Source organism: Sprattus sprattus, assembly GCF_963457725.1.
Source record: "Sprattus sprattus genome assembly, chromosome: 5".
NCBI lineage: Eukaryota > Metazoa > Chordata > Actinopteri > Clupeiformes > Clupeidae > Sprattus > Sprattus sprattus.
The window spans coordinates 39,295,102-39,367,190 of NC_137924.1; the positions used below are offsets into that span (position 1 = coordinate 39,295,102).

At 40.2% G+C, this 72,089-nt stretch overlaps 2 protein-coding genes across 2 annotated transcripts; both read right to left on the reverse strand.

The window, feature by feature from the left end:
• Nucleotides 1-7,322: 7,322 nt before the first annotated feature.
• LOC308366190 (uncharacterized protein) lies at nt 7,323-58,178 on the reverse strand (the record flags this gene model as incomplete). The annotated part of the gene is given in 8 exon segments (XM_080839825.1): nt 7,323-7,656; nt 7,658-7,871; nt 8,378-8,401; nt 8,798-9,138; nt 10,409-10,485; nt 56,143-56,531; nt 57,141-57,362; nt 58,091-58,178. Coding segments are annotated over 8 exon segments (1,689 nt in total).
• Nucleotides 54,563-56,037, reverse strand: LOC308365529 (zinc-binding protein A33-like; the record flags this gene model as incomplete). The annotated part of the gene is made up of 3 exons (XM_080838996.1): nt 54,563-55,116; nt 55,612-55,635; nt 55,992-56,037. The coding sequence occupies 3 exons, from the start codon at nt 56,035-56,037 to the stop codon at nt 54,563-54,565; spliced, it is 624 nt and encodes a 207-aa protein (XP_080695122.1).
• Nucleotides 58,179-72,089: the final 13,911 nt, after the last annotated feature.

Below are 72,089 nucleotides of genomic sequence, written 5' to 3' on the forward strand. Positions count from 1 at the left end.
GTGGTTTTTCATCCATGTGGATATATCAGCAAGACAGTCTGAGATCCGTGCCGAAACAGTGTTGTCCTCAGGAGGGAAGGACAGAACCAGTTGAGTATCATCAGCATAACAGTGGTAGGAAAAACCATGCGAGCGGATGATAGGGCCCAGCGAGGTGGTGTAGATGGCAAAGAGAAGTGGTCCCATTACAGACCCCTGGGGCACCCCAGTGGTGAGGTGGTGGGGTACAGATAGCTGACCTTGCCATGACACCTTGAATGAGCGCCCAGAGAGGTACGATTCAAACCAGGAGTGCGCCTTGCCTGAGATGCCCATACTTGATAGTATGGACAGAAGAATGCGGTGGTTGACTGTATCAAACGCAGCTGATAGGTCAAGCAGGACAAGAACTGAGGATTGAGCTGCTGCTCTAGCTGTTTTTAAAGCCTCTGTCACAGATAGCAGGGCTGTTTCGGTGGAGTGACCGCTTTTGAATCCAGACTGGTTTGGATCGAGGAGATTGTTTGTTGACAGGAACTCTGTGACCTGTTTGGAGGCTGCCCTCTCAAGTGTTTTAGATAGGAGAGTGAGAAGTGAGACCGGTCGGTAGTTTTCCACCTGAGTGGGATCGAGTGGGATACTCCACTTCTTTTTTTCTCTATGTCGCCATCTTTCTATCTATCCCTCTCAGTCTACTCTCTCTCACACTCCATCTCTCTGCTTCAGTCCATTTTCTCTCCTTCTTTCAGTATTTTCTCTCTTCATTCTATCTATATCCATAGCCACTTTTGCTCTCTCTTTCCTTTCTTTCCTTTCTTTTCTTTCCTTTCTTACTCTATCCATCAATTCCCACTCTTTTTCAACCTTTTATGTCAGCTTTGCCTGACTTGCTTTCATCCAACATGACTACCCTACATTCAAAAAAGTGAACTCTGTGAGTTGCTGAATTAAATAAATGTACTTATATTCAATTTATTTAACATTTCTGAGTTCGGTTTTAAAATCGAGTCCACTTTAGTAAGTCTAACTTAAAATGGAAACTTGTTAAAGCAAAAGAAGCCAGCTAAGTTAATTCAACATAACACTGTTGAATGAATGGCACAATTACCTCTTAAATGTAGTCCACTTTAGTAAGTCTAACTTAAAATGAACAATTACCTCTAAATTGTAGTCCACTTTAGTTAGTCTAACTTAAAATGAACAATCACCTCTAAAATCTAGCCCACTTTAGTAAGTCTTACTTAAAATGAAAGCTTTTCAAGGCAAAATAAGCCAGGTAAGTTAATATAACATAACACTGTTGAGTGAATGGCACAATCACCTCTAAAATCTAGTCAACTTTAGTAAGTCTAACTTAAAATGGAAACTTTTTAAAGCAAAAGAAGCCAGCTAAGTTAATTCAACATAACACTGTTGAGTGAATGGCACAGTCACCTCTATACAAGAATGTCCTAGATGGGTTTCTGTAGGTCTTACATTACACATGCTCAGAAGCTGACTCCATTTTGAGTGTGATGCTGTGTTCAAATGAATGTGCTTGAGGTCACAGTCTTACCCAGCTGGTATATTTTATTCTGTGAAGTTGAAATATTTGTGCATGGTTTAAGAGTGATATTGCTGGTCCTACTGTATTTGTAATAAATAATATAATAAAACCAGGGCATGGCATGGTGGCTCAGGTGCTTGCACTGCTGCCTCACAGCAAGAAGGTCATGGGTTCGATTACCGCATGGGACACTGTTGGTCCGAGGGGCAGGTCCTCCCCAGACCCTCAGTGCTCAGGTGGGCTACGTACCTCCTGGGCCTTTTTGTGTGGAGCTTACATGTTCTCCCAGTGTCCCCAACAGTACACTCTCCTATCAATCCCTAACCAAGACGGTTCACTTCACTTGGTCCCCAGGCGCTTAAAAGCTGCCCACTGCTCCTGGGGTCCTGGAGGAAGGACAGTCCGGGATGGAAAAATACAGAAGTCAAATTCACGGCGGCATGTGTTTGTGTGTGATTGTGTGTGTTGTAGTCTACTATATGCATGTGTGCATCAATAAACTGACTGAAGTCAGCCTTGTTTGTTTGTAGGCTTTATAACAATTAAAACCATTTAGGTACTGCTTATTCAAATCAGTTAAATTGGAATTACAAGGAGCTGTTCAGTTGGTGTTAGTAAATCCAGTTGAGTTAGAATTACATAAGTGAGTTAGGTCAGTGTAATGAAGGTCTGTTTAGTCAGATGAACACTGCCTGATCAATTATGGCTAACTTGACCAAATAATATTGAAATTATAGTATTACATTAGTTTGAACAAAATTCAGTTAGGTGGAAAACATTGACATAACAATGTTAAGTAATTTGAACAACTTATATTTTTGAATGTACTAGTCAGCATAGCAACAACTTAAATTACCATAGCAACCCCCATGACTGCCCTGGGCATGCCCTTGCAACCTAACAAGAGCCTAACAACTATTACTTTAATGACAACCTAGCAACAACCATAGAAACCACCAGGACTACCCTAGCAACAACCTAGCAACCACCTCAATTGCCATTGCAAAATCCTACCAACTACTACTACTTTTCCTTTGCAGTCACTGGTATCCCCTTCAAGTAGTATTCTAGTATTTATTATATTCTTGACTTTTGCATTGCATGCACTGGTATTTCTTTCAGGAAATGCACATTCTAGTTTATAATTCATTTTTACAATAGTCTTTATGAAGAGATGTTATGCTTTCTTACAGACAGAGGTAACAAGGACAAGTTGTTATTATTCCAAAATACGAACAAATGAACTAACACAAGGATGTTTCGTGGCCATGGCAAGATGCCTGCTGCATACTGTGTAATTTCCATTCAAAGGAAGAAACTTAAAAGAAAAGTAAAAAAAAAATTCAGTTCTATTCTCAGCTTAATGCTAGTAGGGAATTTAAATATAATGTATTCATAATTAAATATAAACATCTAAAGAAATTGTAATATCACCATTCATTTGACAACCCCTAAGGGTGAATCTGGCTAAACAAACCAACCTTCATAACTTTGCTATTATATTCCAATATACTGTACTAACAAATGAAACGGAAAGGATATTTTCATGGCCATGGCAAGACATACCTCTATTCCTGTGTTAAAGAAAAGGAAGGCAATTTTCCAGATATGATCCTCATGTGTATCCTCAGCCTAAAGCTAGTAAGGAATTTAAATATTAACATCTACAGAAACTACGAATATGAATATTTGAATTGTACCATCAATATGAATTCGACAACCCTTACAAGGGTTAATCTTACTGAACAAAAAACATCTTTAAAGTGCCTAACATACATCCTTGCCACCTTTAAAGGTAAACAAAAGATTAGGAAAAGATGTAAAGATTTACTTTCTATTTACATTATCCTTTTGAAGGTGAAGCATCCAGTAACACATCACATAACACACAAGTATATAATTATATTTGCATTCAGACATTAGTGTAACAAACAAATTTAAGACCCAAAGCCGATTCAACCAGTTCTTGACACTCACTCTTCTGTAGTTTATCTTTCTCGGCAGCCATGGTGTCAAATTTGTCCTGCAACTTGGATTTCTCTCTCTTCAGGTTGTCGTAAATGGTCTGTAACTGTTTCATCCTTTAAATCAACTTGTTATAAATGGTCTCTAAATGGGATATCTCTTTATTCAGGTTGTTGCAACTATCCTGCAACTGGGAATTCTCTCTATTCAAGTTAATATGACTGAATCCTTGAATCAAACTGGTTCCACATTTTGCCAACATTGTGAAACTGAGAACTGCCATGCCAGTCATCAGGACAGAACACAGCAGACTCAGACACACAGCAACCCTCTTCCAACAGAATTGCTTTCTCCAAAGCCGACAAGAACTCACTCTTCTGCAGTTTATCCTTCTCAGCAGCCATGTTGTAGAAGTTGTTGTAACTGGTCTGCAACTGGGATTTCTCATTATTCAGGTCGCTGTAACTGGTGTGTAACTGAGATTTTTCGGTATTCAGGTTGTTTTGACTGGTCTTTAACTGGCATTTTTCTTTATTCAGGTCATTGTAACAAGTCTGCAACTGGGATTTTTCTTTATTTAGGTTATTATAGCCATTTTCTAACTGGGATTTCTCTCTGTTCAGGTTGTTGTTACTGGTCCAAAACTATGATTTCTCGTAATTCAGAATGTTTTATCTGTCCGATAACTGGGATTTCACTTTATTTAGGTTTTTGTATCCTGTTTGCAGTTGTGATGCCTCCCTGAGGATGTTATTGTGACTGTTCTGTAAACTTAATTTCTCTGGATTTAAAAAGGAAAGACTCTTGGGTTGTGAATTTACAAGATGCAAAATGAATGAAGGTATCTGACTGCCTTAAACCTCCCCGATGTGGCAGATGGAAACAGAAGGGATTGATCACATGTTGTGTAAGTCCCATTACCTAGTTCACATGAAGATATCATAATGTAATATCAGTGTAGAGTACAATTTAATCAGCACTTCACATATTTAATTTATGACAGCAGTTTATTTAGGGGAATTTCCAATCAAATACAGAACTCTGCATTTTGGATGACATTCTTATGACAGTGAAAATACGAAGATATTGGTTGCATTGCTGTCATCTAGTGGTGGATATGAATATTTGATGGCAGTCAAGTCAACTCAAATTAACTTAATTTGTGTAGCACATTTAAAAACAACAGGATTTGTACCAGAGTGCTTTACAGCTGACATACATACATTGATAAAATGTTTTACATTAAAGAGATTAAAGAAATTAACAAATAAAAAGAAACATTTCAATTACAGTTTTTATCCATTGCTTTGGGCAATTTCACAAAACCGAAATTACATTCTCAAAGCTCTTAGTGCTTTTGGCAAAATAGCCTATATGGTTCAGCACAACTACATAGATCACCTTCAAAAGGTCATATCTCACCCAAAACAGTTAAGTCAAGCTTCAAAACCAAATAATTTTCTCATAAAAATAGTCAGTGCCCCCAAAATGAAAAGTTCCTTCCCGAAAAGAAAAGGACATTCTCCAAGCTTTAAATATATTTGCCAAAATAACCTAGATAGTTTATCAAAACACTATGGCACACCTGCAAAAGGTCATATCTCTCCCAAAACAGACAACTCATCAATTAAAACTAATTCCTTTTCTCATACCAATAGTCAGTGCCCCCAAAATGAAAAGTCCCTTTGGCATTGTTTAAGCACTGCAGGTCAAAACGTTTAGATGTTTTGCCAGTATGGCAGTGGGCCATAGACATATCCCTCAAGTGCACATTTCAATCTTGGCTCAGTCCTTTGACGTTTACTGCAGTAGATGTTTTCTTTCCAGAATACTTTGTGTGTCAAACAGAAAAAAGAATAATTCAAGCGTAGCCTACACGGTAGCACTCATACTGCACTCATACTGCCATGGAAATTGTTACAGTTATTGCCATACATCATGGTTACAGTAACAGAAAATGCGTACAGCACAATATACTCTCATACAATAAGCACATTAAAGCTAAAATGATGTATAGCCTACACAAACAACACAACCTGGAGCTTCTGAGTATTGTATGGGCCAAGACTGGGAATGTGGGAGACTACACTATTCTCTAAAATGGCATCACACATGGTGATGTTGCCCCCGCTCTGGCGTGGGACATCCGCCATTGCTCCTCTTTTTCTTCCTCCTCTTCCTCTAACAGGCAGTTACCCTTGGTTGTTTCCCTGGCCAGGTGCTTCCATGTTCATAAATTGTACTGAACTTGGTCAAGCTCTAGATATTTGATGGAAGCATTTATACTCCTGGATAGGACCTGTCAGCTAACTAAACTTACTGTGTGATTGGTGATCGGATGTGTGAATCTCCCCCTTGATTAGTAAAGTTGTAGTTGCACCTGAAAATTACTGTAAGCTGATGATCTAAGAGATCCATATTACAGGATATACCATGATGTTTTTCATGGTATTATGTGCCTGAAAGATTTTGACAGTAGAGTGAACTATTTTGCAGGTGATGATGTACTCAAGGAAATTATGCCAACATGTTTTGCAGAGAACAACCACTTGACTGAGAAGCAACAGTCAGTTTAGACCAGCAAGATGTATTAAATTGGTAAATGGGCTAACTGAAGGCAATTGTACCTAACCATTTGCACAGATGTGCTAAATCATTTGAAATGTGTGCAAACTGTAGGCAATTGTACTTGTCATTTGCAAGGAGTTTCTAAAACAATTGCAATTTGATTAAAGGAATGAGAAATGCCAATCTGTTGTGAACCAGTGCCCAATGGTTTTGAGGTTTGCACGTGTTGTTTTGAGAATGTAATTTCTGTTTCGTGAAATTGCCCAAAGCAATAAAAACTGTAATAAAAGAAGAAGAAATAATTAAAACTAAATAATAAGATATATTAAAAATTCAATAGAAGATCATGATAAAAAGTGATGAGTAAAAGCAGTTAAAACAATAAAATATAATTTAATACCAAGTTAAAATTAATAAAAGTAATTTTTTGCACAAAATTGGAGTGATGATAATCAGAGGAGATGAGTTTTTTTCTCATTTTCATGAAGACATGGACTAAAATATTGGTAGATTTTCTCCTTGAAAGGCACTCCCCGGAGTAGATTTGTCTGCATCATAAAAGGAAACCAAACCTGCCTCATAATCCACCAACACCCCCACCCTCTATGGCTTCTCTTTGAGGGAGAGAAGAACATAGGGATTAGCTAGTGCCTCATAATCATCCCCATTTCTCAGCCACATTGTTCAGTATCCATTCTTAGGTGACAGGGTAATTGGTGCATTTCTGCCATCTATTGGTGGATGTAAATTTTAGATTTAATTCAAGTCAAGTGAACTTTATTTGTATAGCATATTGAAAAACATCAGGAGTTGTACCAAAGTGCTTTATATCTGTATTATGATATTATGTCCACTGAGTGAATTATATATTTCAAATCAACAAGAAGTTATAGATTTTGAATGATCAACATTCCTGTCACTACATTTATTCAGTTTAATATGATATGCCCAATCAATCATGACTGAGACAACAAACTAAGGTATAACTGAAATTAAGTCAGGCAAATCAGTAGATTGAATTTACATCATTTGCAGGTGTAAATACATTAATAAATAAATTGTAGATACATAATAAAGGAGAAAGGAGTAATGAAGAAATTAAACATGTAAAAATATAAAAGAAGGAGAAAGAATGAACACAAGATAATAATAATAAGACAAATAAAATTCAATAAAAAAGCACAATGAAAAATGATCATTAAAATATATATATAAAAAAAACATAAAACAAAATGTAATACCAGCAAATAAGCATTAATAAAAGTCATTTGGGGCATGCAATTGAAGTGATGATTATCAGAGGAGATGAGTTTTTGCCGCCATTATTAATATTTGGACAAAAAAATGGATAGATTTTCTCCTTGAAAGAGACACCCCGGAAAGAGTAGATTAGATTCCATCTGTCTGCATCATAAAAGGAGACCAAACCTGCCTCATAATCCACAAACACCCCCACCCTATCTGGCTTCTCTTTAAGGGAGAGAACAACAGAGGGACCATCTAGTGCCTTATACTCATCCCCATTTCTCAGCCATATTGTCCAGTATCCAGTCTTAGGTGTCAGGGTAATTTTTCCCTTCCTGTTAATGGACTCTGTCTACTCCTAAATCCCAATCAGTCTTTCCACTGACCTCAACCTCATAGTAAAATCTACCAGAGGTGAACGCCTGCATTCCAAGAACATTAACAACAGGAGAAAAGCGCTTGGGGTTGTCAGGACGATTCTGTGGTGTGTCACTATCCCTCACTTGTTTCCCATCAGCAGACAGGATGAGGTCGTTGTGAGCTGTATCAGGATCCAGAGAAACATCCACTGCAAGAGAGTAATACACTTGTCAATATAATTGCAAGCAGTGACTATCCAAGCAGGTTTTATGATGCACCCAAACTGGCAAAAAGTTGGATGACTTGACAGCTTCAAAAGCTTCAAGAAAACATTGGCACTTTAGAAAATGTGAGCAAATAGCATTAATAGCATTTCAAATGTTTGGCTTAATAAGTTATTGAGACATCGCAATATGTAAAAGTAACCAACTGAGTTCAAGTATAGGAAATTTGAGATTTTTAGCTGAAGCAGTTCTTGAGATAGTGACATGTGTCAGTTGCAGCACCCCATATGGATGAATTTTCACAAAATGTGGTGTTTATTTTGTATTGATTGTGCATATCAAGGTTTGTTAATTTGAAAAATATGGATCTAAACAATCGAAATTGACCTTTTTTTGCGTACTTACAGACAGTGGTTACAAGCACATTGCCATTATTCCAATACACTAACAGATGAAACAAAAAGGTTTTCATGGCCATGGCAAGACATACCTGCATACTTTATAATCTCCATTCCTGTGTTGAAAAATGAAGAAAATTAATTAGATCTGTCCCTCGGTTATGAACTCAGCTTAATTCTAGTAAGGAATTTAAATATTAACATCTACATACATTTTACAAATATTAATATTTAAATTCTACCATCATTATGAATTCAACAACCCCTACAAGGGTGAATCTCACTGAACAAAAAAACATCTTTATAGTGGCTAACATAACATCCTTACCACCTTTAAAGGTCAACAACATATTTGAAACATACAGTATTTGTGCTTTCTATTTAGATGATCATTTTAAAGGTGAAGTATCCAGTAACACATCAGCTTAGTATGAAATTATATTTGCCTTTAGACATAACTCTACCATACAAATTTAAGACCCAAAGCCAATAAACCAGATCTGGACACTCACTCTTCTGCCGTTTATCCTTCTCGGCAGCCATGGTTTGGAATTTGTCCTGTAACTGGGAATTCTCTTTATTCAGGTTGTTGTAACTGGTCTGTAACTGGAAATTCTCTTTGGTTAGGTTGTTGTATCCTGTTTGCAGTTGTGATTTCCCCCTGAGGAGGTTATTGTGATTGTTCTGTAATCTTGATTTCTCTGCATTTAAATTGTCATTACTGGTTTGCAATTCTGATTTCTCTCTATTTAGGTGATCAAAGCTGCCCTGCCACTGAAGTTTCTCTCTGCTGAGATTGCTGTAACTAGTCTGCAGTTGGGATTTCTCTGTTTTGAGGTTGTTGTAAGTAGTGCTGTAGCGATGCGTCGATGATGTCGACGCGTCGATTTCAAAATTACGTCGACGCCATATTTTTACGTCGACGCTTCGCCACATACACGTGGTTGACCCAAACAGAAACAAACATTGCGCAAGGACTGAGAGAGCAGAAACCCAGGGAATTGCTTGGCGCCATTAGTTGATATTGGCGATCTAACGTAGTGAATCATGATACTATAAGCTGACCAACACCATGACTTAGCTCTCTGTGCCGTTTGTTCATGTTTAGTTGCCGTGTTCTGCAGCCGTAAGTTAACGTTAACTAAACTGACACACTAGTAGCTAGCTAACGTTAACTACTAGCAACCAAGCACGAACAAACTGCACGGAGAGCTAAGAAGATAGTTTGCTAGCACCACCGAAGTGCGCAGAGCTCAAGCTACACAACACACTGAACAAACGTTAAATTAATGTAACCAACGTTACTTATTGTCCCCTTCACGAGAGACAATGGGGTGCGTTTCTATCTCCATTCTCAAACGCACCCTATTGTCGCTCGTATTTAACGTTTGTTCAGTGTGTTGTGTAGCTTGAGCTCTGCGCACTTCGGTGGTGCTAGCTAACTATCTTCTTAGCTCTCCGTGCAGTTTGTTCGTGCTTGGTTGCTAGTAGTTACGTTAGCTAGCTACTATAGCGGCAACGGCTAGACAGCTGTGTCAGTTTAGTAAACGTTAACTTACGGCTGCAGAACACGCCAACCAAGCACCAACAAACGGCACAGAGAGCTAACTCATGCTGTGGTCATTTACGAGTCAAACACATAACATTAGACTAACGTTGGCCAGCTTATAGTATGTATCATGATTCACTACCACGTTAGATCGCCAATGTCAACTAATGCAGCCAAGCAATGTCCAGGACAGTGCTGCACATAAGGTGGTGCGCAGTGCTCATCAATGAATGAATGTTTTTATAAGCACTGAAAACATTTAAATGAATGAGCACCACATCCAAATGTGATAGGGCTCATTTGAGTACCAAACATTTTTACTGTGAACTCTAGATAAACATGAAATGCATTGTTGGACTTTTGCTGTGCAAAACGGTGCTCATTAAAGTATATTATTAAGATTTTTGGGGGTATTTATTTGAGATACATTATGGTTTTAATCGAGCAACAGAAAAATAATCGTTAGACTAATCGTCCAATTAGTCGTTAGATTAGTCGACTATTCGATAAAATAATCGCCAGATTAATCGTTTTGAAAATAATCGTTTACCCCCAGCCCTAGTTGTAAGTAATCTGTAAGTGTTGGTATTCTATGGTCATGTTGTCGTAAACTGACTGCATCTGTAATTTCTCTTTGTAGCTGGTCTGTAACTGTTTGTTCTCCATCATTTTGAAACTGAGAAGTGCGATGGCAGACAGCAGGAGAGCACACAGCAGACCCAGACACACAGCAGTCCTCTTCCAGGGTACTAAAGATGGGAGAGGGTAAAACTAAATTACAGGTAGGAATATACTTCATAATGGGAGTTTGAGACTCCATCTCATTACACAGTATTACATCATTTAAAACGAGGTTTCTTTTTCACAAACAAGAAAATAATTGCATAGGTTCAGTCTTTGCGTTGACATACAGTACATTAAATTACAACAAATAAAGTATATAATATATATATGTTCAAAACAGAGTTGTTTTCTGTAATCAAAAGCAGAGAATCATTGCATGGGTTTATCTATTGTCATGATATGATGGTATTACCTGGCTTTACCATTTTTTCTGCATTTAGAATTATTTGTCTATCAATGCTTCAACATCTGAATACTATGTGATAGGTTCTACATGTGCTGCAAAATTCCAAAAGTATTGTGGTTGAAAATGCTTAAAGACTGCTGTCGATATCATCTATAAGAAGACAATATTTTGTTTTCATGTATGTTTTTGATGCTCCTAATTTACTCTTTTACTTCTCACCTTCCTACTTTTATTTTGCTTAATCACCAATGATGTGTAATATATTGTTTTGATCAAAACAATGGGACACAGTATAACTCAATTATAATTTATTTTACTTAAAAAATTGACCTCAAAACTCATACGAGCTGCTAATCATGAAACAAAGTCAGCGTTATTTGAAGACTTGCAGGGATAATTGGCAGTGTCTGTTTCTTCATGTTGGCCCATAGAGGGTCTGTTGACTCCATCAGGTTCTAATTGTCGATAGTTGCCCACATTCATCTCCATTCTGCCCTGCTCTTCTCTACCGGCTGCTCAGATGATCATGAGATCTTGTGGAGAGTGACTGTAGGTGAACAGCAGACCCACAGTGTTTGGCCCATTTTCTACTCTTAAAAACTTAGAAATGGATAGAGGAAGCCCCCATTGTATCTGATGTTACTCTATGTGTTACAGGGGTGGAGCTTCCCTTTCCTGACATGGGTGTTAATCATCGAGAGCACATAAAGTCTCTATACAGTCATTGGTGCAAATGATCAGACTCAGTCAAACAGTGGGGTTTGTTTGTTTTTCAGTATGTCTGCATGCCTGTATGACTGTTCCTGTGTGAGCCAGCAGCAAATATTCTGCAGAAATACACCACTTGAGTTGTAAAGGTTCAAATGCAAGTTATTACATTAAAATTGCTCATGAAGTTGAAAGGTCTGTCTGAAGAATGCCATTAAGGGAAAATATGTACATGCAATGTTAATTACAACTTTTAGAGGCATACAAAACTGTACATTGTAGTGGGTCTTTATTTATAAGAAAATAGAATGGTTTTGATACAGTGGTGTGGTGAATATGGACCTACTTTGCTGAAAACAAGTGTCAAGTAGGGTGTAAGATAAATTATATTAATATTAATGAGACAGAGACCAGCAATCAGAATTTAAAACAGAACTTATATCTTTTGCAAAAGAGGAAGTGTGCTACAACCAATGGTTGTGAACAGACTCCAAAGATGAGCTGGGCGCAGCCAGCATTATGTGAGTTGAAAAAACAGGTTTCATCACACAAAGGGCGGTATTCAGAAGTTGCTACAGTGATCTCAGAATATGTCCTTTAGAGTTGAGAAGTGTGCATGATTATCAGTAAAAAAAACAGGTGGTTTGCCTCAGCAAGAGAGTATGCATCCTGTAGGCCTCAGCACACATTAAAATACAATAACAAAGTCTTCATTCAAATTTCTCTATCATAAGGTCAGACAGAGAGGGCCTACTTGTTTACAAGTGGTGCTGGCCAACTCCAAATGTTCATTGTTCTGTCTCGGGGGAGTCTTGTCTTGTCAGATATATGCATTTATATAGACCATTAGACTGCTGATTGTTGGCCTCTGCTGATTAAGAGGCTAAACAGGTCTCCTGGATATTTTGAAGCGTATTAAAACATATTTGAAACCTCTTTGAGCTACATGGTCCTGTTGTTTCTACTGTGTGTTACAGGGCAGAGTCTTGTATAATTTTCATCGAAACGTACGAAAAAAATGAACATGTAACTATATAAAAATGGGATCCATGAGGCTAAAATTGATATAATTTTGTGAGGTTTGGTTTAGAGCGATCACACTACTGACCCATTGATCAGGTTCATTCTGTACCAAGATACACACAGACACGGACACACACCCACACACATGAACATGCCCTCTCTGATTGTTATTTACACCATACTGTTTCATAATGGTTTATTACAGTGCATGAAATGCCCTGTATTGTTATTCCTAGGCTTCTTCTTATTATTATTATTCTTCTCACCTTTTTCTGCGATTAATTCAGCCCGAACCGCTTAACGTAGAAACGTCATTCAAACTTTGTCGCGTAGGTCTTGTAAAGGACACTTATGCTATGCTATTTTTCACTTTTCTAAACTTTATACTTTTTAAGATATTAAATAAAAACGAATCTAAATTTTCCCATTGACTTACATTGGGCCATTATGACATCATAATAGGGTCTTTAAACTGGCTTGCACCTGTGCTTCACTGACACCTGCACCAAATCAAAGGAACCGCTTCTCTGTCCCTCTCAATTTAACTGTAACTAGGAACATTAAGACACCTTCCATTCTCTACTTTCTTTTCTCTCCATCTCTCCATCTTTCTCTCTATCCCTCTCAGTCTACTTTCTCTCACACTCAATCTCTCTTCTTCACTCCATTTTTATCTCCTTTTTTCAATATTTTCACTCTCTTTTTCTCTTTCACTCTTGTTCACTCTTCTTTCCTTCTTTCACTTTTCTTTCCTTTCTTCACTCTCCTTTCTTCTTTCCTTCTTTCACTCTTCTTTCCTTTCTTCTTTCCTTCTTCAACTATTATTTCCTTCTTTCACTCTTCTTTCCTTTCTTCACTCTTCTTTCTTTTCTTCTTCCACTCTTCTTTCCTTTCTTCACTCTTCTTTCCTTCTTTCACTCTTCTTTCCTTCTTTCCTCTCTTCTCTCCTTTCTTCACTCTTCTTTCCTTTCTTCTTTCCTTCTTCCACTCTTCTTTCCTTTCTTCTTTCCTTCTTTCACTCTTCTTTCTTTTCTTCTTCCTTTCCTAACTTTTGCATTTCATTTTCATTCAGGAAATGCATTTTCTAGTTATTATTATTATTATTATTATTATTATTGTTATTATTATTATTATTATTATCATTTTTATAATGGTGTTCCAGACTTGAGGTGTGTGAGAGTGAGTGTTAAAGAGAGATTTATATTAAAAACAGGGTGCTGTATACACCTTACATTCTTGGCACTGTTTGAAGCAGACAAACGCATCCAGACACGTGAACACACACACACACACACACACACACACACACACACACACACACACACACACACACACACACACACACACACACACACACACACACACACACACACACATTATGTATATGTATATATACACAGGATATTTTCTCAGCGAATACAATTCTTGCACTTCACAATTCTTGTGAGCTCAAATTCAAAGGTTTTTTTCAGTGCAGTTTGTAAACCATGTACAGTGCTAATCTCTCCTTCTGTCAAATGGCACATGATGTGACTGATGAGATGTTGACGTGTTAGGAAGTTGTCAGAAGGTGTCGTCTTGCTCTCATTTCTTATGTTGTTCTAATTTTGTATCTCTCTCTCTTTCTCAGTCTTTTCAGAGAAGAGGGAAACAATGAATGTGAAAGGCCAGTGTTTTGACCTTGTTTGGCGGAGAGGAAACAGGCTGACGACCGCAAAGAAGATAGTGCTAGCCCAAAGTTAGCCCAAAATACAGGTTATCAGAAGACATGCCCAATTAGGTTTAAACCATCTCAGTAGTAAAGTGTGTGTGTGTGTGTGTGTGTGTGTGTGTGTGTGTGTGTGTGTGTGTGTGTGTGTGTGTGTGTGTGTGTGTGTGTGTGTGTGTGTGTGTGTGTGTAAGGGATTCCATTTGTTAAGATTTAAAATGGTGTGATACAATGAATGTTATGCTACTAAACATTGTAATGTAAGGTACCAATCTATATATATATATATATAATCTTTGAGTGTTGTTCAGAATAGAAATGTGTCAAATCTTTAACGCTCTCAATAGACGAAGACTTAACATTTGAAATACCTTAAAATGTAAGGTTACCCCATAAGACATATATTCTTTTAAGTGTAAACCCCATTCCAGAGGTGCAGGCCCAATGTCTGTGAATAAGATTGTAATATATGAGAGGCTTTATATTTCAGATCTAGTTTTACTATTTCTCTCTCTTATTCAGTTTTTAAGATTAAAACTCATGTCAGTACATAGTGTCAGTGGGGTAGTGTGTGTGTGTGTGTGTGTGTGTGTGTGTGTGTGTGTGTGTGTTTTGATAGACACCATACCCTTTTGTTAAGCACATTTGTGTTAACAATGGATGCTAATTACCCTTGCTGGACCACCTCAAAAGACACAACCCAGAGCTGTAGCCTAGCTGTCTGTTTCAAAGTGGCCATCATGTCTATGCATAGGGTTTGTTGAGGACTGATATGTATATATTAGTCTAGGTTTGATCAGGGTGGGTCTATGATGGACAGACCCCCTTTGTTTAAATACATGTAAAAACAAAGAAGTACATGGTCTCATGCATAGACCATAATAGAACACCACCCCAGAGTTGTAGTCTGCCTGTCTGGGGCCTGTATGATGTGACAGGGCCTGAAATAAATGGTGTGTGTGTGTGTGTGTGTGTGTGTGTGTGTGTGTGTGTGTGTGTGTGTGTGTGTGTGTGTGTGTGTGTGTGTGTGTGTGTGTGTGTGTGTGTGTGTGTGTGTGTGTGTGTGGGATTTTCATTGGTAAGCTTTCTATTAGTATATCACATTAAATAGTTTGTTATATTGTAATGTATGTAATAAGTCACATAATCTTAGCGGGTTGTTCAGCATAGCAATGTGTCAATAGTTATAACTCTCTTTAGTAGAATCCTTAACATTTGACAGGCCTTATAGTTTAAGGTTTGACCATAAGGCCTATATTGTTTAAAGCGTTGACTCTGAAGTAAGAGGGACTCACAGGCCGTGTTTTGTTAAATAACATAAGGCATGTTATACATGTGCCAGTGTTTCTTGTAAGATACCTAAAATAGCCAAAATAAATGTATAAGGACTTGTACCTTTCTAATTGAAGTAGTCAAATATTATATATAGAGTTCTATTCTAAAACCTTATAATTAAATAAATTAGAAAATAACTAATTTCATATACACAGGTGATTAAATTATATATATTTTAAAAGATTGTATTTTAAAACTATGGTCATTGAACACATATATAAAATGTTACACCTTTGCTACCTGGCTGAGGGCGTCAACATTATCAATGAATACACCCCCTCAAAAACAAACACACCCCTGATTGTAAGATAGTATAAAGGACCCCATGATTCACTTTAAGGATCTCGCAATCATTCACTGCTGAAACTCATCACAACATTGACTAGCTGGAAGACACTCCTGACTCCTGAACATTTTCAAGATGGACACTTTCATACTTGGTAAGCAGTAAACCATTTACTCATTCAAATATGTATCATACTCTTATGTTTGTTTTTTTAGTTGGTTATATTTCTTATGTTTTTTCTACCACTTACTAATATTACAGGGTTCATTTTATTCCCTCATTAGCTGATGCAGAGACATATGGCCTCAATGTTGCAAATAGTGTAAATAGAAGACCAACTACGTGGATCAACTATGTGAGTATAAGAATATTATAGTTTTAAATTAATAAAAAAATAATGTGTATATTCTGTGACCTGTGTGTTTTAAACTTAATATTTACAGTGAGTGGTGATATAGTGACTACCAGGGTTCCTCCTGCTACAAGCTACATCCCCTATGGTAAGATTCAATCTACATGGACATATGTGTATATATATATATATATATATATATATATATATATATATATATATATATATAATAGTTTACATATGATATATTAACTATGCTTTAAGGTACCGATTTGTGTCTAATACTATTTCTCACCCCTAAGACCCTACTGTTGAGGACAGCCAAATACCCTTTTACGGCTATAATGATGGCAGTAACTCAAGCTCAGGTGAATATAATATTTAGCATTACAGTTATTCGACATACATATAACTAAAGTGTGGGGCTAACGTCTTATTCAACATTGTAAACAGCTGTTTCGGGATTGATACGGTTCAAGGACACGTATGATCATGATGATAGCCCCCGGCTGCCACCTCAAACAAGAGTGAGGAGACTATGTACGGAATCACCCCATGCTGTCATTGAGCCATCACCCCGGAGACCCAGATTATCGGAGACCGTATCTACAGGTATGATGCTACAGTGTTTAAATGTTTCATATTGGGTGCTATGTTTTAAATGTATATATGGATTGTTGATGGCGTAGGGTGGTTGTGACAACATTATTTTTGTATTATTTTCAGACATCCAGGGGCCTGCTGATACCTTTATTACCAGGTTCTATGATACACCCCCTGGTAGTGGCTACGCCGCTGGAATAGTCAACGCTGTACCGTTGCCCCGAAGACCCAGATTATCGGCTGCCGTATCTACAGGTATAATGCTACAGTGTTTAAATGTTTCATATTGGGTGTTATGTTTTAAATGTATATATGGATTGTTGATGGCGATGACATTATTTTGTATTATTTTCAGACATCCAGGCGGCTGAAGATATTCACATTACCAGAGTCTATGAATCACCCCCTGGTGGTGACTACCCCGCTGAACCAGACAACGCTAGACGGGTCGGTGTGGAACTCGTCAGGGACCAAGTTGATGCTGATGCGACCAATGTGATTGACAATGTGATTGACTGGACTGATTCACAATTATTTTCATGGGACAACGAATCTCCTGATTCTGGAGTAACGTCACCAGCAGTGCTATCGGAGCCAGCAGTCGTGGAACCCCAAGACCCCGCACCAAACAGGTCAGATGCTGTTGAACACATATGTATCGGTGGATCCGCTGTGATCATAGATGCTGTACGTCTGGCAATAACCCCTATATTAGATCGGATGGTTAATATTGAAGTAGCCATAAGAAGGCATGGTGTGCTGTTGGGGAACCTTCTCAGAATATTAAACACGAACAAGCTGGTTGAGCGGGTGACATCCATTGAGGCTACCATGCTAAGGGCCAGTGCTGTTAACCAAAATATTGCACGAGGGGTCAATAGGTTGCAACAAGTCCCACAATTAGATATGGCACGCTTGGAGTCTGTTTTACGGAGTGTTATGGTCGTGTAGGGGCTTTGGTGTGTTTTTTTTTTTTTTCAAACTTTTTAAATAGCTATGTTATATAGATATGTTTTAGGGGTGTAAATGTCAGTGATCATTCAAAATTTCACATTTTGTTTTAATTTGTTTTACTAGTATTTTTAGATAGATTGTTGTTTAGTTAGTGATTGAAATATGTATAGATTGTGTAAACGACGGCGCACGGTACCCCCTAACACGAATGCTGTAACAGTGGGTGATGAAGTCAGAGGTGTTAATGCTATAGCTCAAACTAACCTCAGAAATGATGATTCAGAAAATGAATCGGATGGCTCTGACACTGTTGATAATACAGCATTTAGAAATGGCATTACGAGTTTAAATGCCCTGCTGCAGACGTGGGAAGATCCCCATATGTCAGAAACTGACTCGGCTGAAGACATTCCTGTTGATACTAGGCATTATAGAGATGATATATTACGTATAAATGAGTTGTTGTATTCGTGGCATACCCCAGCTAATTCAGAATATGATTCGGATGAATCTGACGATGTGACGGCCTACAGAGATGGCATAACACGTATAAATGATATGCTATGTGATTATGACAGACTGAGGGTTTCACATGACCGCTTGTTGAACGATGTAGCTGTACCATCTACTAGCTCAGGGCGTATTATTGTGACTGATGTAGCTGTAGCATCTGCTAGCTCAGAGGGTATCATTGTGACCGATGTAGCTGTAGCATCTGCTAGCTCAGAGGGTATCATTGTGGCTGATGTAGCCGTAGCAGCTACTAGCTCAGGGTGCGTCAATGTGAACGATGTAGCCGTAGCCGCTACTAGCTCAGGAGTTGTCAATGTGTGTAATGTATCAGTGGTTTCTACTAGCACAGGGGGTATCATTGTGAATGATGGAGCAGTGCCATCTACTAGCTCCGGGTGTGGTGGCATGACCGTAGAGCAACGGACGTTGATACAAGTGGGGGGTGCAGCTCCTAGGACTGATGCTACCGACATTCATAACATGGATAGTGAAGCTCTGCAGCGGTTAGTGCGCGAGGGCGGTATTCTGGGTGATTACCGAGTTGTCGCAAGACCTCATTTCAATAGCCTAATGTTACCTAGGTCTCTAAATTTCAGAGATGTAGCGAATACTGACATGGCTTCATTTGTGAATTATGTATACACAACTTTAAGTGATGTATTGGCGGTCTCCAGGACACTGGCGGGTGAAAACGGTGTGTTTAATATTACGTTGAGAGGTGATAGTCTCACGTCAGATGTGAATGTTATGCTAACACCTGCAAATGACTACTCATTAGACCTTTTCATAGAGGCTATAGAGAGGATCCTACAAAGCAACACATCCCTTCTGACAGATCAGCACTTGGAGGTGATTGTGTCTATAACCCGTAGCCGAAATGGAGGTGCATATCGTAAGATTCGTGAATTAGCGCACGACGAGATAATTAGGAAGAATAGAATGCATCTCTTTTCACCTACTAACGTGGCAAATAACCTCTGCTTTGCAATGTGTGTGGCTAGCTACATGAACCCTGTGGTGACAATGGATGAGTTACAGGAGGTAGCAGCTGACACACAGAGGCGTGCAGGTTTAAGCAATCAACAGAAAATTGGCCTTACACATGTTCCCCTGTTTGAGAGTTTGTTGGATGTGAAGATAGTTATATTCCACAGAGCTGAAAATGGAATATTGCTACATAATCAGACTAGTGATGCACCCCATCCTAGGACTATACATCTGTATTTACATGATGAACACTACCACCGTATTCTGAAACTGAACTCCTTTATTGGAATGGCATATGTGTGTAGTCATTGTTACAAAGGCTATGCACGGATGGGTGACCATAGATGTAAGTACACATGTGATGTATGTGTGGATGAGGATTGTTACAAGAATCCGGGTGTGTCAGTATATTGTGATGATTGCCGGAGGTATTGTAAATCTGCATACTGTTTTGTGAGACATAAGCAGCAGGCTCCAAGGAGTGTTTTAGGCATGTTAGCAGCCCCCTGTGATCTGACAAAATATTGTGTCGACTGCAACAGACGTATTCGTGTCAGTATTGAAAAACCAAAACCCCATAGATGTGCTGCGGTAATGTGCCCCCACTGCAAGGAGTCATTGACCCCCGATGGCATACACAAATGTTACATACAGCCAGTGACAAAACAAGCTGATACTAACAAATACATTTTCTTTCACTGCATGAAATGTGGAATTTCCGACAGTCTTCGACCCTGTGAATTGCCGTAGAAGCCCACATTGGTGTGAAAGGCCCCCCCCTCTTCCCCTTGGCCAGGCCTAGGTTTTGTTATGTTAATTTAATTGACCTGGATTGAAAGGACACTGGATTTACGACAGTTTTTGACCCTGTGTATTGCCGTAGAAGCCCACATTAGTGTGAAAGGCCCCCTCCCTTCCCCTTGGCCAGGCCTAGGTCTTGTTATGTTAATTGAATTGACCTGGATTGAACCCCAAAATGCTAGAAATTCAGCTTCATACAGCCGCGGAAAAAATTAAGAGACCACTTCAAAATTATCAGTTTCTCTGGTTTTACTATTTATTGGTATGTGTTAAAGTAAAATGTACATTTTAGTTTTATTCTATAACCTACTGGCAACATTCCTACCAAATTTCAAATAAAAATATTGTCATTTAGATCATTTATTTGCAGAAAAATGACAATTGGTCAAAATAGCAAAAATGATGCAGTGTCTTCAGATCTCGAATAATGCAAAGAAAACAAGCTCATATTCATTTTTAAACTACACAATACTAATGCTTACACTTAGGAAGAGTTCAGATATCAATATTTGGTGGAATAACCTTGATTTAAAATCACAACTTTCATGTGTCTTGGCATGCTCTCCACCAGTCTTTCACATTGCCGTTGGGTGACTTTATGCTACTCCTGGCGCAAGAATTCAAGCAGCTCGGCTTCTTTTCATGGCTTGTGACCATCCATCTTCCTCTTGATCACATTTCAGAGGTTTTTTATGGGATTCAGGTCTCGAAAATTGGGCTGGCCATGACAGGGTCCTGATCTGGTGGTACTCCATCCACACCTTTACTGGCCTGGCTGTGTGGCATGGAGCATTGCCCTGCTGGAAAAAACACTTCTCAGAGTTGGGGAACATTGTCAGAGCAAAAGGAAGCAAGTTTTTCTTCCGGGACAACGTTGTACTTTGCCTGGCTAAGGTTTATAAAAGACCATAAGGATTGAAAAAGCGGACTGGATGTTCTTCTAAGTTCGTCTTCTCTGATGAGTCCGATTTCACAGTAGGTGCAAGACTCTCTGGCTTGTAGGCCTCTCCAGGTCTCCGTCTAACCATCAGACGACCATGTGTTGGGCAAAGCTGAAAATTGGACTCATAAGAGAAGACGAACTAGAAGACCCTCTAGTCCGCTTTTTTCAATCCTTATGGTCTTTTACAAACCTCAGCCAGGCAAAGTACAACGTTGTCCCGGAAGAAAAACTTGCTTCCTTTAGCTCTGACAATGTTCCCCAACTCTGAGAAGTGTTTTTTCCAGCAGGGCAATGCTCCATGCCACACAGCCAGGCCAGTAAAGGTGTGGATGGAGTACCACCAGATCAGGACCCTGTCATGGCCAGCCCAATTTCGAGACCTGAATCCCATAAAAAACCTCTGAAATGTGATCAAGAGGAAGATGGATGGTCACAAGCCATGAAAAGAAGCCGAGCTGCTTGAATTCTTGCGCCAGGAGTAGCATAAAGTCACCCAACGGCAATGTGAAAGACTGGTGGAGAGCATGCCAAGACACATGAAAGTTGTGATTTTAAATCAAGGTTATTCCACCAAATATTGATTTCTGAACTCTTCCTAAGTGTAAGCATTAGTATTGTGTAGTTTAAAAATGAATATGAGCTTGTTTTCTTTGCATTATTCGAGATCTGAAGACACTGCATCTTTTTTGCTATTTTGACCAATTGTCATTTTTCTGCAAATAAATGATCTAAAAGACAATATTTTTATTTGAAATTTGGTAGGAATGTTGCCAGTAGGTTATAGAATAAAACAAAAATGTACATTTTACTTTAACACATACCAATAAATAGTAAAACCAGAGAAACTGATAATTTTGAAGTGGTCTCTTAATTTTTTCCGCGGCTGTATTTGCACATCCATGGCATGCTAAGCTGCAGACTCTGTTGAAATTGTCTCATAATTTGGACTTCATCATTGAAAAGCTGAGATTCCAGGCTTTCAGACTTTTTCGGTAACGACCAACCCTTCTGGCTCACGGACTATACTTCAAAACTAAACCTTCCCAATCATTCCCATGGAACCAAATAAAGATTCCGCGTCTCCCGGCGGCAACCTTTTCTCAGGGACCGATGTATACAATCAGACTTCAGCTCAATCACGAATGCTGCCGGTAAGTCTCTTGTATGTCTACCGTATATCCGTTAAAATGTGTTGGCATTTGAATGTCCATGTACCGTGTATTGAGTGTATTGTGTATCGATGGCTACTTTGTGCCTGAATGGCACCGTTTCTGTGCGGTTCTTAGTCGATAGAAGAAGCCATGTCGGTGTCCGGTGCGTCGAACGACAGCTGTCTAGAACCGCTGAGATGTGCGAAGGGCGCTTAATTCAAAAATCGCATTAAGTCTATTTATGTTTAGGTGATTTCTTCTTACAGTTATACAAGGCCTCAGAATTTTGCTCGCAAGCAATGTAAATTATTCAGGGAAATCATTGTGAAACGTAGGCTACCAGACTGCCCAAATGCCTGCTGCTTAACTCTGGAAATGTGTATTGCACTTTACAGGAGACTGTGCGGCGTTCACACAAAAGCGAGCGAAGCGCCATGCCATACGACCCAATGCAAGGGTGAGATTATTCGTGTTAATAAAAAGTGACGTTTTGCATCAGAAACGATGTCCTTTATAAACAAATGTACATTGCAGTCGTTAAACACATTTGATGGACGAACTATAGAAATATGCGTTATCGTTGTGTCAGCACAGCGGCACTTATTTGGTTTATGTTTACAGCTGATGGAGGCGAGGATGACCGTCTTGGCGACGGAAGAAATGGACCTCTGGAAGAACGTTACCCTGGACCTTATGTCCGATGACGAGGACTGCACAGACAAGGGGGAAACTGGCTGGATTGTGCGGCTGCCAGTTTTCAGAAGCAACGAGCTCTCTGACCTTTGTGCGGCTCTGCAAGGAAGACTCGACCGGGCGGGACCACAGAAGGCTTCGTGGCGGCACACCATCGGAAAGACTACCACATTTCCGCCACTATGAAGCCATGTTATTGTCCCAGATTTCAGTGCTGTGTTGCTGTTATTGCTGCTGCTGTTTTTTTTTTCTTCTCTGATGCAATGTCTGTTTTTCTGTTTAAATAAAGCTTTGGTTTTCAATACCTGACTTAAGGTCGTCAATGCTCGATTTTGTCTAAAGCAACTGTCTTTCTATTAGGCCTACTATGATTATGATTATTTAAAGGATCAATAAGAAATTCATTAATTTCATATATAACCATTATCATAATATTATTATACATAAATTATTAATTTCGTTTTTATGAGGCAATAGCTGTTAATGGGAGGGGCTACGATTTTGTCAGTTGAAAGTTGACCAATAGGGAAGAATCTCTTTCCCCAATCACAAGACGGTTACATTTTAAATCATGGTCATTTTCAACCAATGGCTGCATTGTGTGTGAGGCTACAGTCAAATATGCTAATAACAGCCTTTCACCCCTCTGTCAGCGGGAGGTGAGAATTAACACATCGCCCCCCTCTCCCCTCTTGGTCTGTATTCTGGAAATTCCGTGAATTTGCGGCAGACGAAAATTTCGGGGGAATGTCCGATATCAACCAGGAATGCATATCATTCGCGGCAGTATCACAGCGTTTACGGGCCCGATAATCTTGCTTTTCGTGCAGTGTTTGACTTAGAGACACGGTTTGAAAATGGAAAGCACATAGCCAATTTTGCATGTGGTATGACTTGTACTGGAGAAACTTTTACAGCTGAGGGTATTGATTGTATAGCTAGACTTTTGAAACATTTCAGATGTTCCAAATACATTGGTTATACATGGTTGTCTCACAACGCTGCTGGTTTTGACAATATTCTATTGATGGAATATTTCTCCAAAATAGGTGTAACTCCACGTCTCATCATGATGGGTTGTCGACTGATCTATATGTATGATGATATTTTCAGACATCGTTTTATAGACAGTTACTCATTCATACCTATGCGCTTAGCCAACACAACAGCTGCTTTTAATCTTCTCACTGAAGACAAGGGCTACTTCCCACACAAATTCAACACAAGTGCTAATGACAACTACATTGGTCCCTATCCATCGAAATTTCACTATGGCTATGATAATATGTCTGATAAAGACAGGCTTGCTTTTGATGCATGGTACACTGACACTGCTGGTGGTGTTTTTGACTTTCAGAAGGAGTTGCATGCATATGGTAAGAATGATGTCATCTTGCTGAGGGAGGCTTGTTTGACGTATAGGAATGAATTCATGCAATGCACAGGTCTAGATCCATTTAACCAGACCACTTTAGCATCTTGCTATATGGCTGTTTATAAAACAAGCTACTTACCCAGAGATACACTGGCACTGACACATAACAACGCATATGTTAATACACACAAGGCCTTTTCAAACATTTCCATTGAATGGCTTGAATATGTTAAGAGTCGTAGAGATGTGGATATCAGACATGCCCTAGCTGGTGGGGAAATGCACGTTGGTAAATATTAAATGGATGGTTACTATGAGCAAGATGGTGAGCGAATTGGTTTGGAGTTTTACGGGTGTATGCACCATGGCCACGAGTGTCGATACAGACCCGATCATCTACACCCTCTGTCAAAAGTGCCATATGGTGTTTTAAGAAAACACTTTGATGATAAGGTGGAAATACTTACTAAGGCTTACGGTTTTAAAGTTGTGATTATGTGGGAATGCGAGTGGAAGCATGCCAAACAACATGATGCTTCAGTGGTCTCGTTCATGAACATGTACAAACACCCAGAACGTCTGAAACCAAGAGCTTCTCTCTTTGGTGGTAGAACGAATGCCTACAAGTTGTATCACAAAGCTGCAGATGGTGAGAAGATCAGATATGTTGATTTTACCAGTTTATACCCATACTGCCAGGCTAGAAAAACATACCCCATAGGTCATCCACAGATTATTCTGAAAGATTTTGGGCCCCTTGAGAGCTACTTTTGCATAGTCAAAGCGACTGTTTACCCCCCAAAAACATTGCTTCACCCAGTCCTTCCATTTCAATGCAACGGAAAGCTCATGCTTCCCTTGTGCAGATCATGTGTGGAGCAGGAAAACCAGGACACACCGTGTAATCATAATGACGCTGAAAGGGCTCTTTCAGGTTGTTGGGTTAGCATTGAGCTACTGAAGGCTGTTGAGAAGGGTTATGTGATTGCCGTCATTGATGAAATATGGCATTTTCCACAGACGTCTACGACCCTTTTTTCAGAGTATGTGAAAACCTTTCTAAAATACAAGCAGGAGGCCAGTGGGTATCCCAACCATGCGACAACCGAATCTGCAAAAAGGGAGTATATTGAGGACTATTTTGTGAAAGAAGGGATTAAGTTGGATCCCGATAAAATATGCGTTAATAAAGCACGTTGTAATATTAATAAGCTTTTATTAAACAGCCTCTGGGGGCGTTTCTCAGTGAGGGAGAACATGCCCACAACAGAGGTTCTGAAAGACCCTGAACAATTTGCAAGATATATATTTGGTGATGAATATGAGGTGTGTCACTTCTCCTTTGTCTCAGACGACGTGGCGTTGGTGCAGTGGCGTTTTCCTGAAGGGTCAGGGGGTCAGACCCCCAACATAAATGTGTTTGTCGGTGCATTCACAACGGCCCATGCACGACTGGAGCTATACAGTGTCATGGAGAAATTGGGGAACAGACTGTTGTAGAGTGATACTGATAGTTTGATTTTTGTCTCAAAAGAGGGTGATTGGGAGCCGCCACTAGGGGGTTATTTAGGTGACCTCACAGATGAGGTTGGAAATGGTGATCACATTGTGGAATTCTGTTCAGCTGGTCCAAAACGTATGGCTATCGTACGCTACTTGGTAAAACATGCATGAAAGCTAAGGGCATAACTCTGAATGCTGAGAATTCTAAACTTATCAGATTAGACACCCTGATAAACTTGGTTGATCATCAAGTGACTAACAGGCACAGTACACACCACATTTTAGCCCACACCCACAACATTGTACGCAATAAGAGGACTCTCACTCAAAACAAGTCAGCTGTGAAGTGCTTCAAAGTGGTGTATAACAAACATGTGCTTCTCCCTGACTACACCACACTGCCTTACGGGTATTGATTACTGAGTGTCTGTGTGTATGTGTGTATATTGACAAAAGAAAAAGATGGATAATCTTAATACGAGTTTCAGAGATGTTAACAACTTTGATTTCAGACTCCAACATCCGTTTTCATGTGTGATAAGTGGACCCTCAAACTGTGGTAAAACATATTTTGTAAAAATGTTGCTTGTAAATACTTCTAATGTTATTTGTAATAAAATTGATAATATTGTATACATATATAACTGTTGGCAACCTCTTTATGACGAATTGTTGAACATAAGAGATATTCATTTCATAGAAGGCATCCCTAAGGTATTAGATGATGATGAACTATTACCTGTGACCAAAAATAACTTGCTTATTTTAGATGATGTTATGAAAGATGCTAGTAGCAATGATCAAGTTGAGAAGGTCTTTACACAATATGTACACCATCGAAACCTCAGTGCCATATACATGGTCCAGAATCTGTTTGTTCAGGGCAAATCTAGTAGAACTATTAGCCTAAACACAAATTATCTTATGCTGTTCAAAAACCCTAGGGATAATAATCAGGTGTCTGTTTTGGCTAGACAAATGTATCCTGGCAATACACAGTATTTCATGGACTGTTTTAAAAATGCTACAGAGAAACCCCATGGTTATCTACTTATTGATTATAAAACCAAGACCCCAGATTCATTCCGGCTCAGAACAGACTTGCTTTCAATGTATCCAGTTGTCTATGTCCAGAAAAGGGTCTGAGACGTTGTCATGTCAATGCGGGTTTGTAAAAACTTGACACTTTTGAAAAATCTACTTAAGGCTAAACCCCATCAGCGGCGTATCATTTTACAAACAGCCTCAGATGAGTTAATACTAACTCTGTGCGAAGTGGCGTTGAATATTCTTCGCGGCACTATACCCCTTACAGGTGTTCAATATAAAAAATTGGCCAAGAGGAAGACTCTAATTAAACTTATAGCTAATAAGAAAGTTGGTGTTCGTAGGAAAAGACAAACTATTAATCAACAAGGGGGTTTTATTTTACCTCTCCTGAGTGTTGCCATTCCTTTTATAAATAGTCTAATTGCTTCAAGAAGTGGTTAAAAAGTATGGATTATGCTGAAAAAATGTATTTAGTACCCCAACGACAGTTGGATAGATTAAAGAATAATGAGACCCCACCTACCCTAAGACAGACTGCCGAGAACGAGTTGGATACCTCCATTAAAAATGTTTTGAGCAGGTCAGATATGGATCAACATGAGAAAGTTAGGTAACACTTTCTATGAAGCCCAGCGTTATAAGGCCCTATAAGGACATTATAAGGGCCTTAATAATGACTTATAGCGATTGCTACGATGACTTATAGCTACTTTATAACTACGTATAATGTCTTCATGATGACTCATAATCACCTTTATGATACATTATATCAGTTCATTATGAATGGTTATAATTAAAGACGGAATAATGCATTATAAATATGTGACTGTCGGGTAACACTTGCTATGAAGCCTGCCTTTATAAGGTCCTATAAGGACATTAATGATGACGTTCTAAAAGTAGCTATAAGACATTGTAGCACTCTTTATAACTATGTTTAGCATCTCAACAATGACTCATATCCACTGCTCTGAAACGTTATGTCAGTTCATTATAAATGGTTATAATCTAAGATAAAATGATGCATTATAAATATGTGATCATAGGTTTGTGTGGGTAATCATGAATCCTATGAAGCCTGCATATGAAGCACTATAAGAACATTCATAATACCTTTAAAAACTAGTTAAGTCATTGTGGCACTCATTCTTACCTTCTCAGTCCTACGTCTTCTACCTTCTTGAGCGTGCTCTCAGGTCTGAAAGCTGTATTACCTTCGATATTTGCTTGACTGGTTGATGAACAGATTTCATTGGTCCAAAAGCGCGCGGCGTCAAAGTTATGCTTTTATGTAGACAACTTTAATATTTCGTTGTTTCTGCAAATATCAGTATTTATTGTGTAGGGACATTGGGTTTGGAGTAATAACAGCAACTCTGAAGTTCAAAAGTCTTAGCCCGAAATCTTTACAATGTGTGTTTTTGTATAAAGTCTGAGCACCTCCAGAAAGTTTTAAATAAAAGGGTTTTCATCTGTATCCTGTTGTATTTACTGTCAGCACTATTAACAAGTTCATAATGCCTTATCTTCTCTTCTCTTATCTTATAATAATCTTATATCTGTTTAAAACAACATTACCCTTTTGTCACTTTACTTAAAGGCACCCAGTGCAACTTTCGAGGCTTAAAAATAAACATTCAATTTCTAGTCTTTTTTACACGTAGTAAGTTTCAATAACTCCATACCATTACATACCGACATTCAAGCAGCAAAGATGAGACGTCGTTGTGTGGTGAGAACTGATAGAAAATCGATAACAACAACAATCGCCGCCATTTTCTTTATTTTTTGTAACCTACAATAAATAAAGCAGGCTTCCAGTCAATGGAAAAATGGCTTCTCCCCACCGGCGATTGTTGTTGTTTACGATTTTCTATCAGTTCTCACCACACAACGACGTCTCATCTTTGCTCCTTGAATGTCGATATGTAATGGTATTTTTCATTGAATGTTTACATAAAGTTGCACTGGGTGCCTTTAAAGCTGACAAAGTACACTTATAGAATCTTATATCTGTTCATAACAACACCACCCTTTTGTCACTTTACTTAAAGCTGACAAAGTCCACTTATAGGATCTTCTAAAAGTGTATAATATTCTATGTCTGTATAGCAGCCTAGTCACCATACTAATAACCATTAATGAATATGCATAATATATCACAAAGGTGGTTATGATGTGCCGTGAAGACCTATATACATAGTTATAATGAGTGCCACAATGACTTAACTAGTTTTTAAAGCTATTATGAATGTTCTTATAGTGCTTCATATATGCAGGCTTCATAGGATTCATGATTACCCACACAAACCTATGATCACATATTTATAATGCATCATTTTATCTTAGATTATAACCATTTATAATTAACTGACATAACGTTTCAGAGCAGTGGATATGTGTAATTGTGGAGATGCTAAACATAGTTATAAAGAGTGCTACAATGTCTTATAGATACTTTTAAACGTCATCATTGAAGTCCTTATAGGACCTTATAAAGGCAGGCTTCATAGCAAGTGTTACCCGACAGTCACATATTTATAATGCATTATTCCGTCTTTAATTATAACCATTCATAATGAACTGATATAATGTATCATAAAGGTGATTATGAGTCATCATGAAGACATTATACATAGTTATAAAGTAGCTATAAGTCATTGTAGCAATCGCTATAAGTCATTATTAAGGCCCTTATAATGTCCTTATAGGGCCTTATAACGCTGGGCTTCATAGAAAGTGTTACCGAAAGTTAAAATGTATTCGGGGCTGTTACAGAGGTATTTGTCGTTAGTTAAACAGGGTTCACTTGAGACAAATGCCTTAACGTTAAGTTTGCCACAAGATCCTGTAAATAATACTCCAGCATCAAATGTTTTAACACCACAGACTACAAGTGCTGTTGTGGAAGGTGACACAGTTGCTGCAGACATTTTAAATAACATACCTTTAAGAAGCAAAAAGAATGCCCAGTATATATTAGAAAAATGGTTAACTCTCAAGATACAGCCTCATGGAGTGAGTCAGGCGAGTTTGTCTTCAATGGTTTGATTGTCCCAGGGACCCATATATTTGATTTGGTAGAAAGTGCCACTGCCCCTCAGACAGTGCGACAGAGACCACAGGGTTGGCGTGAATTTCTGAGTGCCATAGCCAAATTAAATATACCCCTATCCACTATTCCAAATAAACAAGTTCAACAGGCTATCAAATCTTTGAAAAGAATACCACCACAAAGTTATTCTACACCTGTCAGAGATTTAGAAGCCACAGAGTTTTTATCACCCAGTGATGATGCTTCGAATTGGCTTTCGTATTAAAAATGTGTTGTTAAATGTGTATGCATATGTTGTATAATGAAGAAGAAGCATTCTGTAAATGTGTCATGAATTATTATTATTTTTTTTTTGCTCATATTATCAAAATGTGTAACTTGTCACATTGATGTGGATTTTAATCAATAAATACACTTTAAATAATTTGAGTATTGTTTTTGTCTTTGCTTTATTTGTTTTAGAATGTTGCACCAGACTGTACATGTTGGACACAGTATAAGACATTAGAGTTACATTTACATGGTTGTAACTTTTTCACAAATGCTGAAACCATATTATCATTTCTAAACAAGTCATCAGAATATTTCATCATTACATTGTCATAGTTTAAACCACTTAACATATGATAGAGGAAGAAAACACAATGTTCGCCACATGTGATGGCTGAGTAATCTTGTACTTGTCTGTTTGAAAATTGTAGATTTGAACAGTTAGTTCTTAAAAACGTGTATATAGATGCTGGGAATAGTTCACAGTTTGGTTTGTTACCAAAACTATCGAAAAAACAGCCTGTGCCGCTAGCTGTTAAGTAAGCAGCCAGCCAGTGCTCCCCCGCCATATCTGAACTATGTGTGTTGATTATCACAGACACAGGTAAGATTTGTAATGGTGTAAGGGGTAGTTGATCACATGCTAACACACCTAAGAAATGACTGTTTTTGGAAAATTTCCCCATAATCGCAGAAAGCTGAAGTGTGTTCATAGTCTCAGTAATAATCTATCAGTATCTGTCTACGATTTGAAACCTCTATTATACTATCAAATATAGCATAAACAATTACATTTATAGTGTTATGTAGTGGCTGTCTGAAACGTGTCTCTAACCTAATGTTGCCTGACTTAATTAATGATAAATGTTGCCCACACTCGTCATCCGGTGCAAGGTTGAATGCATATAGTGTATATCCTTGTAAAAAATCTTCACGATCTATAATCATAGCTCTATTTTTTAAATGTCTGCCTGTGGATAGGGCTAACTGGTAAAACTCCCTCACAGCAGCACCCTCTAAATATTGTGGTTGTAGTGGTTTTGAGGGGTGCTGTACACCATCAACATATAGGGATAGGTACTCTAAATTATAATGTTTGAAGTTGAATGGATTCTTAGCATAGACCCCTGTAAAGGCATCATTATCTACCATAGCTATTACAATAGACTTGGGGAGGGTACCCAGGAAGAGGTTTTCTAGATTGGTAACCCGATCCGAACACGATCGACCGGATATTTGGCTGTTGCAGAGAGTAATGCCTGTGCATGACCAGTCTCACCGCTGATGATACAGAGACTTTTTCACAAATAGGGATGCTGAAAGCATCTTGATTTTATATGCTATATTACCAGTATGCACTAAACAAAACTCATCCTTTGCACGCGTCAATCTTATCCTGATATCTACATTATTCAACATCAGCTTTTCTTGGAAAAATATATCACTATGGATAGGTGATAACAGTTCCACAACTTTGCTTTCATCTGTGAAATGGGCTCTCTTTGTGAAACCTGTGGTAGCGCCGGCTGGGTCAGATACGTTCATATGGCCTGCTGTGTCTTTATAAAATAAACCCGCAGAAAAAAGTGATTCCAGAGTCTGTCGGTCATAGTTCAGGAGAAACTCGATCATACAACGGTATGGATAAGTGTTTGACCCCTGAGAGATAAGTCGATCCCCCAGTGATACATCGACCTGCGAAAAGATTGTAGCACCAGGGTAGTTCACTAAACCCACAGTGGCACCGGCATCAATATCTGTGCCATCCGGTTTTGTGATTTGTATCCTTGTATACAGAAGAGTGTTATTCAAATCGATATAGTCGTCTCCGTTCCCCGCAATGAAAAATTCCAGGGGAGCCGTATCTGACAAAGCTGAGATAGGTGCTACCTCCACATATGTATTTTTCTCGATAGTTGTTTGGGTCATGGGTACTGTGAAAAGGTCTAACTCTGATTTAACACACTCTTCAGACAAGCCATGTAATAGAGCCATAATCAGAATATGTTTTTAAACCTCTTTTTTGCACCACCGTTTCTACGTTGTGCTCCAGTCGGCTTCCTCTTAGTCACTGAGCGTTTCTTAGGTTTACACTTGTTTTTATTTTTCGCCACGACACGCCTCACCCCCGGAGGTCTTTTCATAGTGTTACGGCTCAGAACCAACATCCCTGATCGGTCCTGGGTGGTGTCTCGGCGTCGGTTCACAACATTTGAGATGACCTCACTGACAATATTTTTAGCGGCTGTCTTTAGATGTGGTTTAGCGATACCTATCCCTCTTTTCAATAGAGGCATTGCCATTCGAAAAAGACCCCTGAATAAACCACGAGACCCGCACCATACATCGTAGCGGCTCCTGAAAAGCCAGGCATGAACCCCCCTGCTTGATTATGGTAGTAGGCCACATATCGCTGTGGATCTGCTGCTATGTTGAATTGCTTCATTGTTTTTTAAAAATGATGTGTGTGTTTCACAGGTCTGAAATGAAGTTTTGCACACCACCTTTCCGTACTTAAAAGGTACGTTGTAATTCTGATCAGTCTTGACCTCAATAGCAATGTCACTGATGTGCCTTTTAGAGACACGTACGTAGTGTGGTTTTTCGTAGTTGATTGTGATGATATCTTTGATTTTACCAGTTATTTGTACACATCGTAGGAGGGGTACAAAATGATCGCCCACAACTTGATACTCTATGATATCCGTGTATACAAATAGTGTATAATCACCCCCATACAAATCAGCTACATGATCCGCATATTTTCTACCCTTGATGGGGTCTGTGTACGGATTAATGATCACCACCTCATCAGTGACCAATCCCTCGCCAAATCCTAAAATTCTGCTAAGTTTGCCATGGAGTGTTATATTCATAATCTGTTTTGAGGTGACAAAGACTTTGTTTACAAATTTCATCGCAGCCAAATTTTACACCAAATGCTGTTGTGTGTTTGTTGATCTCATCAAGTATATCAGGGATTTTTCCATAATACCCCACACGTAGTTTTACACCTGTAGATACATTGGATACTACATCTGTGAGAGTCACCCTAGCATGTTTATCGCTAAAGGTCTCCCAGGTCCGGGGGTATACGATCTCACACAGCCCCACTTCCCAGTGACCCTTTAACTGTAAAGGTCTGGCTAGATTAGTGCGATACTTGGAGATCTCGTTGTCACTGTATACACTACGTGATGCGTTACATGGCAGCGTCACATAAAAGCCTTCGTCGTCCATGGTGTATTTGTGTTGAATGAACTGTTTTGGCCAAGAGCTCTGATTTTAAAAAACTGTATGTTGATTACATCTTTTTCAGGAACCCAGCTGTTAAATTTGGAAGGCCATCCAAGCCATTTAACTAACACCATATATCTTGACCCCACTTTTTTTCTTTCTAATATATTTTCCATTTTAAATGGTTTGTTTTTATCGATGTGTATTTTCTGCAATTCTGCTTCATAAAATGACCCCTCTATTACATCCCCATCATAGTCTTTTAGTGTATATACCAGAGGTCTTCGGGGTACACACTCTGCTACTGTGAAAAATTCATGGGTGAATGTTTGTTCATATCCCTTAACAAAAACTCCTCTCGCTTTTGAAATCCTTACAGTGTCGCCTATTTTGTATTTAAACACAATTGGGTCATTATAATCCTTTAGACTGTATAATGTTTTAAACACCATAGACGTGTTTTCCATGCACACATTTGTAGGTTTCATCTTGATACTTCGATGGTAACTATTATTATAAGAGAAGACCAAATCTTGTATAGTATCAACATAGCGTTTAGAATTGAGAGTTGTTAGATACCGCCACATACGAGTTTTAATTGATCTGTTGAAGCGTTCAACAACACTTGCTTTTAATTCGCTCCCTGTAGCGAAAAGATGAATGATGTGTTTAGACATTACCTTCTGAAACCATTTATTAAAAAACTTTGTGCCACGGTCCGTTTGTAATTTCTTAGGCACCCTACCCTCTTTTAAAATGGACTCAAAAGCACTTGCTACTTCGGGACCTGTCTTAGTTTTTAAAACACGTACCCATGCATATTTGCTAAAAACATCTATACAAGTCAACAAGTATTTGATGTTGTCATTCTCCTTTGAATACATTGACATATCCACTAGATCCGCTTGAAATTGTTTGTCTATACCATATACTATGACCCTATTCCTCTTGTAATTTACACGAGTTGTTTTGTGTAATGTGTAGGATTCTTCTCCAGCCAACCATTCAGATACTTGTCTGTCCGACAGCTTTTTCCCTGTGGTATTAAAAACCGCCTCTTTTAACCGATTTTTACCCCCAAAGGAACCCTCACTGGCTGGATCATAGTATATAGTTTTAAGTAGAAGGTCTGTCATGTTGAATGTCTACATAGAAATGACATAAGAGCAAATGGTCTCACAGTGTTTTATTATTTAGATACTGTCACAAATACAGGAAATCTCAAGCATCCAAATACTTTAAAAATTGAACACATGTATCAAGACTTTTCTCTACCATAATATCAACCAAGCCTTCCACCACTGCATATACATCAACAGGTTTACTTTTACATATGTTAATGGTGCATATATCAGCCATATAGGTACATACAACAATGATATGACCCAACTTAAAATAACCTGGTTGACCCAGTATCACATCTTCTAAAATTAAACGTAATGAGACCTGCCATGGCATGTTAATACTAGCACCCCTTTGTGCAACCCTAGACCAATCATCAGCACCCATCCTGGCTATACACATTAGTTTTTTGAGAGTTTTCAAACATTTTTTAGACACAGTAAAAGTTGTTGCATGTCTCGAATCATTAATAATAGTGTTACATTGTAATGTATAAAGTTCGTATATCACATGCTTCTTGATATGCTCTTTTGAAGGCCTATCTCGATCAAAATAGTTCCCCATCTTTTAGGTCAGTTCAGACACTTTTCTTCACGACCCACCACTCTGCAATCGCTTTGTCAATGACTTCTTCATCCTCACAACTGATATCTTGATACATTTCTTGAAGAGCTTTTTCATTGTCATGATGTTCTGACAACTCCCAGATGATCATATCCACGGCCCCCAAAATTCTTCGAGGGTTGGGGGTTAGACCCTTTACTTCACAGATACGCATCAGGACTCTCAACATCGACGGACTGTAGATGTTCTTTTTCAGTTCTTCAATGTTGTTGTCGTAGAAGTCTGTCGGTAGCCCATAAAGACAAACATGCTGCCGTTGACTGGGATGGTTCACTTCACAGCCATAGCAGCATTCCTTTAACAGCCTGTTCATAATGCGCGTTATCATGATACACACGCCACCCTTGATGATTTCGGCAGGTAACTCTGCGGCTTCAAGCACCTCTTTATAGATCTCATAGTTAATCCTGGCTTCGGCTGTTCCGACTGTTGTAGAGAGCAGCGTTGCCCCTTCGCATTCGTTTGTTGCAGCCATGGTTAGGTTTGGGATGTTGTCCATAAGTGGTATGTCAAAGCACACTGAAATCCATCAGCGAGCCGCTCTTTTCATGGCTTGGAAAAAGGGGTGTGTATCAATGAAAGGTCCGGTGACGTATTCAGGTATGCTAATGTTTTTTTTTTTTCTAAAATAGCTTCGTTTTAACCCCCTTGCAGCGGTCTTCAAGCAGGACACATTTGAGCAATGCATCAATTTTCTTGAAAACTTTGGCTCCAACCACGCTCGACACACCAAGTTCTTTCCAAATCGCAGTTCTAGAATCTTTCCAATCAGCGTCACTATATGCGATATGTGGCATATCGATTGAAAAAACCGTACCTGGTGTATCTAATGTGTATAGTTTCACACACCGCTCTACATTGTCAAAAACATAGCCCCCTATACGACCGCCGGTCAAGGGCCACTCGTATTTTAACACATCCATAGCCTGTGGAGTAAAACAATCGAATCCATCTGTGTCTCTACCTTTTCTAGGCGCAAAAGTTATTTCAGAGTTCACAACAACACCCCTAGTAGGTGTGAGTGTGGAAATGTCGCTAGTTGGTGCAGCCATTGTGATATTTCTAACAGTTTGTTCAAAAACTTCAGAATACCGACCTAAGTCTATTGGCCATCCCCTTTATACATGAGTGCTAAAAAAGGACAACCCCTTAGCGGGTTGGTTTTGTGTGTGTAAAAAAGTATGTATTTTCACATTTGTGATGTGTATACAGTATCTTCTCAAGGATTTTAACTAACCACTCTCATTATTTCATTATGGTGCAACCTTTTTTTTTTCTTTTATATTAAGCAATAGAGTTTTTATGCTTTTATTAAATCTAACATATGCCATCCCCACGCCTGCATCTGTTAGATTTTCTTGCAACCCTAAAATCTCATGTCAAAGACATCAGGGGGTTGGGGGCTTAGGAATTCAGGTGGCTCCAGGGGGACATTTTATTACAGTCTTTATCTGTCATAAATAACCCCTGAGGTCAAAGAGGTCAAACAAAATGTGTCCAAACATAAGATAAAGGGTCATAAATCATCACATTTTGACAGAAAGTAAAGGCCTTTACTACTCATCTCTGCCTCATGAACACAAAAATACTCACACCCACACACTTTCATAAATAAATATACACACACAGACAGACACATGCAGTCATGAAGAAATGAGAAGCAAATAAAACTGTAGAAATTGTAGGTCCTGTGAATCTTCAGTATGTCCTCCTCCTGTCTGGGCCTGCTTCAAGTGTGTGTGTGTGTGTGTGTGTGTGTATGTGTGAGTTGTTTGTTTTTGCCCCTGCTGCTGATGCCATTTAGGCCCCTTTAGGCAGTATATACCATCTAAACCTGCAAGATATGGTATAAAGATTTGGGCTGCCTGTTATGCGATCTCCCCATTTGCTTGGAACTGTACATAGGGAAACCTAATGAGGACGCCCTGAAAAAAGAGGACTCAGTGGACACAACATCACATGCGACAATTTTTTCAAGTCATAAAAGCTGGGACAGGAGATGACCATGGTGGGAACAATAAGGAAAAACTGGGCTGAGCTCCCACCCCCACTGCTGCCTACAAAGAACAGGCCTGCCAACTCTTCCAAGTTTGTGTACATGGCTGACACGTCCCTGGTATCCTGTGTGCCAAAGAAACGCAAGAATGTTGTACTCATGAGTACACTGCACAGGGATGGGAGAACCTGTGGCCTGAAGCATTAGAAACCAGAGGTCATCATGGATTATTATGCCACAAAAGGAGGGGTGGACAACATGGACAAGCTGGTGTCTGCCTACAGCTGCAAAAAGAGGAGCCTTCACTGGCCACTGGTGATTTTGGACATCTTGGCGTACAACGCCTTTGTCAGCTGGAAGGCACTGAACCCGGAGTGGAAGAGAGGGAAGCTCCAGAGGATACACCTTTTTCTTGAGGAACTATGAAAGACACTTGTAAAACCTTAAATCCTGAGAAGACAACATGCTCCAAGAAACTCAGCCTCTGCAGCCACCGTGAGCAGGATTAAGGAAGACAATGCTTGTACCCCATCAACCCATTTTGTGCTATGTAAACTAACCTGATTTCAAATGAGATTCAATGAAATTCAAATAAATAAAATACTTAAAAAAAAACCTTGCTTCATTTGTAAATGGACACTATTTAATAGCCTGGAGGCTTCTGACGACCCACAAATTGCACTGGAGGAATACACATCTTCAGTAATGGACTATATCAACTTCTGTGTGAACAATGTCACAAGAAGGAGGACTGTGAGAGTGTTCCCCAACCAAAAGCCATGGATGTGCAGAGAGGTGCGTACACTACTGAAGGCCAGAGATGCAGCCTACAGATCAGGTGAAACAGCAGTGTACAGCGTAGCCAGGGCAGCACTGAGAAGAGGCATAAAATCTGCAAAAGCCAAACACCGGCAACGTGTTGAGCAACTTTTCCACACTCACACCAATCCGAGACAAGTATGGGAGGGAATAAGAGCAATCTCGGACTACAAAGGGACTGCGTCACCCCCCCAGACCAGCTGTGCTACCCTGACTGAAGAGCTGAATCAGTTCTATGCACGGTTCGACAGGGACAACAATGGTCAGCTGCCTCTGCCCCTACCCTCTGACGATACTGCACCCACTCTGACCCCCCACGAGGTCAGACTCTGCCTGAAAAACATCAACCCCAGGAAAGCGGCAGGACCAGATGGTGTGGCAGGCCGCGTACTAAAGAATTGCGGTGACCAGCTGACAGAGGTATTTACAGACATTTTCAACCGCTCTCTAGCCCTTTCACATGTCCCCCCATGTTTCAAAGCATCAACCATCATACCTGTGCCAAAAAAGACTGCAGTCAAGTGCCTGAACGACTATAGGCCAGTGGCTCTCACCCCCATACCTGCTAAATGCTTGGAAAGGCTGGTCATGAAACATATAAGAGGCATCACACCAGCTTCCTTTGATCAACACCAATTTGCCTACAAAGCGAACAGATCTACAGAGGATGCAGTAGCCCTGCTGCTTAACACTGCACTGGAGCACCTGGAGTTAAAGAACACTTACATCCGTATTCTCTTTATAGATTACAGTTCTGCATTCAATACGATCCTTCCAGGCAAACTCATCTCCAAACTTCAGGACTTAAACCTCAATGCTACACTGTGTAACTGGGTATTGGACTTCCTGACCAATCGCACGCAGAGTGTACAACTTGGAAAGCATCACTCGTCAAATCTGACCATCAGCACTGGCGCCCCACAAGGTTGCGTGCTCAGCCCATTTTTATACACCCTCTACACCCATGACTGTGCTCCCTCCTGCCCATCCAACTACATCTTCAAATTTGCAGATGATACAACAGTGCTTGGCCTCATCTCCAACAACGATGAGGCTGCCTACAGGCAAGAAGTGGGAAACCTGGCAGTCTGGTGTTCTGAGCACAACCTCAGTCTCAACATTAAGAAAACAAAAGAGATGATCATTGACTTCCGGAAGTCTTCCTAGCATAATCACCATCTCCCACTCTACATCAACGGTGAAGAGGTTGAGCGTGTCACCTCTCTAAAGTTTCTGGGTCTGACACTGACGGAGGAGTTGTTCTGGGTCAAAAACACAGCTTCCGTTTTGGGGAAGGCCCAGCAACACCTCTTTTACCTCCGGAAGTTGAGGAAAGAACACCTTCCTCAGAGGCTGCAGTATAATTTCTACCGCTGCGCTATAGAGAGTGTGCTTACATACTGCCTGAATTTATGGTCCTACAGCTGTACAAAGGCGGAGCAGGCAGCCATCCAGAGGCTGATTAAAACAGCGGGAAGGATCATTGGAGTAGAGCTGCCCGACATCTTGTCCATCTCCTCCTCCCGTTGCCTGCAGCGCTCTAAACGCATCCTCACAGACCCTTCTCATCCTGCCCATCATCTGTTCCTGTTACTCCCGTCAGGGAAAAGGTTCAGATGAAAAAAGGCACGCACCTCCAGGATGGCAAAGAGCTTCTATCCCTGTGCAATAAGGCTCCTCAACAGCTTACCCACCCCACCCCCCACCCCCCTTCATCTCCCCCCGGCCCAGCCCGCCCCGCCCCCCATGGACTGCACTCTAACACTTGATGCACCTTAATATGGAAATATGGAGATATGGAAATATATTGCATTTATTATTTTTATTATTATTATTTTATGTATAATATTTATGAATCTATTTATTAATTGTTATTTATTATTATTTAGCTGTGTAAGAAGTCTGGTTGCCTCTACTGTCTCGTTGTCTTTGTGGCAATGACAAATAAAGTACTTTGAACTTGAACTTTGAACTTTGAACTTTAAATTTGTTGAATTTTGTCCACTCATATCTTGATTGTAATTGATTTTCTTGATTTTATATATATAAAAAAACTGGGTTGCACATGACTTTCATAATTCATAAATGTGATATAACAAAGTTAAAGGGGAAATATTTGTACAATATTTGCTGTTTATATTGCTTTTGGAATGAAGTAAACATCTGTTGAGATTTTAACATAAAATATTTTGAGTGTGTTGAATTAAAAACCCAAAAATACAGCGGGTCCACCAGACCCACAACAATTTCTGAGTAACAAAAAACACAAGGGTTAAACATATATAATAAAAACACACTGGGGCGGATCTGCCAAAGATCCAGGATAGGATTTTGGCCCGGATCTGCCATCCAAACCCATTCCTTTGTCCAAACGCACATCGCTACGGACAGAGCTGCTCCAGGTCCGTTTCAGTCCTTCTTTCCAGATCTCAGCCAGCTCTAACGGCTTCATCAACGGCATTTTTTTTAATTATTTACTATGCTGGCTAAAAATCAAAGTTATATGTTACCAATAGCTCAATTTGTAGACCAATGTAGTTAGCTACTACCAATCCGATTGGGGGGAAACATACGTCATACAGAAATACTTTTTATAAATGTATATATAAAAAAAAATCTGACTGTGAAAGGAGACATTCCATCCCTAAATTGAGGGGGGATTAGACTAATCTGATCGGTATTCATTCATATTCACTGTTGATCTGAAAGCATAAGACAAAGTAAGCGTCAGTGCTGTGGCGTAACGTAGTTACGATGGGCCCAGGTGCAGGCTATTATGGTGGTTGGTGGCATAAGGCAGTGTTTACCAAACATTTTACAGTCCCATACCCTTTTTATTCATGTTTGTAGCCGCCAGCGCCATGCCCCCTTCCCCCCCCCAAGCATATTCTGCCTATTACACTCAAACTCAAACTGTGAAATTATCAGGGTAGATCACTAACCGCCGCCACGCCCCCTCCCCGCACACGTATTCCGAGCCTATTTTTTTCACTGAATATGGCTTTACATCAGTATTTTAGCAATGAGACTTGCCTATTCAGACTATTTATATTTTTATTTATATTGATATGTCTATGGGCCACGGCTACGGGCCTCCTAGACCCACTGGCCCAGGTACGACCGCACCTGCTGCACCCCCTATAGTTACATTCCTGCGTCAGTGAAATATGTATTCACGTTCCAAAATGTCTAACAGTTGGAATTGATTCTTGTCAAATTAACCCTTCAGCGACAAACACTGTCACATCGTTTAAACGTAACAACAACCTGCTGGTAGACTACAAGAGAATTAAAAAAACCTTTTTGGAAGTACTGTTGTGCCTTCATCCATCCTTAAGTCTGACCAAGCCAACCGCTCGGGCACACTCCTTTACATTATTTCTCAGCTGCTTCCCTTCCTCTTGATAGACTCTCTGGCTAGTCCTAGTGCCCATTCACCACAGGAGAATCCCTGCTTTGCTAGGACACAGGTAGAATGATGAAAGCACTTGGGGATGTGAACTTGTTGAATGCCTTTGAAGGCCTATGTCTCTCAGAATTTACTGGACAATGTGACATCTCCACTAAAGGCAAATGGTTTTCTTTTGTGAGGTACCTTTTCAAACACGGTTAACAAAAACTCATTGCTTTTATTGCAACTCTGTGACGCATATAACCAATGAATGTAATCTCCTGTGTAATCTCCTGTAATCAATGTGCTTAAAGATCAAATAAAAAAGCACTCAGATCTGTCCCTCAGTTATCATACAAGACTGAAAAACATTTGCGGAAATATCTTTACAAAACAAATCCACATCAAAATAGAGAGGGTCTTTATCCTGCTTAGCATAGTATTCCTAGTACAGTGTTCTGTTTAATTTCATTTTCTGAACATCAAATTTAGAATGGTATTCTGAGGAAAGAGTTAATTATATATTCCTGTCACTACATTCAGTTTAATTTGATATGTCCAACCAAACATGACTGAGACAACAAACTAAGTTATAACTGCATACCAGCAGATTTGATTAATAAGTGCACACTCACTTAAGAAATGCAAAGTCTTTTCTCTAGTTTTCTTTCATCATTCTCAGCTGAATCTATCCTGTAACTAGAAAGTGTCTCTCGTCAAAATATTGCAACTTGTCTCAGTATATCTCTATACAGAGCAACACATCATCAGATTGTTGTACATGGTTTGGACCTGATTAGTTTCTGAGGCGTTTTCCGTAATGCAGTCCTATGATGATGGCCACCAGCAGAAAACACAGCAGCCCATTTGTTATGACCTACTGTGGTGATTATTTGAATAATAAAGCTAGACATAGTAATTGTAAGTGGTGGGAGTGAAGTAAGGGTGAGAAAAAGGAAACAACTGCAGGTGACTGAGAAAATGTACCACCATCTTGTGGTCTTGGGCCTTCCTGATTAGTGGTCTTTGTTGCTTGACTGTATTTCCTGTTGAAGTCTTCACAGGTATAACAGCTTTTGTCTGTTGCCCCATGGTATCCCACGGGCATCTGGAAGTTCATAAATGACCTAAGCCATTCGGATCTCCTCTTTACCTACTCTAATTCTACTGAAGAGTATGTTTCAGACAGGGGTCTCTTCTCTCTACTGTAGAATATGTTTCAGACAGGGGTCTCTTCTCTCTACTGTAGAATATGTTTCAGACAGGGGTCTCTTCTCTCTACTGTAGAGTATGTTTCAGACAGGGGTCTCTTCTCTCTACTGTAGAGTATATTTCAGACAGGGGTCTCTTCTCTCTACTGTAGAGTATATTTCAGACAGTGGTCTCTTCTCTCTACTGTAGAGTATGTTTCAGACAGGGGTCTCTTCTCTCTACTCTAGAGTATGTTTCAGACAGGGGTCTCTTCTCTCTACTGTAGAGTATGTTTCAGACAGGGGTCTCTTCTCTCTACTGTAGAGTATATTTCAGACAGGGGGCTGATATTTACTGTAGAGTATATTTCAGACAGGGGGCTGATATTTACTGTACAACACAGTGCTCTCTGTGTTGTACAGTAAATATCAGCCCCCTGTCAAAATGCATCATCCAATTTGTATCAGTATGGATGCATCTGATGAGGAAAATGGTGTCATTACCAGGTTCGACATTTGGTGGAAAAGATTATGGGAAATCTTAACATCGCCATAACAATACAATTGCCTCTCGGCGCTTAACAGAGCCCAGAGCCTGAACCCCCTTAGTGCATGCACAACGGCAACAGGGGCAAGAAAAAACTCCCTGTTAGGCAGGAAGAAACCTTGAGCAGAACCACGGCACATAAGGGGGGACCCATCTGCTTGAGGTCGGCCGGGTGGAGACAGGAAGGTGGGACGGGGGGAAGGGGGGAAGGGGAAGGGTAGTGTGGCAGAAGGGGAAAGGAAGCAACAGGGGCAATACACAGCCAGCATTTGGTCACTGGACATATGTGTACATACATCTGGTGGTAAATACATGATACAGACAAGACCAGATTACTGTGGCAATAGGGTTACTGTTACAGGGGTAGGGGATGTAGGGACAGAGAAACATTTCGGTGGAGGCAATAATGTATATTGTACATAAATGCTAGCATAGGGTATTGGGTAGAGTAGGTGTACGGCAATGCAGTGGCAGTGGGTGCGGTTGGCCGAGGGTTTCTCTAGGTAGACCAGGTAGAGAGACTACGTGCAGAGTGGTGGGGGTGGGGAGGGAAAGTTCCACATCCATCAGTGATTGGAACACGCCTGGCTCCGGGGAGGCAGTGGACCTTGCAGGGGCCGCTTGTTGAAGGGGGGGGTGTGGACATCTCGGACCATGGAGCTGCCGATGACCAGGGTGGGGGTCGTCACATCCAGCGGGAGAAGTCGTCAAGGGGATGATGACTGAGTTGAGGGCCCAGGATGGGGAGCAGGGCGGCGTGGGCGATGCTGGTGTTGCTCTGGAGCCGGTCTGCAGGGGCGTTTCGGGGCGGGCTGAGGAGGGGAGTGATCAGGCCCAGGAGGCTCCTCCTGATCCATCTAACAAACAGGAAATGACGAATCAGTCTGCAGGTCTGTCAGTCGGGAATCAGCACGAACAAACACACAGATGAATCATTTCACCAACCAGGGACATGTCACCTGTGTGTCGGTTTGCCTGTTGCATATTGCAATACTTAGATATGTTTAGTTTTTCTGGCATTGAACATTTTGTTTTTTGTTGTGATCTGTTTGCCGGGGCCGTACATGCATCCACTCGGCAAACAGGAAACACATTTGATGTTGCGGTACTAAATTACAAGTAGTAATTTAATTTGTTTTTTGTTGTGATCTGTTTGCCGGGGCCGTACATGCATCCACTCGGCAAACAGGAAACACATTTGATGTTGCGGTACTAAATTACAAGTAGTAATTTAATTTGTTTTTTGTTGTGATCTGTTTGCCGGGGCCGTACATGCATCCACTCGGCAAACAGGAAACACATATGATGTTGCGGTACTAAATTACAAGTAGTAATTTAATTTGTTTTTTGTTGTGATCTGTTTGCCGGGGCCGTACATGCATCCACTCGGCAAACAGGAAACACATTTGATGTTGCGGTACTAAATGCAAGTAATATTTGAATTTGTGTTCGGATATGTCTGGGTGGCTGGTACAGCAGGTGATTGGTTTGTTGGCGCGGTTACTTTTGGCTATATGATGCACTAAAGAGGAATGTCTTAAGTCTTGATTTGAATATAGGCACGGTGTCTGCAGCTCTGATGGAGGCAGGGAGATTGTTCCAGAGGAGAGGGGCTTGGTAGCTAAATGCTTTCCCTCCTATTGTGGTCTTTGATATTCTTGGAATTACCAGGAGGCCTGCACTCTGGGAACGGAGCAGCCTTGGAGGGCAATAGGGGACGACTAATTCCTTGAGGTAGTTTGGAGCCAGATCGTTTAGGGCTTTATATGTTAGCAGGAGTACTTTGAAGTCGATTCTACTTTTAACGGGGAGCCAGTGCAAAGAAGCGAGTACCGGTGAGATGTGTTCATATTTTTTAGTTCTGGTGAGTGTACGAGCAGCAGCGTTCTGTATAAGTTGGAGGCTCTTTTTTGTGTTGATGCTGCATCCGGACAGGAGAGCATTACAATAATCGAGGCGGGAAGTAATAAATGCGTGGATTAGTTTTTCTGCATCTTGGAGGGATAGGACCTTTCTAATTTTGGCAATATTGCGTAAATGAAAAAATGATGTCTTTGAGATCTGTTTTATGTGTGAGTCAAGTAGGAGGTCTTGGTTGATAGTTACACCAAGGTTTTTGATGTTAGTGTTGGGTGTTGGGAAGCCATTGAGTGTGGGTAAATGGGTAGATAGTGTAGTTCTCAGTTGATCGGGGCCTACAAGCATAACCTCAGTTTTATCAGAGTTGAGGAGCAGGAAGTTGCTAGTCATCCAAGATTTTACATCATGGAGGCAAGCTTCTATCTTGGGTAGATGTACAATTTCATCAGGTTTCATTGATAGGTAGAGTTGGGTGTCGTCAGCATAGCATGGAAGTTAATGCCATGTTTCCTTATGACAGCACCTAAGGGTAGCATATAGAGGGAAAAAAGCAGTGGTCCAAGGACAGAGCCTTGTGGGACACCGTAGCTTACTCTGGTGTGATTTGACGACTTCTCATGGACATGAACAAATTGATGGCGATCAGAGAGGTAAGATCTAAACCAAGATAGGGCACAACCTTTGATGCCAAGGAGGATCAAGGAGTTTAATTCAGGGAGGTCGGTGGGTGCGAAGAATTCAAGGATAGCACCCGGTTGAAGTGGTGTTACCTTGGCGCATGTTGGAAGGGGTGTAGGGTCACAGAGGGGGAGGAAGCTTTGGATTTGTTCTCTTATTTTAAGGATTTTATTATTGAAAAAGGTCATGAAATCATTACCACTAAAGATGATGGGAACCGAATGTTCGATTGTGTTGTGGTTTTTTGTTAGCCTAGAAATAGTGTTAAATAAGAACTTTGGGTTGTTTTTATTACTATCAATCAATGAAGAATAGTAAGCTGATTTCGCCTCAGAGAGTACACGTTTATATCTTAGGAGACTATCCTTCCACGCCATGAGAAATACCTCAAGTTTGGTGGAGTACCATTTTTTTTCTAGTTTTCGTGTGGTTCGTTTGAGTGCACGAGTCTGATCAGTGTACCATGGGGCTAGTTTTTTCAGTTTTCTTAATCTCTTTTTCAGTGGTGCAACAGCGTCGAGGGTTGAATGCAACGCATGCGTGACGCCTTCAGTAAATAGGTCGATATAAGGTGGGGAAGTGCATATGCCATTTACTTTGCCAGCGGTAGGAGCTGAAGTGAGGGCGACGGGTAGTTTTGATATAAATTCTGCAGTAGTCCTGTCGGATAGACAACGGCTGTAGAAGTGTGTAATTTCCGATGTTGGACGGAGTTCTAATTTCATATTAAATGTAATTAGGTGGTGGTCCGAGAGTGTAGTATTTTGGGGTAGAGCTATAGGGCGGTCAATTTCTAGGCCATGTGTTAATACAAGGTCAATGGTGTGATTATGGTAGTGAGTTGGTGTGTTTACATGCTGTGAGAACCCGATAGAGTCTATCAGTGATTGGAATGCAATTGTAAGGCTATTATTTTCATTATCCATGTGGATATTAAAATCTCCCACTATCAGGATTTTATCCGAAGTAACAATCAGGGTGGATAGGAAATCGGAAAATTCGGATAAGAATTCAGTGTAGGGACCTGGTGGTCTATATAGTGTCACAAGAGTGACCGGGTTAGTGGCTTTTGAGTTGGGATGCATAAGATGAAGTACGAGGACTTCAAATGATGCAAATTTAAATGTAGGTCTTGGGGAAATGCATAGATTAGCGAGGGAAATTGTAGCAACTCCACCTCCACGTCCAGTGCTGCGGGGGATGTGGCAGTTAACATGGCTTGGAGGGGTAGATTCATTTAAGGCTATGAATTCATCTGGTTTTAGCCAGGTTTCAGTTAGGAAAAGTATTTGGATGTTGTTGTCTGTTATCAACTCATTAATAAGTGCACCTTTTGATGTTAGGGGCCGAATGTTAAGAAGGCCCAGCTTTAATATTGTGCAAGTTTCATTTTGTGCTGATAAGGTTTGTATCTTTATTAGGTTATCCTGATTGATGCTTCTTCTAGTGTGAGTTGCGCTGGGCTTATATATTCTGGGTATACATACCGTTTGTATGTGGTGTAATATGGGCAGAGAATGTACTGGTGCAGCAGGAGTTAGTGTGGGGTAATAGGTCTGCCTTCTAGTTCTAGTTATTGGTTGTCAGAAGTACGTTTGGACTAGGTGGTGTTTTAAGTTTTGAGAAAGGAGGCTAGCACCCTCTTTAGAGGGGTGGATGCCATCCTTCTGTAATAGCCCTGGCTTCCTCCAAAAAGTAGGCCAGTTATTTATGAAATCCACGTCGTTGCGTGAGCACCATTCTGCTAGCCAGATATTAAGTGCCGATAGTCTACTGTACATTTCATCGCCGCGGTTGATAGGCATAGGGCCAGAACACACTACAGAGTCTGCCATTTGTGTTGCGGTAGCAAATAACGATTCAAAATTTCGCTCGGTGGTAACCGATTGCCGTAGGCGGCAGGGACGCAGGAAGTCATATGAAGTGGGGGGTGCTGTATGTAATCGGATGACGTCACCAAATCTAGCCCAAAGGACCAAAATGAGTTTTTCTCAGTATTTCCTCAGTTGGTTGATGTTACTACGACTATGTATCTTTAATTGATCAATTATTGATGTGTTAATAAATAACAGTTTATTATAACACACCTCATCTATTCAACAAGCGCGACATAACACTTCCATACCAGATATGCGCTTACAGTAGCGGTACCAAACACTCATGAGGCTAAACTAATAACTGAGAAATAGCTGTCAGGCTTATTTATCAAAAAGGCAATAAGCTTATAGCCAAGTGAATTTCATTTTTTAGACAAAAAATTGATTAAGCTAGCAAGGGGAAAAATACAAAGTGCGTTATCGGCCAGAGCGCGAAACTGAACTGTTAGGCCTAGGTCGTGCATTTTTAGTTGGCAAAAACACAAGATAACCATAACCAATCACCAATCACCAATGTTATGAGCTTATATTTAATGAGACACTCACGCGTATTCAATCATAATAAGTGCATTCATTTATTGATTAAGCTAGGGGAAAAAAAAACACGAAGTGCATTCTCAGCCAGAACGCGACACTGCAACAGATCGCGTAGCTGTCCATGGTACCACACATATAAGGTCGTGCATTTTTAGTTGGTAAATAAAAACAAGATAACCATAACCATACCAACATTTACCAACATGTAACATAAACTACAGCAAAGTAATGAAAAAAAGAAATACACAGGACCAATTAGGCCTAGTCTGCTATTCTGAAAGAGAGTAGCCTGATAACATTAAGAAAACGCAAACTTAATTAAAAGCATTGCTTAATGCTTAACAGATGGAATAACTCCAAAGGTTGCCTTGCGCTCTGGTGTGGCGCTGATGAACCCCCTCATAAGGGCGTGGATGTCAACTGTATCCAAGATATCTTGGTGCAAGTGGAGTAAGGCTAGGTGGGTCAATCTCCGCTGAGTGACGGTGTTGCGAAGCCAGGTCTTCAGCCTGCGAAGCGCCGAGAATGACCTCTCGGATGAGGCCACAGAAACAGGGAGAGACAGGCAGAGATGGAGGAGTGCTTCCAGATCTTTGAAAAGTGATCGGGTTTGGACGTGTAGGCTTGACATGTACGTTGCGAGGTGGTTGAGATTCTGAAAGCGTTCCTGTTTGGTTAACCCTCCCAGCATCTGTAACTGCAGCTCAAGAGCAGGCACCTTGATGGTTTCTGGCAACTTCAGGGTCTTCAGGGCCTCTGTGTCAAACGATCCTTTGGCTGCATTGAGCAGCACGGACTCCCTCAGAGCAGCTGTTGCCATCCCACTCTGATCAAACCGCCGGTCCAGTTCACAGCTCACAAGGTCTACCGCTTCAAAAAACTCTCTCTTCCAAGCTGGTACTCCTTTTGAAGGGACGATGTCCTCAGCCTGGGCTGTGTCGCGGAACCTTGATGGCGTTTTTACAAGGCGGACATTTGGGTCCGGCATCTTGAGGCCATGTGCAGCTGCTGATGCGGTTGTTTTTCTCAGCATTTCATCCACTGCGTCTTCGGTACGCAAGGCTCGCACGCGCTCCCCCAGGGTCCGTACACACTCTAGCACTCCAGCGACGGTGGAATGTTCTGCTTGGAGCACTTTGGCCACAGCTTCACAGGGAGTGAACAGCGACTCTGAGCAGATCAGCCCGAACATGGTTTTCCCCTTTTGAGCTTGTTTGAGAATTCCACCGATCTTAGATCTAGTGTCCCCTCGAATGTTGCGGTCTTGCTGGAGTGTTTGGAGTGTTTGGAGAACTGCGCCAAACGAGCGTTTCACTCTGGATATGGCAGTGGCTCTGATGCTCCATCTTGTGGGACACAAACCAAGGAGGCTGCATCTTTCTTCTTCCTCACCGAACGACAACTCGAACAGGCTCTTTCGCTTGGCGGATTCTCTGATGATAACTGATACGCTCTGCACAAACTGGAGTGTTTCCGATATCAGCGGTACCTCTCGTGCAACCTCTTGTAGCACAAGGTCAAGGGAGTGGTTGACACAATGCACAAACAATGATCCTGGACATTCCTTCCCGAGTCTCGCCTGAACCCCCGAAAATTTCCCAGACATGTTGCTGGCCCCATCGAAACAATACCCCTGCAGCTTATTTAGAGGTAGGTTCAAGCGCAAAAACAAATCCTTGATACACCGGAACAAAGTCTCAGATGTAGTGTCAGCTGCGTTGTAAAATCCCAAAAACTGGCACTTCTGGGTGAACTGTTGGTCAGTGTAGAACAAATGGCAGGAAAACTGTTCGCACGATGTGATGTCCGTTGTTCCGTCTGCAATCAAGCCATAGTATGGGGAGCTTTGCGCCTCTGCCATTATCTTCCTCTGCACAGCATGAGCCAGAAGCTCCAGAATCTCGTTTTGGCACTCGCACCCCATCCAATTGTCTCGCCTGAGGAGCCAGTCGCGTGCTGCTGGATCGGTCGATGTCCTCTCCAGCATCAGCTGCCAAAACACTCCATCACGGTGATCTTGTCCTCTGATTGGTAGCCCCTCGCGTCCCAGGAATTTAAGGGATCTGAAGGCCAGCTCCAACACTGTCTGGGCAGTCAACTGATTTTTTGCTATTGCGTTTGACAGCAATGCGTTGATTGGGGTACTCTTTAATGCCGCTAGTTTGTTTACAGCTTCAATGTGACAGCGCGACTTCTCGTGACTATTACACTTTTCGGTTGCCTTTCTCCAGTTTCGGAAGCCCCCCTTCACAAAACTGCCACCACTTATTGCTGCATCTGAATGGATTAGGCCCTTCTTGATCGCGGAGCAGCAATGAAAACACAGGGCGATGTCATGCTCCTTCACATAGTGGATCCACGTCCATCGCTGAAACCAGCCAGAGTTAAAGGACCTGGAGAAGGTTTCCTTACCGAAACGTCTGGCTGGGAACAAGTGTGCTGATGGCTGAACTGGTCCATCGTTGGGTACAACACTTGTTGCCTCGGCCGTGACTGGGGAGGTAGCCTCACTGATGCTCTCACAGCCAGTTAGCATTAGCTGTGGAGAAAGCTGCCCTGATGATGAAGGCATCTCGTCCTCTTCCTCTTCGTGCCCTCCATCATTAGATGACTTTTTTTCTTTGGCCTTTTGCCCCCCTCCATCTTTAAAAAAATCGAAAATTCTTTTTTGGCTCATATTGCTGGCTGCTACTTTGCTAACACAAGCCCTGTCAAACCCCGTCAATAGAACGCTGTTCTACGCCACTGTTCTTTCCGGTCTGTTTGACGTCTAAAGACGTCTAAAGACCGTGTACCACTCATTTCAAACCAACATTTTAAATGACATTTAAAACTACTTATAAGTATGAAAAAACTGTAGACAACATTCATATTTTGTGTTTTTATTTTAGAATAATAATTTAAAAAAAAAAAAAAAAAAAAAACGTGGCATTGCCCGAGTTCAAGTGTTGTAGTTACGTCTGTTGTCCACTAGAGGGGGTGCGGCAGCACCCGGAGCACCCCCCTTCCTGCGTCCCTGGTAGGCGGACATCATTTACGCCTGTGTGAATAATTATTTTAGAAAATCTCCGACCAGCGATTCGTTTTAAGTGGGATTCAATGTCATTTGCTCTAGCTCCCGGTATACAGTTCACTGTTTGTACCGGGGTTGCGAGTTGAATATGCCTCAGGGAGGAATCACCAATAACGAGAACTTTATCAACAGTATCGATGGTAGTAAGGGAAGAAAAACGGTTTGAAGTTGGGATGGGATCCGGGTGTGGTACGGGTTTTAAATGTCTTCTACTAGGCCTACTTCCTCGTTTTACGTTAACCCAGTTATCGGGTGGTAGGAGTTGCGGTGTTGACACGGGCGAGCTAGAAGACAGAGTAGTGTCGGTAAATGTTAGATCTGTATGCTGAATCTGTTTCGCTCGATTCGATTAACGGAGTATTACAATCTGTGTTAAAGAGACGCGACTCAAGTAGAGTTATCGTCTCATCGAAGCTTGCCAGTAGCCTACACTTGGTACAAGTATTGTAGCCATTGAAATTTGTTGGAGAGTCGCTAAGCATATTACACGATGGGCAGCAAACAAGGGTCGAACAAGACGCCATGGCCAGCTAAGCGTTAGCTGAGAGGGACAAGAAATAGGGGGGGGGGGGGGGGGGGAGAGAGTGAATTCCCAAATTCGATGTAATGTGAAAGGTAGTGATAGTGAGCGCGGTCACTGGGATACTTAGCAGTACAAATACAGAACTCAGCATTTTGGATGACATTCCTATGACAGTGAGAATGAGATGAAATGGAGTGCGTTTCTGCCACCTAGTGTTGAATGCTGGATGGAAGTCAAGTGAACTTTATTTGTATACCACATTTAAAAACAACAGGAGTTGTACTAAAGTGCTTTACAGCTGAAGTAAATACATTGATACACATTTTAGATAAGAAATAAAAGAGATAAAACTAAATGAACATGGTAAACTTTAGTTCATCAAATACAGAACTCAGCATTTTAGATGACACTCCATTGACAGTGAAAAAGAGATCAAATTGGGCGGATTTCTGAGATTAATGGTCTATTCTAAGACCATTCATATTTTGAGTGACATTCCTATGATGGTGGAAATGAGATTATACTGAGAGCATTTCTGACACCTCTCCAGGCAGCACTATGCTCTTGATCTCAGTATAAACTAGAATGCGTTTCGTGAACGAACTGCGAGAGTGTGCTTGCTCTGTGACAGAGAGAACAAGTGCCTATGAATTAACATGTATTTACATCTACTCAATCAGTGTAGTGGGGCCTTCTTCCAATATATTTTAGCAAGCCACCAAGCTCAACCATTATATTTTGGCTCCACTGACGTTTAGACATATGAGGGTATCTCAGAGTTTCGTTATACTGACTTACTGAGCTAAGTGAATTGTTGAAATTGCTATCTTGGTAAAAGGAAACATCTCTGTAACAATATTGGAATGAATGCGGTTACATAGCCAGCTTTACTTAAAGTTTATTGTAAGATAGGCCTATATGTTAGACTTAATGCAGTTAGAGTTAGACTGTAGGTCTAGTATCAAACGTAAGCAACACTTTTACTGTATAGCTAGAGAGCACGTGTATCACATTGGTTTATAGTCTGTCAAATTAGTTCTAGTTATTGGTGTTCGTTGGCATAAAAAGTTAGTCTTCTCTTATAAGCCTATAGTACATCTGATTAGAGCTAGCAACCATGAAAAACCTCTTCTGAAACTAAGAAGGATAACTATGACTAAATGTGACTAAAACTAATATGCATTTTTGTCTTAAGACTGAATCTAAAATAGCTGCCAAAATTAATACATCTCAGTGTTCATTTTGGCAGCTATTTTAGATTCAGCAGCTATTTTAGATTCAGTGCATATTAGTTTTAGTCACATTTAGTCATAGTTATCCTTCTTAGTTTCAGTCTAGTTTTCGAAAACTGAGCACACTACAACAGCTACGCTGTGTGTACATCCTCAAACGTTTTTCAGTTAACCTAATGATTCAAGGTCTCTCATGAATCATTACTCCCAGGACACGGGTTAATGTTAACTCACGCTATCGGTCACAACAAGTTACTTGGGATATGCTACCTCATAGTTAGCTAACGTTAGCTAGCTAAACGTTTACAGAGGCTAACGTGAAGCTTCAATCAAAAATTATTAGCTAGCTTTCCAAGCTAGCTGACACAACCTAAACACTCGACTGCCCCTTTGAAGTCAACTTAACGTTGGCTAATATATTCTAATAACTAGTTATCATTGACAGTTACAAGCTAATTTACCAAACTCCTTTCTGTCCTAAATTGAGCAGTTGCTGGTGTGAGCTACAATATGGAAGCTAGCAAAGCCATTTCTAGCTCTACTTCACAATACTGCTGCCTAGTGTAATAAGTTAACGTAAAACATAAATGTTTATAAAGTATCAGACATAAACAGGATACAACACACCAGTTACCAATTGATATTATGTGTTTATATATACCGAAAATGTCAGTAAATCCAGATGATGATTATGCTGCTGCTGCTGTTGGTCCTGTCGAAAACCCTGGAGTCGCGACCCTGTCAGTTGTTTCCATGTGAAATCAATGGAATGCTTCACTTTTTGGCGCCGTATTGACAACTGTCTGTCACTCGCACACTGTGCTTGTAAATTATTTTTCAAGTTTGCACGTACCTATTTATGCGAGTGAAATACTCGCACTGTAGAGCCCTGGAAGGTGTCTCTTAATATTCCTACAGTTGAATGGAGAACGACTGATAGAGCGGGTGACGTCACAATGGCTCAACCTTCCCCATGTTAGTCAATGAGAGAAAAAGGGGATGAAAAAATGGAATAAAAAAGGAGTGGCAAGGGGTACCGCCACGAAAAGTCATAGCAGCTTGCACCGGATCGGGCCGGACGTTTTGGTGTTTGAATGGCGTCTCTAGCTCAATCGGGCGAGGAGTAGTTAGCTGCAAGAAAAACGTACGGAATAAATAAATAAATAAAGAAAACTTGACGATAACAATACTGTGCTTCCCTTCGGGCAAGCACACTAATGACAATTAAAAGCAGCACAACCTTTAACTGGTTTAAATTTGTTTGTTTCTTTGGAAAAATTCAGCCTGACAATGTAAGAACATTGTTATTTGACAGTACATTTAAAGGTGCAGTCAAAAAAGTTTTAATCCACTATAACTTTTGTCAGATACAGCTAATGTATCCTCAATATGCTGTAGCTGTCTCAAAAAAACTTTGGTACACAGTTCGTACACAGTCCAGGGTCTGTAAATGGGAATAATAATAATAAAGTGTAATTCGATTGGCTGTGACCTCAAATATCAACACGCAAACTTGAATTCACCTTTATTACACAAACTTTAACTATTCCACAATATTTAAACATTAAATTACTTGTATTGATCATACAGTGCACTTCAGTGTATTGAGGAGGTGGGGACTATAGGTGAACACTCCTCAAAGTGTAAATTAATAAAAAAGACACATTATTCATTTGTATCATTTATGAAGTGCAGGCAGTAGGAATGATGATATTTAGTGGAGATGAGTTTTGGCCACCAGAATTATTAGTATATGGACTTAAAAATGGATAGATTTTCTCCTTGAAAGAGACACCGCGGAAAGAGTAGAGTAGACTCCATCTGTCTGCATCATAAAAGGAGACCAAACCTGCCTCATAATCCACAAACACCCCCACCCTATCTGGCTTCTCTTTGAGAGAGAGAACAACAGAGGGATCAGTTACTGCTTCATACCCATCCCCATTTATAAGCTTTATTGTCCAATATCCATACTTAGGGCTCAGGACAACACGTCCTTTCCTGTTAACGGACTCTCTGGCTACTCCTAATGCCCATGATGTCTTCCCACTGACCTCAACCTCATAGTAAAATCTACTAGAGGTGAACCCCTGCTTTCCAAGAACACAAACAACAGGATCAAAGCGTTTGCGGTTGTGCGGGAGATTCTGTGGTGTGTCGACATGCCTCACTTGTTTCCCATCAGCAGACAAGATTAGGTTGTTTTCAGCTGTGTCAGGATCCAGAGTCACATCCACTGCAAGAGTAAAACACATGTCAATATAGTTGCAAGCAGCCACCATCAGGGTACAAACAGGTTTTGTGAGGCACTCAAACTGGCAAAAGGTTAGAGGACTTGACAAATTCAATAGCTAAAAGAAGGCATTGGCACTTACAGAAATGTGAGCAAAGTACAATTTAAATGTTTTGGCTTAATTCGTTCTTGAGATATCGCAATAAGTGTAAGTATACCAAATTTCAGATTTTTAGCTGAAGCAGTTCTTGAGATAATGACATGTGTTAGTTGAAGCACCCCCTATGGATGAATTTTCACAAAATGTGGTATTTTTCAAAATGATCTTGTAGTGAGTGTACGTATTAAGGTTTGTTAATTTGAAAAATAAGAATCTGAACAAACGAAATTGAGCATTTTTGCCTTCTTACAGACAGTGGTAGCAACGACATTGCTATTATTCCAATATACTAACAGATAAAACTAAAAGGATATTTTCATGGCCATGGCCAGACATACCTGCAAACTGTGTAATCTCCATTCCTGTGTTGAAGAAAGAAAGAGAATTCTTCAGATATGTCCCTCTGTTCTATACTCAGCTTATTGCTAGTAGGGAATTTAAATATAAACAGCTACAGAAATTCTACCATCAATATGGATTTGATAACCCCTACAAAGGTGAATGTCACTGAACTAAAAACATCTTTATAATGCCTAACGAATCATCCTTACCACCTTTAAAGGTCAACAAAAGATTTACTTTCTACTTAGATTATCCTTTTGAAGGCTAATCATCCAATAACACATCAGCTAAGTAAAACATAATATTTGCATTCAGACATAACTCTACCATAGAAATGTAATGCCTAAAACCAATTCAACCATATCTGGAAACTCACTCAGGTTACAAAGTATCTTCTGCAGTTTATCCTTCTCGACAGCCATGTTTTGGAATTTGTCCTGTAACTGGGATTTCTCTTTATCCAGGTTGTTGAAACTGGTCTCTAACTGGGATTTCTCTCTTTTCAGGTTGTTGTAACTGGTCTCTAACTGGGATTTCTCTCTATTCAGGGTGATATAACTGGCCTGTAACTGGGATTTATCTCTATTCAGGTCGTTATAACGGGTCTGTAACTGGGATTTATCTCTACTTAGGTTGTCATAACTGGTCTGTACGTTGGTATTCCCATTTGTCAAGTTATTATATCTATCCAGTAACTGGGACCTTTCTTGATTCAGACTCTTGTAACTGGCGTGTAACTCTGATTTCTCTTTATTCAGGTTGTTGTAACTGGTCTCTAACTGGAATTTCTCTCTATTCAGGTTGTTGTAACTGGTCTGTAACTGGGATGTTTCTTCAGTTAGGTTGTTGAAACTGGTCTGTAACTGGGTTTTCTCTCTATTTAGGTTGTTATAACTGGTCTGTAACTGGGATTTCTCTCTATTCAGGTTGTCATAACTGGTCTGTAAGTTGGTATTACCATTTGTCAAGTTGTTGTTGCTGTCCTGTAGCTGGGATTTTTCTCTGTTGAGTGTGTTACATTTATCCTGTAACTGAGATCGTTCTTCATTCAGACTGTTGTAACTGGCCTGCAACTCAGATTTCTCTCTACTCAGGTTGTCATAACTGGTCTGTAAGTTGGTATTCCCATTTGTCAAGTTATTATATCTATCCAGTAACTGGGACCTTTCTTGATTCAGACTCTTGTAACTGGTATGTAACTTTGATTTATCTCTATTCAGGTTGTTGTAGATGGATTTTAACTGGGAATTCTCTCGGTTGAGATCGTCCCAGTTGGTCTGTAATGTGGATTTCTCTCTGGCCATGTTGTTGTAACTGGTCTGTAAGTGGATCTTCTCTTCAGTAAGGTTGTTGTATCCTGTTTGCAGGTTAGATTTTTCCCTGAGGAGGTTATTGTAACTATACTGTAAACTTGATTTCTCTGCATTTAAACTGTCATACCTGGTTAGCAATTCTGATTTCTCGTCCTTCAGGTTATCAAAGCTGCCCTGCAACTGGATTTTCTCTCTGCTAAGATTGCTGTAACTGGTCTGCAGTTGGGATTTCTCTGTTTTGACGTTGTTGTAAAGAATCTGTAGCTGTTGGTGCTCTATGGTCATGTTGTCGTAACCTGACTCCATCTGTAGTTTCTCTGTGTAGCTGGTCTGTAACTGTTTGTTCTCCATCATTTTGAAACTGAGAAGAGTTATGGCAGACAGCAGGAGAGCACACAGCAGACCCAGACACACAGCAGTCTTCTTCCAGGGTCCTAAAGATGGGAGAAGGTGCAACTACATTACAAGTAGGAATATTGTACTTCATAATGGGAGTTTGAGACTCCATCTCACTACCCAGCTTTATATAATTTAAAACAAGTTTTATTTTCATAAATTCCGGCTTTGCATTGACATACAGTACATTAAATTACAACAAATAAAGTATTTTAGAATAGAAGTTCAAGTTGCTTCTGTAATCAAAAGCAGAAAATAATTGCATGAGTTAAGTTAATGTTTAGACATGGTGATATTCCCTGGCTTTGCAAAAAATGTTCTCTATCAAGTTCTGCATTCTGACACATTTCTCAATCAATGATTCAATGTCTGAATACTATGTGATAGGTACTGCATGTACTGCAGAATTCCAATAGTTTTGTGGTTGGAAATGCTTAAAGACTGTTGCTATCATATATAAGAAGACAATATTTGGTTTTTATGTTTGTTCTCATACCTCCTAATTGACTCTTTTACTTCACACCTTTCTACTTTTATTTTGCTTCATCACCAATTATGTCTAATATTTTGTTTAATTTAAACAATATGATACAGTAGAACTTAATTATTATTTATTTTACTTTTTGCACTCAAAACTCATATGAGCTGCTAATCATGAGTTCCCCTGATTATAAATGTATATTTAGAGATTCATATTGACCTGAGGGTTGAAGACTTGGGGCTTCCAAATTCTCTCTGGAGTTTAAAGTACTGCAGGGAAACTCACCCATGTTTGTTTCTTCATGTTTGCCCATAGAGGGTCTGTTGACTCCATCAGGGTCTAATTGTCGATAGATTCCCTCAGTCATCTCCATTCTGCCCTGCTCTTCTCTACCGGCTGCTCAGATGATCATGAGATCTTCTCCACTCTGTCTTCAGGAGAATAACTGAAGATGAACAGCAGACCCACAGTGTTCGGCCCATTTTATACTCTTAGAAACATGGATAGAGGAAGTCCCATCAGCTGACAGCATCAGCAGAATACATTTAGTCTCCATTCAGTCCATCTTTCTCTTCCTCTGTGGGAGAAGAAGCAGTTCAGAATCAGAGTTCACCGTCAGACAATGCTGGAATTTTTTGCGTGTGTGTTAAGAAGAAAGGTCTCTTGGGTTCATTGTAAAATCAAAGAAGATATTCAGTCTAGAGTTCATGTTCAGACATTGGTGGACACGTTTCATTTGTATGTGCAGGCCCTCTCAATGTGTGAGAAACGACGAGACTTCACTTGTTAAGGCAAGCGGACAATTTACTTGGTTTCATTGTACAGGTCACTAAGGTAACTGACTGACTAAAACCTCCCTGATGTGGCAGATTGAAAAGGGAAGTCATGGTCAGCAGACTCACATGTTCCAGGACTGTATGACCCTATTCACCCATAAAGTTTGATCAAGTATCAAACCAGATTACAAATCCAACACCATTCCAGTTCTGTGAAGGCCCTTAAGAATACAATATTTCTGCATGTCTTTACATGTCTTTATATCTGTTCCTGAGTGAATCTGGCAGCAAAAATTCTGCTAAACCACAGAAAACTAAAGGTTCAGTATCAGCGAAAACCCAATCCTTCTCTCTCTCTTTGTCCGTGGAAGAAGAATCAAATCATCAGGGTTTACATTTACACAATGTAAGATATGTACGAAATTCTTCATGTTCATGTGGTACATTGTCATTATGGATGCAATGCTGAGCTCAGTGTTTGAATGTTCAAATCAATTCAATTCAAGGTCCAAAACTATAAAGTTGTCTCTAGCGCTTAAGCGAGTCTAGGGCCTGAACCCCCTTAGAGCAAGTACAATGGCAACAGGGGCAAGGACCAACTCCCTGTTAACAAGAAGAAGGGGAGGGGAAACAATCAGAAACATGGCAGATGAATTCATGCACATATCAGGATGAGCATGCTAGCAAACTTGTGGTAAATGCACACAATGCATACAAACATAACATGGTATAAACATGATACACACAACTTTGATAGTGGATAAGGTGGGGAGAGAGCATTCAAGTATTGTATTAAAGCTTAGTGGGTATACAGTGTGCTAGTAGGTTACTATTACAAGGGTAAGGAGAGTAATGGAAAAGAAAACTAGGTTGGTGGTAATTATTTACCCTGCTGGAAAAGCAAGCACAGAGTACGAGGTAGCGAGGTAGAATAAGTGCTTGACAGTGTAGTGAGGGTGGGTCATTGAGCCATTGACAAGGATCTGTGTGTGTGTGTGTGTGTGTGTGTGTGTGTGTGTGTGTGTGTGTGTGTGTGTGTGTGTGTGTGTGTGTGTGTGTGTGTGTGTGTGTGTGTGTCTGTGTGTCTGTGTGTGTGTCTGTGTCTGTGTCTGTGCTTGTGTGTGTGTGCCAGCATAGTGAAACAAGGATGGAGGAAGTCACAGCAACTGAGAACATCAGCAAAAATACATTCACACAAAATTAACCCCAACTTTGTTTTCCTCTGTGGGAGACGACTCAGTTCAGAATCAGAGTTCACTGTCAGACAATGCTGGAATTTTGTGTGCGTGTGTTTAGAAGGAAGGTTTCTAGGTTTCATTGTAAAATCAAATAAGATATTCAGTCTAGAGTTCATGTTCAGACATTGGTGGACATGTTTCATGTTTATGTTCAGGCCCTCTCAATGTGTGAGAAATTACGAGACTTCACTTGTTAAGGCAAGCGGACATCTTAAACACACGTCAGAAAGGAGGTTACTTGGTTTCATTGTAAAGGTCACTAAGGACTAAAACCTCCCTAATGTGGCAGATTGAAATGGGAAGGAATGGTCAGCAGAATCTCATGTTCCAGGACTGTATGACCCTATTGACCCGTAAAGTTTGATCAAGTATACAGCTGGGTCATCTGGTTCAAACTTCACAGTGGTATGCAGTGGTATGCCTTTACCCTAACCCTAACCCTAGTTTTCAAATGCCAACACCATTCCAGTTCTGTGAAGGCCACGAAGAATACAGTATGTCTGTATACATGTCTGTTCCTGGGTGAATCCGGCAGCAATAATTCTGCTAAACTGCACAAAACTAAAAGTTCAGCATCAGCGTAAACCCAATCCTTCTCTTTCTTCCACGTTGGAGAAATATCAGGTCATCAGGGTTTACATTAAGTCAATGTTAGATATTTTATATCTTTATGTGCAGTGCAGCTGCTAGCCATTTTGGTGCCATAAACATAACACCTTTATGATGCCCCCCGCCCCCCAGAAAAATTCTCGTCTTAGTCCCGTGCTTCTCCTTGTACATATCTCAGAATAGATACGACGAAAAAGGATCAGTATAGAAAGAGACAAAATATTCGGTAACACTTTATAATAACCCTCCGTAATAAACCATTTATGAAGCATTTGTTCATAGTTTGTTTATCATTTACAAATTGTTACCCCAACATTTACAAACCTTAGTAATGTATTTGTAAATGAGTAGTAATGTATTTATGAACCTGTTTTCTAATGATCTATAAGAGTTTTTTTATAAGGATTAAGTTAGCGATTTATAAATGAGTATTAATGTATTTACAAACATATTTCAAATGATTTTCTAATGATCTATAATATCATATATAAGGACATGAGTAAGCTGTTTTGAAATGAGTATAGATGTATTTATGAACATGTTTCAAATGATTTTCTAACAATCTAAAAGATCATTTATAAGGACATTAGTAAGCTATTTGTAAACGAGTAGTCATGTGTGTATGAACATTTTTCAAACCATTTTCTAATTATTTATAAGATCATCAATAAGGTATATAATAATGGTCTGCTCACATTTTGTAAATAATTTACAAATGATTAAGCAAGCAAGTTTCAATGAGTTAGTAATGCTTCATAATATCCTTTATAAGGTATGTGCTGATGGTCTGCTCACCATTTATGAGTCATCATGAATAATCTTTGTCATGCATAAGCTATCGACCAATTCATACGTGAAATAATATATATGAGCACATGTAACACCTTAGTTTATGCTTAATATAGGTTTTTAGAAACTATTTACTTACCATTAGTAACGTGTTTTGCATGGGTTGATATGAAATGGGCACTGTCTATACTTTATAAGCATTTACAAATGGCCAGTAACTGAGGAACATACTATAGAAACCATTTACTTACCATTAGTAAAGTGTTTTGCATGGGTTAATATAAAGTTGGCACTGTCTATACTTTATAAGCATTTACAAAAGGCCCGTTACTGAGGAACATACTATAGAAACCATTTACTTATCATTAGTAAAGTGTTTTGCATGGGTTGATATAAAGTTGAGACTGTCTATACTTTATAAGCATTTACAAATGGCCTGTTACTGAGGGACATACCATTACTCAACACTTCTGCCGCAACAACTCCAAAAATGACCTCAAACGTTAGGTTGTTAAACATATCAATGGCAAAAACACACAACACAGCATCGAGGGAATGAAGTGAAATTGGAAAACATTTATTTAAGGAACTACACTCACAATAAATTCACATTTAAACATGCATTCTAATATGCTAAACACAACAGCAACAACAACAATGGAACTTTAAATAAGGGGATCAGCTAATTTGTTTTATTTATTTGCAAAAGTTTGCCAGACTCTTTATATGATTTTAATTTGGTTACAATGCTTTCGTCCCCCTCTATGGCATCCTTACATCTCTGTGTAAAACTAGAGCTCCTCCGTGGAGGAAGAGTCGGAAGAAGAGTCGGATGACGCGTCGGAGGAATCAGGCCCTGACTTGGATGAAGCGCTTGAGTCGGTTCTCTGCGACTGACTTTTCTTCGCCTCTGGTGGTGTGCCCTTGTCCTTTTTTTTTGCTGCTAAAAACAGACAATGACAGAGGATGATTAGTGGAAAATATAAGCATGTGTGTGGCACACTAGTAAGTGTGATGGTGGTCTTATAGTTTTCTGAGTTCAAAATCATCCTGTTACTGTTTTTTGTTTTATTATTTACTGTATTAAAAATATCATAATTCATTAGTTATTATTAATTAAAGTTTGTCTTTCTGTAAAATAAAGAAATACAGAATATAAATATACATATGTAGCAACCTGTACCAATATCCTTAATATTTAACAATATACATAATTACATAGTAATTATGAATTATTTATATAGAACAGGTCGATGCAAACGTACGTGAGGAAATTACTAGTATGAAACCACTAGTGTCAATCAACATAAACACGAAGAGAGTAATGCTAGCAGGAAAAAGCAATAATGCAGTTACATCATCAGTAACACATACGGCTACACAATGTTAACTGTATGTTAGCATTAGAGATTATAAGCACGTGGTATTAGACCATGAGGGCACGTATGGGCTGGCATGAAAAGGTTTCAAGTTCCCAAGTGTATTGTCAAATATGGCAAATTGACTTACTCATAGCCAGTTGTTCCCTCAGGAAGTCCCTCTCAAATAGTCATGTCTTTCAGCATCTCCTGCTGCCAGTCCAATTTCTGCCTGGCCATCTCCAGCTCATGGCGCAGTCTAGTTGACGTCAATTGGGCAATAGGAGCGAGTGTGGTCCTAGCTAAATGTTTGGGGGAAAGAATACAACTTTTCAATAAAAATGTTCACACCGCTAATTTCAAATAATGAAGGTTAATCATATGCAAATTCAGCAAGAAGGGAAATAGTTTTGTTAGTCTAAGGTTACTAGCTACGTAGTGTAACAGGTGGAACCAACCATAGGAAAAAGTTATATTATATGTATTATTTAATTAAAACTTCAAACAATTATTTCACACTGAAACACTTTCCACCCTGTTCATGACAATATTCTTAACACAGATACCTGTCCTACTCACCGGTGAGTTCTTCTAACTGAAACAAAAGGCACAATATCCAGAACACAAAATATCATTGCCCCGTCAACATGCACTAAATCCACTGTGTGTTAATAACACTAGTAACATACATTCATAAATGCAATACACTTATATACATAAATGCAACAAAAGAACGTTTTGCCCATTAAACACATTACACAATCAAAATGCAATGTGTTTCACATTCACTATGCTGTTCGTTGCACTGTTCTGTTCAACGTTTAGTTCAAAATGGTTGAGCCACGGTCATCAAAGTGTAAGGAAATGTTCCCAAGATGGATATTACCGTACCGGACACTTTGCAGCTCATTGACGATGTGGAGTCACATGTGGGAGGGTATTACTTACCACAACATCAATCAGTAGCGTGGGAGAGGGAGGGAGAGAGAGAGAGAGAGAGAGCAAGCAAGTGTGCTGCACGCACATCAGGGGCTGTAGTGGTGGAAACGGCTAGCTGTCCCCCTTCCTTGGCGTGGTGTAGTCTCCGATGTTGGCGACGAGCTAGTTTCTAAATATTAATACACTTTGCTAACTAGCGAGGACATTCCGCCTCACACTACAACGTGCTATATACTTCTTAGCAGTAACACCGGGCGATCTTCAGAGCTGGTGATGTAAATTCTTGCTTCCTCCACACGGCCACTCTACCGTAGTTCATCCGTAACACGGACACTTACAGACCTAACAAACTTGGAGCTAAACTTGCAATTAACTGACTTATCCTACCGTCACTCTTTCTCAATCACATGTAAGCTATCCGGGCGCCGCCATCTTCTCTCTTAACATTCTCCGTCTGCCCCTTGTCCCGCCCTCTCCGCTCTCTCCATTGGCCCCTGCGATAACCTTGGGATATCAATCTCTGTTCCACACCCAATAGCACCACAGAACTTGACCATAGGTCCAGCCAATCAGTGACTGGAAAGTTGGTGCACTGGCCAATAGAGAGAGCGGAGAGGGCGGGACAAGGGGCAGACGGAGAATGTTAAGAGAGAAGATGGCGGCGCCCGGATGGCTCACATGTGATTGAGAAAGAGTGACGGTAGGATAAGTCAGTTAATTGCAAGTTTAGCTCCAAGTTTGTTAGGTCTGTTAGTGTCCGTGTTACGGATGTTACGGATGAACTACGGTAGAGTGGTCGTGTGGAGGAAGCAAGAATTTACATCACCAGCTCCGAAGATCGCCCGGTGTTACTGCTAAGAAGTATAGCACGTTGTAATGTGAGGCGGAATGTCCTCGCTAGTTAGCACAGTGTATTAATATTTAGAAACTAGCTCGTCGCCAACATCGGAGACTACACCACGCCAACGAACGAGGACAGCTAGCCGATTCCACCACTACAGCCCCTGATCCTCCCTCCCTCTCTCTCTCTCCCACGTTACTGATTGATGTTGTGGTAAGTAATACCCTCCCACATCGTCAATGAGCTGCAAAGTGTCTGGGACGGTAATATCCATCTTTGGAACATTTCCATACACTTTGATGACCGTGGCTCAACCATTTTGAACTAAACGTTGAACAGAACAGTGCAACGAACAGCATAGTGAATGTGAAAAACATTGAATTTTGATTGTGTAATGTGTTTAATGGGCAAAACGTTCTTTTGTTGCATTTATGTATATACGTTTATTGCATTTATGAATGTATGTTACTAGTGTTATTAACACACAGTGGATTTAGTGCAAGTTGGTACGGGGCAATGATATTTTGTGTTCTGGTTATTGTGCCTTTTGTTTCAGTTAGAAGAACTCACCGGTGAGTAGGACAGGTATCTGTGTTAAGAATATTGTCATGAACAGGGTGGAAAGTGTTTTAGTGTGAAATAATTGTTTTAATTAAATAATACATTTAATATAACTTTTTCCTATGGTTGGTTCCACCTGTTACACTACGTAGCTAGTAACCTTAGACTAACAGAACTATTTCCCTTCTTGCTGAATTTGCATATGATTAACCTTCATTATTTGAAATTAGCGGTGTGAACATTTTTATTGAAAAGTTGTATTCTTTCCCCCAAACATTTAGCTAGGACCACACTCGCTCGTATTGCCCAATTGACGTCAACTAGACTGCGCCATGAGCTGGAGATGGCCAGGCAGAAATTGGACTGGCAGCAGGAGATGCTGAAAGACATGACTATTTGAGAGGGACTTCCTGAGGGAACAAGAGTAAGTCAATTTGCCATATTTGACAATACACTTGGGAACTTGAAACCTTTTCATGCCAGCCCATACGTGCCCTCATGGTCTAATACCACGTGCTTATAATCTCTAATGCTAACATACAGTTAACATTGTGTAGCCGTATGTGTTAAGGATGATGTAACTGCATAATTGCTTTTTCCTGTTAGCATTACTCTCTTCGTGTTTATGTTGATTGACACTAGTAGTTTCATACTAGTAATTTCCTCACTTACGTTTGCATCGACCTGTTCTATATACATAATTCATAATTACTATGTAATTATGTATATTGTTAAATATTAAGGATATTGGTACAGGTTGCTACATATGTATATTTATTTTCTGTATTCTGTATTTCTTTATTTTACAGAAAGACAAACTTTAATTAATAATAACTAATGAATTATGATATTTTTAATACATTAAATAATAAAACAAAAAACAGTAACAGGATGATTTTGAACTCAGAAAACTATAAGACCATCACACTTACTAGTGTGCCACCCACATGCTTATATTTTCCACTAATCATCCTCTGTCATTGTCTGTTTTTAGCAGCAAAAAAAAAGGACAAGGGCACACCACCAGAGGCGAAGAAAAGTCAGTCGCAGAGAACCGACTCAAGCGCTTCATCCAAGTCAGGGCCTGATTCCTCCGACGCGTCATCCGACTCTTCTTCCGACTCTTCCTCCACGGAGGAGCTCTAGTTTTACACAGAGGTGTAAGGATGCCATAGAGGGGGACGAAAGCATTGTAACCAAATTAAAATCATATAAAGAGTCTGGCAAACTTTTGCAAATAAATAAAACAAATTAGCTGATCCCCTTATTTAAAGTTCCATTGTTGTTGTTGCTGTTGTGTTTAGCATATTAGAATGCATGTTTAAATGTGAATTTATTGTGAGTGTAGTTCCTTAAATAAATGTTTTCCAATTTCACTTCATTCCCTCGATGCTGTGTTGTGTGTTTTTGCCATTGATATGTTTAACAACCTAACGTTTGAGGTCATTTTTGGAGTTGTTGCGGCAGAAGTGTTGACTAATGGTATGTCCCTCAGTAACAGGCCATTTGTAAATGCTTATAAAGTATAGACAGTCTCAACTTTATATCAACCCATGCAAAACACTTTACTAATGATAAGTAAATGGTTTCTATAGTATGTTCCTCAGTAACGGGCAGTTTGTAAATGCTTATAAAGTATAGACAGTGCCAACTTTATATTAACCCATGCAAAACACTTTACTAATGGTAAGTAAATGGTTTCTATAGTATGTTCCTCAGTTACTGGCCATTTGTAAATGCTTATAAAGTATAGACAGTGCCCACTTTATATTAACCCATGCAAAACACGTTACTAATGGTAAGTAAATGGTTTCTAAAAGCCTATATTTAGCATAAACTAAGGTGTTACATGTGGTCACATATATTATTTCACGTATGAATTGGTCGATAGCTTATGCATGACAAAGATTATTCATGATGACTCGTAAATGGTGAGCAGACCATCAGCACATACCTTATAAAGGATATTATGAAGCATTACTAACTCATTGAAACTTGCTTGCTTAATCATTTGTAAATTATTTACCAAATGTGAGCAGACCATTATTATATACCTTATTGATGATCTTATAAATAATTAGAAAATGGTTTGAAAAATGTTCATACACACATGACTACTCGTTTACAAATAGCTTACTAATGTCCTTATAAATGATCTTTTAGATCGTTAGAAAATCATTTGAAACATGTTCATAAATACATCTATACTCACTTCAAAACAGCTTACTCATGTCCTTATATATGATATTATAGATCATTAAAAAATCATTTGAAAAATGTTTGTAAATACATTAATACTCATTTATAAATCGCTAACTTAATCCTTATAAAAAACTCTTATAGATCATTAGAAAACAGGTTCATAAATACATTACTACTCATTTACAAATACATTACTAAGGTTTGTAAATGTTGGGGTAACAATTTGTAAATGATAAACAAACTATGAACAAATGCTTCATAAATGGTTTATTACGGAGGGTTATTATAAAGTGTTACCAAATATTCAAACAAAGAATTGTATACCTAAAAAATTATAAACATTTTAAAACTGAAAGCATGCATCCAAGGTGCTCTCCCCCTTAATTTATCACCTATTTGATAAATCTAATCTAATATAAAATAATAGAATGTAAAGTAAAATAACATCTAGCTGGCGTCAGTTAGGCCTACTTTAAAATGCATAATGTTTAACAGAAAAATCTCAATTTGCCAACTTCCTCAACCCCAAATGAGTGACACTTTTTTCCAGGTGCGAGTGCGTGCCAAGCCAACAGCTGACCAACAATAATAGAAATCATGGCTTCATTAGCCATACCATAAACCTATTCATTTCAGTGTAATTTTGGCAAACCTCTACTGTACTTGCTTGGATATATTGTTCATAGTAATAATCAAGACAATTATTACAATTTTCTCTCAAACTTCATGTTGTTTTCTTGAAAAAGCATTAGACCAAGGCAGCCCAATTTTGGGGCTGCGATGCAAATCTGTGCGACGCGGGACAAGTTTGAAAACTTCTGTGCGGGAACAGGCGGGACAAGGGAGAGCTCCCGCGGGATGCGGGATAAAAAGAAAAATGCATCACTCCCGCAAATTGAATATGCGCGCAAAAATAAAACTATGAATGAACAAGAGCAATCCGAGATTTCTGACCTCCAGCAAGGGTCCGTTAATTTATTGCAGTACTGCGTTTCAACGACGTTGTATTCACAAAGTGACGTTGTATAGGCCTCCACACAGACAGACAAACAGACGGACAAATAAATAAATGAATTAATTAACGGACCCGATCGCATAACCTCCTTGCTGGAGGTAATAATAAAGTAGGCTATGTGTTTATGTTATGCTGGAATTCAATGATTACAGCAGCACTAACTGATGCTTTAATATGGAAAAACTTCATCAAGTCGCCATCATTTAGTTTTGTTAGTTAATTATGGTAATGAAATGAGGTTGTCTTCAAGATTTCTCCAGCAAACGGCTACTATTATTTTATTAATATGGAAATTTTTTTGTTTTGTAACCAAGGCTTTTGCCTTTGTTTAAATGGTCTTGCCATTACATTTGGTTTAAAACGGTAAGGAGTAGTGTGCATTTACTTCCAATGGGCCATGTGACAAGCACTTCGTGAAATAGAGAGCGGAAATGAATATCCATCTTGCATGGACTGTCTTGCGCGGGATTCTCGCGGGCGGGAGCGGGATATATTATTACAGCTGCGGGCGGGAGCGGGACTAAAACATATTTTTTCTTGCGGGAGCGGGCGGGAGCGGGACATAATCTTGCGGGAGCGGGCGGGAGCGGGACTGAAAAATGTGTCCCGTGCAGACCTCTACCGCGGACCACTGACTGGTTGTAGTTCACTGCCTGGCCACAGTTTTAACATTGTTTTAGATGGGTGAAGGGGGGGCCCTATTTACCTCAGATTTACCTAAGGAAATTAAATGATACTGTAGCTAGTTATAGTCTCCTCGATTTAACTTCTACAATTATAATGGGTGCTTGTGACACTTCATATGAACGAGTTCATGATCATGAGTGAATATTCACACATATTAACACCAGTCATGGGTAAAGAATGCTGATATTAAATACCCAACCCTTCTTGCACCTAAGTTATAACATTTTTGAGTGTACAACTAACGTTAGTAATAACGTCAGCTAGTTTGAGGTCTTTGCATAGGCTAACCATTAAATTAGCTGCACATTTTCCGTATTTAACAATGATTAAACATCATCTCGCAGTTTCTTTCTCTTTCTTTTTTCTGCCCCTGACTCTTGTTGTCATTTTGAGGCCATTTTCGAAAAGTTGACCTAGCCTCCTGTCAAAGTTCATCAGGCCACTGAGTGACCCCACGGCGAGCTTGGGAATTGAGTGTGTGTGTGTGGGGGGGGGGGGGGGGGATCTCTTGTGTTACATGCCTAAAAGGCATGTGATATATATGCCTAAAAGGTGCCTGATATTTCTACACTGAAACAATATCGGCATTATAATTATTTTAACTATGACGATTTTTCAGTTGCCTATTTCTGGTGCCCTCAGGTCTTGGTGCCCTACGGGGCGGCACTGTTTATGTGGTATATTGTCATTATGGATGCAGTCCTGAGCTCAGTGTTTGTATGTTCAACTCAATTCAGGAAATCTCTGTGCAGGCCCGGGGTATATATATATATATTCGTATGTCACAAAGTACATCTCAATACTGTTAAATGACTAAGCTTGTGTCCTCTAGCCATGCCAGTGCTTCGCTGTTCAGGGTAGACAGTGCCTGGAGACCAGGGCACTGGTACTGGTTGCAGTCGTTTATGATGTGGTCAGCCGTTTGCTCTGGGGCTCCACAGGGGCAGTCAGGGGCATCACAAAGGTTCATCCTGTGCATGTTGGCTCTGAAGCGTCCATGTACTGTCCGACATCTGTTAAGTCGTACCCAAGATTTTCGGTTGAGGTTGTGTCCTGCAGGCCTTGTGGATGGTGTTTGGATGTAGCCATGTAGCTTGGTGTTGGCTTGGCCCCACTGTTTGGTCCATTGTGTGATGGTCCAGGACCCAGGTGGCTGGCCATTTGCCTCATGCAGCAGGCCCCGAAGTCTTGTAGAGATTGGTTCCCTCGACGGTAGGCGTGGTGGTGGGTCGTTTGAGTTGATGTCGTGGTGGAGTAGGTGGCTGGCTCTGCGTTGAGCTCTCTGTGCAAGGTTGAGGCAGGCTGCTTCACGACGAATTGCTGGCGGTGGGATTCCGCTGAGGATGGGTAAGTATGAGGTTGGTGTAGAAACTATCCTGAAACTATCCGCATGCTGTGGTTGAGGGCTGTGTCAAGCTTGGAGGTGTGAGTGGATTTGCACCAAATAGGTGCACAGTATTCTGCTGTTGAGTAGGCCAGTGCTAGAGTAGCAGTTCGGAGTACAGGGAAACTTGCTCCCCACGAGGTTCCGCAGAGACGGTGAATGAGGCAGTTTCTTGCTTCCACCTTGGCTCTGACTTGCTGGAGGTGTTGTTTATAGGTGAGGGTTCTATCCATAGTAACACCCAAGTATTTTGGTGACTTTTCAAATGGGATGATGTTTCCTGCACATTTGACTTCTAGTTGGATGTTGGCTAGTCGGTTAGCAAGATGGAAGGTGCTGCTGACAGTTTTGGTTTCATTCATTTTCAGTCGCCAGTTAATAAAGTATTTGTTCAGATTGGTAAGATCATCAGTTAAGGTGTCATTTAGTGAGCTAAAGGAAGTTCCGGTGGTAAGGAGTGCGATGTCGTCTGCATAGGTGTATTTTTTGCTGCTTGTATTTGGTAAATCAGAGGTATAGATGTTGAAGCAGATTGGAGCTAGAACAGATCCCTGGGGCACGCCATTCTTTAGCATTTTCTTTTTGGTTTTTTGATGGTCGATGTGCAGTGTGAAGGATCTGTTTGTCGTCATCTGCATGATAAGTTTTACCATTTGTTTGCTTGGTATTGTTTGTAACAGCTTCAAGGCAAGGCCACGATGCCATATGGTGTCATATGCAGCACTCAGGTCTACAAATACTGCACCAGCCTTTTCTTTGCATTGAAATGCAGTTGTGATATCCTCAGTAAGTCGGGCAACTTGGTCAGTGGTAGAGTAGCCTTTTCTGAAACCGGCTTGTTCCTTAGGGAGGTTCTCATCAACGGTGTCATAGATGCGGTTGAGGATCAGTCTTTCAAGGAGTTTGAAGCTGATGCAAAGTAGGCTAATTGGTCGGTAGCTTTTTGGATCTTCAGCAGGTTTCTTTGGTTTGAGTATGGCAACTATTTTGGCGGTGCGCCAGATCTTTGGGATCTTCACTGTCCTAAGACGCGTGTTAAAAAAGTTATTCAGCCATAGTAGCATCAATTCTGGGAGGTGTTGGAAGAATTCTGGGTGTAGGGAGTCTGGTCCTGGAGCTTTGTTTTGTTTGAGTGTGGCAATGGCTGCTTTGACCTCAGCCATGGAGAAGTCAGAGCACAGATCTTGGTCAGCTGATGGTGCGTTCCATGCTTCTTTCAAGTGTCTATTGATCTTGAAGGTAAATTCCTTGTTTGGTGTATTGAACTTCCCATTATTTATCAGGTTGTTAGCTATGTCATTGGCCTTAACTGGAGCTTGTGAGGTGAAAGGTTTGACATTTCCGATTAGCCTGTTCAGTTTGCTCCACGCTTGTCTGCTGGAGTGTGTGAAGTTAATATCTTCAGTTTCTTCTATCCATTTCTCTCTGCGTCGGTTGTCAAGATGGTTGAGGAGAGCGGTGGCAGCTTCTTGGGATTCCTCGTAGGAGGTTGCATTGTCATGGAGAAGAGCATATGTTTCACATTCTTCATCCCAGCCAGGAACATATACTCTGCGGTGGCCACGAGGTATGCTTGCTTTTGCTGCGTTTATGATGGAGTTGCTGAAGTGCTTGTAGGTAGTATCTTGGTCTTGTTCTGCTGGGTCTAGTGGGGGGTGTTTGTTAAGTTCTTCTCTGAAAATGTCCCAGTTTGCTTTTTTGAAATTCCATCTAGACTGTGGCATTGATGTAGTTGGAGTGACAAGAGCTGGGTGGGTGATGAGAGAAGGTCTATGCTGTGAGCGTGGGAACTTACTGATAACAGTACGCTGTGCTGTAGAGCGATCTTGGGAGCTGCAGAAGGCCAGGTCAGGGTTGGTGCCGGTTTGCCATCGGCCAGAGGTAA